At 36.9% G+C, this 72,089-nt stretch overlaps 1 protein-coding gene across 1 annotated transcript; it reads right to left on the reverse strand.

The window, feature by feature from the left end:
* Nucleotides 1-23,972: 23,972 nt before the first annotated feature.
* Nucleotides 23,973-25,458, reverse strand: LOC107828346 (protein BIG GRAIN 1-like B). Its single transcript, XM_016655635.2, has one exon. The coding sequence runs from the start codon at nucleotides 25,336-25,338 to the stop codon at nucleotides 24,076-24,078; it is 1,263 nt and encodes a 420-aa protein (XP_016511121.1). The 5' UTR covers nucleotides 25,339-25,458; the 3' UTR covers nucleotides 23,973-24,075.
* Nucleotides 25,459-72,089: the final 46,631 nt, after the last annotated feature.

Below are 72,089 nucleotides of genomic sequence, written 5' to 3' on the forward strand. Positions count from 1 at the left end.
TGTCTGTGCGTGTTTATTCGCTAAATTAATAAAAAATACAAAAATATGTCGCATTTTGCATGTAGGATTTAATTCTACAATTGTTAGTAATTAAAATTGTTTTACAAAAATTAAAAATTACAAAAATAGGCATCGTTTGCATTTTTAGCATTTAATGTCCAAATATACAATTTTATGCTTAATTAATACTTAATTGTGCGTTAATTGTTATTGGGAGTTAATTTGCGCCTTTATAACTTAATTTAGTTCTTAATAATAGTTTAAGTATTTTTATAATTTAGTTTTAGAAAAATAAAAGAAGAAAAGAGAGCGAAAATATAAAGAAAGTCGGAATTGGGCCTCTTCTTCAATTTCAAGCTATAGGCCCAAAAAATGGCCCAATCTTCCCTACGACCCAGTCCATTTCGAACTGGGTCGACCCAGTCCATTAACCCAACACCCCTTCTTCATTTTTGTCCACCACAAAACAAAACCAAAAAAAAAAAAAGTGAATTATCACTATTAATAGTTTTATTTTTTGTTTTTTTATATATATAAAAAAATCCGAAAATATTTTATTTTATTTATTATTTTTATTTTAAAAAAAAAAAAATATATATATATATATATATATAGTAATTTCGGAAATGATTTTAAAAAAATAAAAAATAAAAAAATAAAAAAATGTAAAAGAATGTAGAAAATTTAAAAAAAAAAAGTAAAAAGTTTTAAAAAATTTAAAAGTAAAAGAAGATTGGAATTAAAAAATAAATATAAAGATATATGAAAATTTAAAAAATTTAAAGTTGAAAGTAGCATTTTTAAAAGAAAAAGAAAAGATAGTGGTTTATTTTTTAAAGAAAAGTTAAATAAAGTGAGATTCTCTTTTAAAAAAATAAAAAGTGGGATTTTAAATAAGATAAAGTAATTAAAGTTGGAATTTTAAAAATAAAAGTAAATAAAGGTGGGATTTATTTTTCTAAAAAAATAAAAGCAATTTGTAAGTGGGATTTCTTTTAATTAAAAAAATAATAAAATAATAAAAAACAAATCTGAAAATTTCGAAAATTTTGCTATAAATAGAAGAGAAAATTTAGGAAGAAGGGTGGAAAAAAAGAGAGGAAAAACTAGATAGAGAGAAGAAAAAAAGAGGGGGCGGAGTGAGAAGTATACACCCGATATACATTCTGTATACCCTGAATATACAGGGGCAGAATTCATTTTGGAGAGTTTTGAAGTTGAAAAAAAATAGTTACTGCTTCATTGCCTCGCTTAAGATCTGAAATAGTCAGAACCTTCCTGCCTTTTACTTCTTCACTATACTTGGAGTCGTTTATAGTCTCCTGGGTTTTTTGCTATTCCTACAGTACTGGTTTGCGATGTTGCCGAATCTGCTGTTGCTGTGTTATTACTGCTGCTGACTTCTCCTTCTTTTGTTCTTGTACTGCTGTTTCCAGGTACACATTTGTACAATCTCGGCTTGAAGCAAAAAATGAAATATTAATCAGGCTTTGTTCCTGTTGAATTCCTCCTGTTTAGATTTGTGGTTGAATATAATTTTTCTTTCTTTGTATAAAGATGTAGTTGAATGATTAATGAATAATGAGGTTGCATATGTATACTTTCTTCATCTAATAATGTTAGTTTAAATTACGGAGAATAATTAATTTGTTTTGATATTATGGTCAATCTCATGTTCTAGTATTATTGAATAACAGAATATAAAATGAAAGCAGTTTTTCTTTGTACAAACTCGATCGCAATTTTCCATTCGCATTAGCCGTAAACTAATAACTAATAAGTTACGTTTTTCAGCATGTAAATAATTAAGAGATTTTCTTTTAGTTTAGAGACGAACTTAATAGAAAATATAGTCATTGTAGGTTTATCCTGTAAAAATAAAAATGAGACGAGCCTCGCCAAATAAAACGTATAGATTGCGGGGCCCTCACAAAATGTATGGTTTAATTAGAATTCGGAAGGACCGTTTAGCGAATTTCACGGTCTTCCCCAAAATAATAACGCGATAGTCTCTTTAGGCGCGTGTTTAATATTTTACTTTCTTAAGCCTGGGTGTGCATTTCATGTGACCCGAATCCAAATCCCAAAACATCAAATAAAACGTGTTCCGGATTGTGGGTGCATTTCATGTAACGCAGTCCAAAGACGTGTTTTAAGCGATGTTCATATTTCTTTTAAAAACAATAATAATAAAGCGGTTAAAAGATAAAATTTGCACATAAGTTCATATTTGTATAAAATCAGACAATCAAGCCGAATATAACAGTTGAGCGACCGTGCTAGAACCACGGAACTCGGGAATGCCTAACACCTTCTCCCGGGTTAACAGAATTCCTTATCCGGATTTCTGGTACGCAGACTGTAATATGGAGTCATTCTTTTCCTCGATTCGGGATTAAAATTGGTGACTTGGGACACCCTAAATCTCCCAAGTGGCGACTCTGAAATAAATAAACCAATCCCGTCTCGATTGTCCTTTAATTGGAAAAACTCCCTTGCACCCTCGCGGGTGCGGAAAAAGGAGGTGTGACAGCTCTGGCGACTCTGCTGGGGACTTGGCCCAGAACCACTGGTTCAGGGTTAGAAATTCGATCTTAAAATAACTGTTATAGTTGGCTTTATTTATTATCTGATTTTTACATGTTTATGCTTAATATGCTAAATGATGCTTTTACCGCTTTAATATTATCTGAATTGTGTATAAAACTGCTACGAAACTCTTCTTCTTTCTGAGTCTTCTAAATTTATGGTGTACACGTGCGCGTGACCCACCTTTCTGTTAGAAGTCATACCAAATAAGACGAAGTTGGGACAAGTAACTAGGCCGGGCAGACTTTCGTGCTCCCGGTACGTTGCCCCCATTTCGGCTCAAACTGTCCACTTGGGTAAGCCAGGGCTAGAACTATATGCCTCAGGGTTTTTTTTCACTTAGAATAACTCAGCTTCATGCCGGATCCCTAGTAGGAACGTTTGTTTGCATCACGTGCATTTGACTTTGGAGGCTCAACACAGGGGTTGGGTCTGTCTAGGACAGCTGTACCAAAAAATGAAAATGACCATCCTGATGCATCTTACTTGCTGCTATTTGCGCATTTATTTGATTCGGACTTTTGTGTTGACTGACTTTTGAATATCAGGAATAATATTTTGAAATTGAAAAAAATAGCGGTTAGGGAATTGATTGTTTATTTTTGGAAAAAAAAAACAATGCCCAAATAACTGTCAAAACTCTGCCGAAATTTTGAGAAAATGAAAAAAAAAATATTTTATTAGTTTGTTTTATTAAAAGCAAAGGAAAAATAGAAAGAAAAAAAAAGAGTCTTGTTCTGTCTTGTTTTTAAAAAACAAATTAGAAAAAAAAATAGTTTGTCTTGCCATAAAAAAAAATGAAAATGAAAAAAAGTCTTGTTTTAAAATGAGTTTTTATTTATTTATTTGTTTAGATACCAAAATAAAAATAACTAATAAAATAAAAAGAGTCGCGTCGAAAGTGGTTTTATTATTTGTTGCAAATATGTATATATATAAAAATCCAAAAAAGTTGTTCTTTATTTCCAAAAAATGTATATATATCTTTATTTGTTGCAAAAATATTTGTCGTGCCAAAAGTCTAGAAAAGTTTTTTTTAGACTCTCAATTTTCAAAACAAAAAAAAAATCCAAATTTTTTTTTCCGTTATTGACTTCTTTAGAAAGTCTTTTTAATTATTAAAATATATATATATATATATATATATATAATAAAATAAAATAAATTCGAAAATATTTTCCTTCTTCTTTAAAAATTGAAAAGAAAATTCAAAATTCAAAAAATATTTTTTTTAGAAAGCGTTTCTTTTATTAAAGGTAAAATTCCAAAAAAAAAATATTTTCTTTCTTCTTAGAATAAGAAAAAAAATATCTTCCTTTTACTTTTGAAATTCTCAAAGTTCAAATCAAAAGAAAAGGAATTCTTAGAAATCTTTCTTTCAAAAAGAAAATCAATCAAAAATCCAAAAAAAATATAAAAATACTTCCTTTCTTCTTTTAAAGCAGTTCTTTTACAAAAAAAAATCATAATTTAAAATCAGTTTATTTACTTTATTCATGACCGGCCCGAACTACGCGGGTTTGATTCTCACCGGATGTGAGATACGTAGGCAACCCTCATCGGGTCCAACCCCCATTTTTGCTAAAATAGCCAAAAACCAATAAATAAATAAAAAACATGTTAAAATTTTAATTTTTTTTTATAAATAAGTCGGGCAGTGTCCAGCCTCCACTTTTTGCTAAAACAAAATAGCCAAAAAAAATATGTCAAATTTTAAGAGTCATAAAGAAGTCGGGTGACGTTGTTTTATCAAGACATAGCCGAATGTTTCCGAATGGGACGCCAGAAGGCCGACTTTGCATAAACAACCACCTTTTGGGTCATGTTTAGGATTTTGGTCTAGTTGACCCACACAGCCTTAAAAATCTTCGTCCCCGAGGCGCTGAAAGGCCGTGTTTGCAACACCAGGTTTTTATTGTAATTTAAAAAAAAAAAAATAGTCGGCGGTCAGGTGAATACCGTTTGAATTTTGTCATAATAAGCCGAGCCAGCTTCGGCCGCGTCTTAAACCGTTCTTGCCGAAATAGCCTCAGAGTATCTTTCAGTTGTCGAAAGGCTATTTTCGTAAAAGAACGGACAAGTGTGTAAAGTGTCATAAAATAATCCTCTCCGGCCTCAAAATTTGGACGGGGCCACATTTGCAAAAATAACCGTTTGGTTGCATTTGTCAAACGGAGAAAGGAAGCTGACCGTTTGTTTTGGAGTTTGTAAAACTTTTGATTATAATATGTGGGTCGTTTGATTTTCTAGTTTGTAGGTCATTTTTAAACCTTTGAAACCCAATATGAAAATTGAAAAAAAAATGATTAGTATTGCTTATCTTTTATTGGTCCGAACTACGCAAGGTCTGATTCATGCGGGGTCATGATACGTAGGCAATCTCCATAAGATTCGACCACCACAATAAAATATATATAATAAAATAAAATAAAATAAAATATAAGTGAATAAAATTTTCAAGAAAACTGGGACGACACAAGCAGTCGAGCAAATGCATAATAGAAAGGGGATATTTGTCTAGGAGCATTGCATCTCAACGTGTAATTATATATGTGTTAAATTCTCAAAACTAACAAGTTTGTTCATTTCCAGAATTCAAGCAGTTAGTTTCTCTAAAGAGTATACTGGCATATTATCATTATCACACGAGATCAAAAGGACGAATACCCGAAAGTATGTCTATCCCAGATGTTGACACAGGTATTGAGCTAGAGGAGATGGATGTCGGGAAAATGAAAGAAGAGATGTTTAAACTCAAACAACAAATGGCTGAAATGTACCAGGCTTGGTCTACAGGGCAGTTACCCCTATCTTACCCAACTAACCCTGCTCCATCAATGACCCAAACTCAGGATAATATTACCACTGAATTATCCCCAAATTTCCCCATTTACCAACACTACCGAGGAACCACCTCTCAAACACCGCAGTCTCCACCTCCAAAACCAGTTTCATACTTTCCTCCACCTGTGACTCCTGTTTTCGTAGCACCTCCCCCGGCTACATTCCACAAATCTCCTAGTGAGCCTACATTCCAGGCCCAGGACAACCAATATTACCCCCCGGAGCCCACCCTCAAAGCCTCCGAAATCCATTCAACTGCTCCTCGTTTTGATATCCCAACCGAAATTGACAAGCCAGCCAAAAATGCTGAACAAGAAGAAATGTTCAGAAAGGTCAAAAGTCTAGAACAATCATTCCGAGACATGCGGGGATTAGGCGGGCAAGTCAGTGTAGCTTACAAGGATTTGTGCTTGTTCCCAAATGTACAATTACCAGTTGGTTTCAAGATGCCTAAATTTGACCTATACAATGGGCACGGCGACCCAGTAACCCACTTAAGGGGTTTCTGCAGCAAGATGCGAGGAGCTGGGGGAAAGGACGAATTATTGATGGCTTACTTCAGTCAAAGTTTAAGCGGATCAGCTTTGGAGTGGTATACACGCCAGGACCATGGGAGATGGTACACCTGGGATGACCTAGCACAGGCATTCGCACACCATTTCCAATACAATCTGGAAATCATCCCAGATCGACTATCTTTGACAAAATTTGAGAAGAAACACAATGAAAGTTTCAGAGAGTATGGCTTCCGGTGGAGAGAACAGGCAGCAAGAGTGGATCCTCCTATGAAGGAGAGTGAAATGGTAGACTACTTCCTCCAAGTCTTGGAACCAACTTACTATGCCCATTTGGTTTCAGCGATAGGGAAATCATTCAACGAGGTAGTGAAAATGGGAGGTATGGTGGAAGAAGGCCTCAAGACAAATAAAATTATGAGCTATTCAGCAATTAAGGCAGCTACTCAAGCTATTCAAGGCGGGGTAGGAGAAATCGGAAGAAAGAAGAGAGAGGAAGCAGCGGTAGTTGATTCAGGAATTTGGTCGGGACCCAGAGGTTCACCGCCTTACTATAATCAACAACGACCTCGCCAATCAACTTACCACCACAATTCATCCCAACACTACTATCACCCTTCAGAGCCCCATTCTTCTATTAACCAAGCCCAAACATATACTCAGCCTCCGGTTCGCTCGCAATGGCGCGCACCGGCTCCCCAGAACACACATACACCACTGCAAAACACCTATTCACCACCAAGAGCCTACAAGAACCCTCCAGGGGCAGGTTTCCGGGGAAATCAGGCTTTCAGAAATGAAAAAATACAAAGAACATTCACTGAGTTGGGGGAAACCTATACTGCCGTGTTCCACAAATTAAGGCAGTTAGGCTTGTTGAGTCCTGTTGAGCCCAGATTGCCAAATCCCTTTCCCAAAAATATGGACCACTCGGTAAGCTGTGAGTATTGTTTGGGGGCTCTCGGACATGATACCGAGAAATGTTGGAAGTTGAAACATGCAGTACAGAATCTTATTGACACCAACAAGATTGAGGTTCAGACACCAGAGGCACCCAACATCAATCAGAACCCGTTGCTGGCACACCTTGAAACCCACATGATTGAGCTAATGCACGAAGGAGGGAAGCTAAAGAAACCCTCACAAACAGTGATGATGATCCGTGTCGGTTCAAAATAAATGTTAACCAGTGGGAAAATGGTGGTATAGTTGGAAAAGGTGGATGACAAGCCAGTTATGGTGTTGGGAAAAGGGTCCAATGAGGCAGATGTACAGTTTGTGGGGTTGAAAGCAAAAATCAACAATTGAATGGCTACTCCTCTTCCTATACGAAGGGAGTCTTGGTAGTGGGCTCTGATTTTCTTTTTTGTTGTCTGGATTATTCCAGGGTTGTAATCCAGATCTTTCTTGTGCTCGCCAAAGTGTGAAACCTTGCTATCCCGTATTTTAATAAAGTGAAAGTTTTTTTCTTCATTCCTTATTTTGTTTTAATTTTTCTTCTTATTTTTCTCTTCTGAACAGTTCTCTTTCTACTGGTTCTAATGACATGGCATGCACGACGGATCTTTAACCTAGTCTAAAAAAGAAATCAATCAATCTGATTTCGAACTTATAGTACAAGATTGTGATGATAAGTCGGAATACGATAAGGATGAAGCCTTCAGAAAAATTAACAGAGAGTTGAGCCAATTTGAAAAAAAAGAAAAGAGCCCAACTCAAATGACACGGAAGCCGTCAATCTAGGGGATGCGGATGACATCAGGGAAGCTAAGATAAGCATCCACATGGAACCAAACATCAGGGAAGAACTAATCAAAGCACTTACTGAATTCAAAACATTTTGCATGGTCATACGACGACATGCCAGGCTTAAGCACCAATCTAGTGCTTCAAAAATTGCCCACTGACCCGGCATTACCCCCCGTCCAGCAAAATTCAGAAAGATCAAAACCAACGTGAGTGGGAAGATTAAGGAAGAAGTGACCAAACAGCTGAATACTAAGGTTATTCGGGCCGCTCGATATCCTGATTGGTGGGCTAATGTGGTGCCAAAAAAAAAAAAAAAAAAAAAGGAAATCCGAGGTATGTGTTGATCAGCGCAATCTAAACAGAGCAAGCCCGACGCTTTATGATCCACAGATATCGAAGGGAAATGCGTCGACATGGCTATCAATTCTGACGCAGTTAAGAGATATTATGATTTCTGGTAATTGTAATTGTTGTTTGTTTGTACTTAGCATTTATCAGAGAATGAAATGACGGAGGCAATTCTTTCTTCTATCCAAACACTTTGACCTTTGCTTCCCCTTTTGAGCCTTATTTACTCTTTCATACCCCTCTTTTGGAATCTGTAATGAAAACGAAAAAAGTAATGATAATAAGAACAAAAGAAAAGTCAAGAAAAAAAAACAAAGGAATGGGAACTACGTTTGACCTGATTCCTCAAAGAAGGATACGTAGGCGCCTCACGGCTCGGTCATAGTGTAACATAGTGTGCATAAGGTAACATATTGTGACAAAATAAAATCCCCAAGCAAGAAAAACTGGGGCAGAAGTTGGCGCTTGTAATTTTGGTAAGAAAGTTTGATTCCAAGAGTTGTACTATTTTACCCCTAAAAATTATTTTTGAACTTTTGATACCTCCTTCTCCTTTCAGCCATACACAAAAATCCCTATTGATGTCCAAAAAAGACCTCCCGATCAGTATCTGAGAAGTGCTAAGTCAATGCAAATGGAAGTCGGGAATAACACTCTGATCCCCAGCAAAGAAGAAGATCATAAGCTGGAACTGAATTGATAGCCGAAAGAATCCCCAACAGAGAGAGTCATATCGGCAACACTCCAATTCCCAGCTGAAAAATAAAATAAAATGAGAGAGTCTTATCGGTGAAAACCTTCACAGGCACCATAAGGCGACAGGAGTTGAGAGCAATGAGAGAGTCTTATTAGTGAAAACCCCTCGAAGGGCACTATGAGGCGACAAAACAAGATTGGCGGGAAGGATCCGCAAAGAGTTGAGTGCCTGTTTATCCCCAGCAACATGAGGCCGTCTGGAAGGTTGATTGATACAAATAGACTGGGTTGATTAATCCGGAATGCGCGACATGAACGTTGGAATCGGTTATATCATTCAGATAAGTTCTTTTCTTTCCTTTTCCCTAGCATTTGTTCAGAAAGACTTCTTCTTTTTTCTATTTTTTGAAATCATCACTTTTTCATTTCTTGGTTTAAAAGACTTACCTTCCCAGCAGTTTGTTTTTGAAAAGGATTTTCAGAGCTTACTACCAGTTGCCAAAATGATGCAAAGCAAAATGCGAATAGGACACGCCAAAGATAAGGCGATAAAGAGAAAAGAAGTTGGTCGCAAGACCAAATGATGAAAGGGGCCTAGATCCCAATAGGACCAAATTTCCAGGGGAAGTTGGAGAAAAACAGAAAAACAACAGTTGAGAAAATTGTGGACCTAATTCCAAGAGGGCCCCCGACAGATCATCGAGATGTAGGAGCATCCCCAACAGATTTTCGACCAAGTTCCAAGAGGGTCGGACAACATAGAGTGGGAAAGGGAGAAAGGGAAAAAACCATCCCAGTAGGAGTATCATAACCAACCACCGGGTTTTTAAACTAACAAATTTTGTTTGGTTTGAAAGAGGTAAATGGAATGGCAGTGAAGACCATAAGGGAAAATGCAAACTGGGGCAGAAAATTTTCTTTTCAGTTAGAAAATTTTCTGGAAATCAGGTACCCATTTGGGGAAGAATAAAGATAGCACCAAGGAAGTGGTCTTTGAACCAGGGTTTCCCCCAACATAATAAGCTTCCAATGGAGGAAGTTGATCCCCAGCAGACAAAACAAAGAGATGACATTTGTGCTCAGAAAAGCAAAGAGCCATTATCCTCCCCAGCAGCTTCCAGAAGAATGAAGTATCGATTTGAAGGGATAAAATTCCCCAGCAGCGTTATCCTCAACAACGTTATCCCAAGAAGATAACACTTTTATCCCCAGCAGTGTTAAGAAAGAAAAAAAAATTGAATTTGAAGGAAGGAAAGAAAGGAGACTCCCCCAGTGGTATTATCCCCAGCAATCAGGCATCCACCTGGAGAACAAGGATGAGTAGTTGAAGTATTAGTAATCAGGCATCCACCTGGAGAACAAGGAAGAGCAATGAAATATCAGAAATCAGGCGTCCACCTGGAGAACAAGGAAAAGCAATGAAAGAAACAGCAATCAGGCATCCACCTGGAGAACAAGGATGAGTAGTTGAAGTATTAGTAATCAGGCATCCACCTGGAGAACAAGGAAGAGCAATGAAATATCAGAAATCAGGCGTCCACCTGGAGAACAAGGAAAAGCAATGAAAGAAACAGCAATCAGGCATCCACCTGGAGAACAAGGATGAGTAGTTGAAGTATTAGTAATCAGGCATCCACCTGGAGAACAAGGAAGAGCAATGAAATATCAGAAATCAGGCGTCCACCTGGAGAACAAGGAAGAGCAATGAAAGAAACAACAATCAGGCGTCCACCTGGAGAACAAGGATGAAGAAAAGAAATAGCAATCATCTGGAGAACAAGGATGAAGAATTGAATTAACAGTCAGGCGTCCACGTGGAGAACAAGGAAGAACAGTTGAAATATCAGAAGTCAGGCGTCCACCTGGAGAACAAGGAAAAGCATCAAAACTGGGGCAGAAGATTTTCTGCCATGGTCGAAAATTTTCTTAGAAGAACAAGGAAATCAATTCAAGTTTTAAGAGATAGCAAGACAACAAGATTTGGAGAAAAACAGTCGGAGGTAAGACAATTCCAAGATGTTGAAAATGGGATCATCCGCCCTCGAATAGGATATTTGGGTTCATCCACCCTCGAATAGGATATTTTGGGATCATCCGCCCTCGAATAGGATATTTTGGGTTCATCCACCCTCGAATAGGATATTCTGGGTTCATCCGCCCTCGAATAGGATATTCTGGGTTCATCCGCCCTCGAATAGGATATTTTGGGTTCATCCGCCCTCGAATAGGATATTTTGGGTTCATCCGCCCTCGAATAGGATATTTGGGTTCATCCGCCCTCGAATAGGATATTTTGGGTTCATCCGCCCTCGAATAGGATATTTTGGGTTCATCCGCCCTCGAATAGGATATTTTGGGTTCATCCGCCCTCGAATAGGATATTTTGGGTTCATCCGCCCTCGAATAGGATATTCTGGGTTCATCCGCCCTCGAATAGGATATTTTGGGTTCATCCGCCCTCGAATAGGATATTTTGGGTTCATCCGCCCTCGAATAGGATATTTGGGTTCATCCGCCCTCGAATAGGATATTTGGGTTCATCCGCCCTCGAATAGGATATTTTGGGTTCATCCGCCCTCGAATAGGATATTTTGGGTTCATCCGCCCTCGAATAGGATATTTTGGGTTCATCCGCCATCGAATAGGATATTTGGGTTCATCCGCCCTCGAATAGGATATTTGGGTTCATCCGCCCTCGAATAGGATATTTGGGTTCATCCGCCCTCGAATAGGATATTTTGGGTTCATCCGCCCTCGAATAGGATATTTTGGGTTCATCCGCCCTCGAATAGGATATTTTGGGTTCATCCGCCCTCGAATAGGATATTTGGGTTCATCCGCCCTCGAATAGGATATTTGGGTTCATCCGCCCTCGAATAGGATATTTGGGTTCATCCGCCCTCGAATAGGATATTTGGGTTCATCCGCCCTCGAATAGGATATTTGGGTTCATCCGCCCTCGAACAGGATATTTTGGGTTCATCCGCCCTCGAACAGGATATTTTGGGTTCATCCGCCCTCGAACAGGATATTTGGGTTCATCCTCCCTCGAATAGGATATTTCGGGTTCATCCGCCCTCGAATAGGATTTTATTTTTTAAAGTTGTTGAAATCAGGAGCCCCCTCTGAAGAACAGAATGACGATGTATTGGTTGAAGAGAGGAATGACATTCATTTTTAAAGTTGTTGTTGAAGTTGGGAGCCCGCCCATAGAACAGAGGCATACATTTCAGTCTTTAATTTTCAAGCATTGAACTTGGGAGCCCGCCCAGATAACAGAGGCATACATTTCAAGTCTTTAATTTTCAAGTATTAAAATTGGGAGCCCGCCCAGATAACAGAGGCATACATTTCAAAATCAAGTCAGAGGACAATAAAACAGAGGGTTACAATAGGAATCCCCAGCAGGAAACAATAAAATTCCCCGGCACCGGGAAACAGAAGGTTGCAACAAGAGGTCACAGTACAAACTCAAGTACATGTGTCAAAAGAAGTAAAGCACCGAAAGAAATGCAAGCAGACAAGGAAGCAAGGCAACAAAAACAAATTGTACTCTAGCCTAGCTTCTTGTTTTTTTTAAGCACGGTGTAACAAGGAGATCGGTAAGCAGTAGTAATAACATGCAACAACAGTAACATTGCAGTCCAACGGTAGTCCCAGCTACCAAAATTTCTCGAACTACATTGACCTGATTCCTGTTTAGCCCAGGATATGTAGGAAACCTTTGAAGCAAAGGTTCGGTCAAATCTTTTTCAAAAAATGCTTCAACGGAGTACTCGGATGGGCAAAAATCGCTCGCTTTATCTTTGCACGAAAACCCTTCGTGTCTCCGGGCAAAGAGGGGCAGCTGTAAGCACGTGATTTTTGCCCTATATGAGAATTACTCCCAAAAAATTCAAAAATAAAATGATTTTTCTTTGGTGTACAATTTTGTGATATTTTGAAGAATTATTTGTATTTGTCTGTGCGTGTTTATTCGCTAAATTAATAAAAAATACAAAAATATGTCGCATTTTGCATGTAGGATTTAATTCTACAATTGTTAGTAATTAAAATTGTTTTACAAAAATTAAAAATTACAAAAATAGGCATCGTTTGCATTTTTAGCATTTAATGTCCAAATATACAATTTTATGCTTAATTAATACTTAATTGTGCGTTAATTGTTATTGGGAGTTAATTTGCGCCTTTATAACTTAATTTAGTTCTTAATAATAGTTTAAGTATTTTTATAATTTAGTTTTAGAAAAATAAAAGAAGAAAAGAGAGCGAAAATATAAAGAAAGTCGGAATTGGGCCTCTTCTTCAATTTCAAGCTATAGGCCCAAAAAATGGCCCAATCTTCCCTACGACCCAGTCCATTTCGAACTGGGTCGACCCAGTCCATTAACCCAACACCCCTTCTTCATTTTTGTCCACCACAAAACAAAACCAAAAAAAAAAAAAAAAAAAGTGAATTATCACTATTAATAGTTTTATTTTTTGTTTTTTTATATATATAAAAAAATCCGAAAATATTTTATTTTATTTATTATTTTTATTTTTTTTAAAAAAAAAATATATATATATATATATAGTATATATATATATATATATATATATATATAGTAATTTCGGAAATGATTTTAAAAAAATAAAAAATAAAAAAATAAAAAAATGTAAAAGAATGTAGAAAATTTAAAAAAAAAGTAAAAAGTTTTAAAAAATTTAAAAGTAAAAGAAGGTTGGAATTAAAAAATAAATATAAAGATATCTGAAAATTTAAAAAATTTAAAGTAATTGAAAGTAGCATTTTTAAAAGAAAAAGAAAAGATAGTGGTTTATTTTTTAAAGAAAAGTTAAATAAAGTGAGATTCTCTTTTAAAAAAATAAAAAGTGGGATTTTAAATAAGATAAAGTAATTAAAGTTGGAATTTTAAAAATAAAAGTAAATAAAGGTGGGATTTCTTTTTCTAAAAAAATAAAAGCAATTTGTAAGTGGGATTTCTTTTAATTAAAAAAATAATAAAATAATAAAAAACAAATCTGAAAATTTCGAAAATTTTGCTATAAATAGAAGAGAAAATTTAGGAAGAAGGGTGGAAAAAAAGAGAGGAAAAACTAGATAGAGAGAAGAAAAAAAGAGGGGGCGGAGTGAGAAGTATACATACGATATACATTCTGTATACACTGAATATACAGGGGCAGAATTCATTTTGGAGAGTTTTGAAGTTGAAAAAAATAGTTACTGCTTCATTGCCTCGCTTAAGATCTGAAATAGTCAGAACCTTCCTGCCTTTTACTTCTTCACTATACTTGGAGTCGTTTATAGTCTCCTGGGTTTTTTGCTATTCCTACAGTACTGGTTTGCGATGTTGCCGAATCTGCTGTTGCTGTGTTATTACTGCTGCTGACTTCTCCTTCTTTTGTTCTTGTACTGCTGTTTCCAGGTACACATTTGTACAATCTCGGCTTGAAGCAAAAAATGAAATATTAATCAGGCTTTGTTCCTGTTGAATTCCTCCTGTTTAGATTTGTGGTTGAATATAATTTTTCTTTCTTCGTATAAAGATGTAGTTGAATGATTAATGAATAATGAGGTTGCATATGTATACTTTCTTCATCTAATAATGTTAGTTTAAATTACGGAGAATAATTAATTTGTTTTGATATTATGGTCAATCTCATGTTCTAGTATTATTGAATAACAGAATATAAAATGAAAGTAGTTTTTCTTTGTACAAACTCGATCGCAATTTTCCATTCGCATTAGCCGTAAACTAATAACTAATAAGTTACGTTTTTCAGCATGTAAATAATTAAGAGATTTTCTTTTAGTTTAGAGACGAACTTAATAAAAAATATAGTCATTGTAGGTTTATCCTGTAAAAATAAAAATGAGACGAGCCTCGCCAAATAAAACGTATAGATTGCGGGGCCCTCACAAAATGTATGGTTTAATTAGAATTCGGAAGGACCGTTTAGCGAATTTCACGGTCTTCCCCAAAATAATAACGCGATAGTCTCTTTAGGCGCGTGTTTAATATTTTACTTTCTTAAGCCTGGGTGTGCATTTCATGTGACCCGAATCCAAATCCCAAAACATCAAATAAAACGTGTTCCGGATTGTGGGTGCATTTCATGTAACGCAGTCCAAAGACGTGTTTTAAGCGATGTTCATATTTCTTTTAAAAACAATAATAATAAAGCGGTTAAAAGATAAAATTTGCACATAAGTTCATATTTGTATAAAATCAGACAATCAAGCCGAATATAACAGTTGAGCGACCGTGCTAGAACCACGGAACTCGGGAATGCCTAACACCTTCTCCCGGGTTAACAGAATTCCTTATCCGGATTTCTGGTACGCAGACTGTAATATGGAGTCATTCTTTTCCTCGATTCGGGATTAAAATTGGTGACTTGGGACACCCTAAATCTCCCAAGTGGCGACTCTGAAATAAATAAACCAATCCCGTCTCGATTGTCCTTTAATTGGAAAAACTCCCTTGCACCCTCGCGGGTGCGGAAAAAGGAGGTGTGACACATACGTTGCAATTTTGAACGAAGTCTTTCGCATATTTTTTCATCTCTTTCCAGTAATAACCAGCTCTGATCTATTTTCGGACCAAGGACTCTGGTCCCGAATGATTCACACAAATACCCTCGTATACTTCCCTCATTATGTAATCGATCTCCCCCGGAACCAAGCACCTTGCTAATGGTCTGAAAAACGATCTTCGGTACAATTTTCCACTAACCAAGCTAAACCTGGCAGCCTTAGTTCGTAGGGTTCTTGATTCTTTGGGATCCGATGGCAATTTCCCTTCCTGGAGGTAGTTTATGTATTTGTTTCTCCAATCCCAAGTTAAGCTTGTTGAGTTTACCTCAACGTGACCTTTCTCTATCACTGAGTTCATCAATTGCACTACTGCTCCAAAATTGAATTCATCAGAGTCGACTAACGACCCTAGATTAGCCAACGCATCAGCCTCGGTATTTTGATCTTGGGTTACATGTTGTAATGTCCATTCCTTGAACTGTTGTAATATTACTTACAACTTATCCAAGTATCTCTGTATCCAGTCCTCTTTTACTATAAATGTCCAATTGACTTGTTTAGCAACAAGGAGGGAGTCGCACTTTGATTCGATCACCTCTACTCTTAGGCTCTTAGCCAGCTCAAAACCTGCAATCATAGCCTCTTATTTGGCTTCATTGTTAATTAATTTCAAATTTCTAACAGATTTTCTTATTACGTTACTCGTAGGTGGTTTAAATATGATTCCTAATCCAGGCCCTTTCGTGTTAGAAACATCGTCCGTGAATAGGGTCCAAACCCTTGAGCTAGTCTTCGAGGCGATCAGTAATTCTTTCTCGGCCTTGGGGGATCAAATCAGCCACGAAGTCTGTCAAAATCAAAAAATTTATAGCATTTCGGGGTTTATATTCAATATCGTACCCGTTGATTTCTACGACCCATTTGGCTAGTCGACCCGAGAGCTCGGGTTTATGATAACATTTCTTAGCGGGTATAAGGTCACGACAAATATGGGGTGACATTGAAAATACAGTTTTAGTTTCCTAGATGCGCTTAATAAGGCGAGCGCTAATTTCTCTAAGTGTAGATACCTCGTTTTGGCATCGCCTAGGGTTCTACTAACATAATAGATAGAAAACTACTTATCTTCTTCTTTTTGGATTAGGACACCACTTACCGCTACCTCAGACACTGCCAAGTAGAGGTATAGCTGCTTGTTTGCCTTCGGGGTGTGTAGAAAATGAGGGATTGATAGGTATCGTTTGAGTAATTCTAAAGCCTCCTGACATTCCGGGGTCCACGAGAAGTTGTTCTTCTTCTTCAACAATGAGAAAATCGATCGCTTTTGTCAGATGACCTCGAAATAAACTGCCCAATGCGACTATCTGCCCGGTCAATCTCTATACCACCATGACGTTGTCAACTACATTGATATCTTCTATGGCTTTATCTTGTCCGGGTTGATCTCTATTCCACGGTTGGATACCATGAAACTGAGGAGCTTTTCGAGCCGACCCCGAAGGCACACTTCTCCGGATTAAGCTTCATGTTGTACTTTCTCAGTTCGTAGAAGGATTCCTGCAAATGCTTCAAATGGTCCTCTACTCGTAGGGGCTTAACTAGCATATCGTCAATATAAACCTCCATTGATTTTCCTATTTGTTCTTCGAACATCCAGTTAACTAGGTGTTGATACGTGGCACCGGCATTTTTTAACCCAAACGGCATTACGTTGTAACAATAGGTGCTGAATTTAGTTATAAAAGAAGTATTTTCTTAATCGCCTGGTCCATCTGTATTTGGTTGTACCCGGTATTGGCATCGAGAAAACTCAACGTCTTATTCTCGGCCATCGCGTCGATCATTCGGTTGATGTTAGGTAAAGAAAATGAATCCTCCGGACATGCCTTGTTTAGGTCCTTATAATCTACACACATTCTTAGTTTGTTTCCTTTTTAGGTACGACCATTATGTTAGCTAGCAAATATGGGTATTTAACTTCCCGAACAGAACATGTTTTCAGAAGTTTTGATAACTCTTCTTTGATGAATGCGTGTTTGATATTGGACTGCGGCCTCCTCTTTTGTTTGACTGGGTGGAACTTTGGATCCAAGCTTAACTTGTGAGTTTTCAGCTCCGGTAGGATCCGTGGCATGTCGAAGTGGGACTAGGCAAAATAATCAGCATTAGCTTTAAGGAAATCAATAAGTTTTTTTCTAAGCTCGGGAGTTAATCTCATGCCCAAGTATACTTTTCTATGCGATAGGTACTCGATCAGTATGACCTATTCCAATTCCTCGATTTGGTGGCATCGTTTTCGTTGGGTACTATAAAGAATCTCGGGACACCGAAATCATCCTCCTTGTTTGTTATGTGTTCCCCCTGTTCCCTCGTCCCAGTCAGGGTCGGGCCTACTGATTGCTATTTGGTTTCTCTCTCTTTGACCAGTCCTTACTTTTTGATGTCATGATCTCGGGCACCTGGATCACTTCCTAGATAGTGAACATATCCTTTGCGGTCGGTTATTCCCCATAGACCGTTTTGATTCTACTTGGGGTGGGAAACTTCAACGCTTGATGTAGGGTCGAAGGCACTGCTCTCATGCTGTGGACCCATGGCTTCCCGAACAAGTCATTGTATCTCATATCTCCCTCAATCACATAAAATTTCATTTCCTGGATGGTCCAACAGTGTTTACTGGTAGAATTATTTCACCCTTTGTCATCTCGCATGCCATGTTGAACCCGTTCAATACTCCTACTTCCAGTACGATTTGGTCCAATAATCCCAATTATTCTACAACCCTCCATTGGATGATGTTGGTCGAGCTACCTAGATCAATTAATACATGCTTAACTCGAGATTTATTAATAAGTACGGATATTACCAGTATGTCATTGTGAGGATGGATGATGCCCTCGGCACCCTCGTCGTTGAACGAGATGGACCCCTCTAGGATGTAGTCCCGAGTGCATTTTTCCCTTGTGATAGAAACTTTGGTACGCTTTATCATTGGCCCTTGTGGGACATCCACTCCCCCAATGATCATGTTGATCATGTGTTAAGGCTCCTTCTGCTCAATTTGTTTGTTGGCGTCCCTATATTTGAAATAATATTTGTCCCGCTCACATAGGAATTCCTAAAGATGCCCATAGTTGAATAGACAAGCTACTTCTTACCTTAGTTGTCGAAAATCTTCGGTCCTGTGACTGTAAGTACCGTGGTGATTTACATACCAAGTTCCCGTTGTGCGGGATCAGACTGAAGTGGCCTAGGCTATTTGGTTTCCTTGATGCGACCAATGGCCGACACTACACTCGTAGCATCCACGTTGAAGTTATATTCTGAGAGTCTCGGGGCTTCTCTGCCCCAAGTAATCTACTAAATTCTTACTCATCAGACCTCGGTTTCCAAGTCCTTGGTCGTTTGTCCTGTTGTTCCTGGCTAGGTGGCGACTCGGGTCTATTTCCCCTTCTATCTGAGTTGTATAGATGCTACCAATCTCGGACCGGCCTAGGCTTCTGCTCTATAACTATTTTAGATCTGTTGTTCGCTCTATTAGGGTAAATAGTCCCCGAGGGGGCTCCTAACTGGTCGTCCTCGACTCTGATTTTTGACTGGTACTTATTATGAATATCGGCCCAAGTAACCACCGGGTACTCCATCAAGTTTTGCTTCAATTTTTGAGAAGCAATGGAACTTCGGGGGTTGAGCCCTTGAGTGAACGCCTAAATGGCCCAATCATCTGCGACGGGGGGCAGGCTCATTCGTTCCATCTGGAACCTCGACACGAACTCCCTAAGCATCTCTCGTTGTCTTTTTACTTGACTTTGAAGAGGTCTAATTTCCTTGTATCAATCTTGATAGCGCCAGGATGGGCTTTAACGAAGGAATCTGCAAGCATAGCAAATGAATCAATAGAATTTGGAGGTAAGTTATGGTATCATATATTGCCCCTTTGGACAAGGTTTTCCCAAATTTCTGCAACAATACTAACTCGATCCCATGATCTTCTAGGTCATTGCCTTTTATTCCACACGTACAGGAGGTTACATACTTGTTTGGATTTGTGGTCCCATTATATTTGGGAATATCAGAATCTATTCGGAATTGGATTCGGTGCCGCACTCGAAGGAAAGGGTTTGTGAATGAATTTTTTAGAATCCGGTCCTTTCAATATTGGTTCCACCTTCTTGTCATTTTCTCTATCTTATTTTCATCGGACTCCACCCGCTTTGTTAACGCTTCGAGCATTTTCATCACCTCGGAAGTTTTTGCGGGTCCGAACTTTTCCGATTATGTAACAATCCGTTCATCTCTCTGAGCGTCTTCTCTAACTCGCTCGGGTTCGGTCGTGTTCTATGCGTGATTTTGAGTATGTAGTTATGCTATTGCCACTTGCTGAGCTTGTAGCATTTCAAAAAATCAATCGTAAGCTAACTCCATCACCTTCTCCTTTGGGTGTTTCTCGAGCCGATGGTCGGGGTGCCCCGCGAATGTTATTTTTGGGATCAATTGGCAGGTTGATGTTGATGGCAACTTGTGAGTTGGCGTCAACCTGATCAACGATTTGGAAGTGGAAGTGTAAAGAGAGAATAGGCTTGATGCAAATTATAATCAGTAAGATGTATTTTATTGCCGTAGAAGAGTACCCCACAACATGAACGAAGTATATATAAAGTCGAAGAAGAAACTAAAGCTTGTTTGGGGGATTGAGCTAACTCCTAATTTTACTAATATGCACTCTAATGCTATAGAAGAGTACACCACATCGTGAAGTGTGAGCAGAGAGGTGTAACTTGGGATGTCAACTGGGCCAGGCCGGGCTTGGCGTGTAGGCCGGCCTGGACCTGGCCCTAACAAGGTCTGAGGCAACGATATCAACTGCTGACCCAGGAAGGTAGGAAAGAGACGATAACAACAAATTTGTCATCAGATCTACAAAGGTTCTTTCTTAGAAAATGCACAAAGCGTGTAGCTATTTCGAAAAATTATGCATTAGGGATATGCAACTTAATATATAGCTTAATGACAGATATAACATGAACTGCAATATTCTAACTGTTAATTTGAAGAATATGTTTTCTCTACACTCCAACTCATGACAATGTTACATTGTAACCACGACTATTTGAGCGAGTCTGGAATTTCTGCTTCATAAAAATATTAATAGAACGGTAATAATCTAACAAGAGCTCCACCAAAAGATTGGAGATGCTGGTTTGTTACTATTTTATACATATACTCACAGCAAAAGGGCAGTACCGTGTATAAAACATCCAGCGTTCAAGTAGGATCCAGGAAAAGATAGCACCTCAAGAAGTGTGATGTAGATAGTCTATCCTAATGCAAGCATTAATGACTGCTAGGGGTGTTCATAAAAATCCGAAAACCCGAACCAAACAGAAAATCAAACCAAACAGACCAAAAAAATCGATACTTTTTGGTTTGGTTTAGTTTTGGTTTTGAAATTTAAAAACCGATAAATTTTGGTTTGGTTTTGGTCTTAATAAAAAAATAACCAAACCAAACCGAATATAGGAGTAGCTATTTTAAATTTATTATTACACCTATATATATGTATACTTTTATATAAAGTTTCAAAAAATTTATAGTAAATGTTAATCGTTTGCATTTTTAGTACATGTCTTTACCTTTACATTCTAGTTTGATTGGTAATTTTCTTTTGTTAAGTGTAAGAATCTTTTTCATGTTAAAAATAATCTATTTTTAATTGAGTCCTTAAATTATTCATCACTATTTGATTTAATTATCATCAATATATCTTGGTAAATAATAGATTTCTCAAAGGGCAATTGATTTGACAGTGTTACGTTAAAAATGTGGTGGCCGAAATATGTGTTTAGTAGTGTATGTCTTATATTTAAGAAAAAAACGACAAATAACAGAAAAAACCGAAAAACCGACATAAACCGAATCAAGAAAAAACCGACTTAATTGGTTTGGTTTGGTTCTAATATTTGAAAAACCGACTTACTTGGTTTGGTTTCTTTTTAGGGAAAAACCAATCCAAACCAAACCATAAACACATTGACTACTTTCACGGCTCGAACCCGTGAACCCGTGATCTATAAGTTACACGAAGACAATTTTACCATTACTCCAAGGCTCCCTTTCACATGCTCGATAGCAAGTTTGCTTGATTAGTAGTTGATTTTCATAGTTAGATGTTTAATTGTTCTTATGTGGTTAGAAAGGGTAGACCTATACTAATTTTTAATATCTAAAAAGTAAAGAAAGTTTGATTTGATCGGAAGGAATATAATCATGAGGATAAGGAATTTTCTTAATAGAGCCATTAGTATTTTTGCTTATATAGGAGAAAAATAAGTTGGTCATTGCTAGATACATGTAGTTTTGGTTTTCTTTATTAAACTCATTTACATCTCTCTAGTCCTTAAACATTATTCTTCTCATCATTGCTCGCAACTTCCCCACTCACCAACCCTAAGGAACCTAAAGAGGAATCATCCAAATTAACGAGCCACTAACTAATTCTAACTTATATAACTTAGAATAATTATATAATTCCTTAGAATAATTCATATAGTTCATTATATTCTTGATCCATTTAATTTAATAAATTGAACTTAGGTACAAATCCACCACTTTGCTTAAACAACGCACATTCTTTGTTTCTTTGCTGCGCGCTAATCATTTTATCATGTTGGATTTTGACTAGAAAGATTCCAATTAAGCGTGGCGTGCTTAAGTTATTAATTTATGGTGATAGACTAATTTGCATGCTCGTCACGTAGCCCCTGTTAATTAGTAGTATTATTTTTTGGTTATTTCAAATGTACCTAAGACACTGTTGAATATTAATGAAATAATTGATTACTAGGCGTATGTTTCTTCTGGATTATTAAAGTGTGAATTGTTTGTAGCTAGCCTTACAATAAAAGACGTAAAATAATGATCAACTGGCAGTGAATATTAGAAAATAAATGATAAATTCGAATATTTGATTCACCGATTATTTTTGACAAAGGGAGATGATATGATGATAGTGATGACTGATGAACGGTGCTAGTAATGAAGAGTTGAGAAGACCAGGTGAAGATTCTTCCATAAAAGAAAATTAAAGTTCGATTTTACTCACTTCAAAAGTACTAGCTAGAGTATCATTTTTCATTGGCTTTATCATGATCAAAATATATATTTCTAGGAGGAGGCAATTAGAAAAATCTTAGTTCTAAACATAGGTTAAATTCACCTTTTAAGTACATGAGATCTTTTACAAATTAAAGAAAGAAAGAAAAAAAAAAGAAGAGAAAATCTTTTGTTTTATTTCAAAATATGTTTTTTAGAAAATGTATTTTTGATGTCATGATTTAAAAAAAAGAGGGGGGGTCTTTTTTTCATCTCATATTTATAAATGTCTTGAATGTATACCACATGCTACCTTCGAAATGATTTTGTTGACTGAGACATTAAATTAAAGAGCCTTGACATGGTCCCTAAATTGGATAATATTGGATGAGAAGCCAAGTCTCTTTTCTTTTATAGAAAATTTTCTCAAAGGACCACAGAATTTTACAAAGAGAACAAAATTTATCAAAAATCCCAGAAACGAACAAAAGTCATGAATTCTAAACTTTTCTCCTTATTTCTCATTTAAAAAGAATTTTTAGCTTTAGTTCTATCTTTATGTATTTAATTTTGAGGACTGTAAAAGAAAAAGAAACTAAAGAAATTAAAAAAAGTGGCTAGAAGTGTAAACAGAGGAACCAAACAAGTGCAACTTTTCTTGGACATAGGGATTTGTATTTGAAGCAAATGTACCAAACAAATAAAAAATCCAATTTTCCAGAGAGGAAAAACCAAAAAGAAAGCAAAACCCTTTTACTTTCCCCTATTCCTATGGGACGAAGATCTGCCTTTCCCTTTGCCATCACACTAAGGATCTATTTCTTCTAATTTCGATCTCGAATTTTCATTTTTTTTTTCCTTTTCTTTTCCTTTTTCCAATATCTTTCTTTATTTTTTCCTCTGTTTTATCAAAATCTGTCACTATCTTGCCTTGCTTAGGGATCTTCCCAATCACCCCCTTCTCTTCTTTTTCAACATTGATCCTTGATCATACTTCCCTTTAACTTTTCTCAACAACAAAAAAAATAATAATAATAAACTTAAATCATATACACTATCCGTATAAAAGATTTTTACACTATTTATTCAATTTAATAGAATCTAACAGGTTATACTTTATATTTTAAGTTACCACGTCATGCTTGTTAGTATGTGCTTATAGGACAACCTTTTTAGTGGCTTCTCATTCGGTGTTCAGAGCTCGCATTGAAGCCCGGCTAAATTCAGATTCGCGCCACAAAGTCCCATATTTGGAGGTGAAGCTTTCCCTAACAACAAATGCGAAGCCAGGATTTAAAGTTGATGAGTTCAGAATTTTAATAATTTTGATTACTGGAATATAAATCATAATTTATAAATATTTAATTGATTTATTAAGATAAATATAGGGTTTGAACCAAAGTTACTGGATTCGGCCGAACCCGTAACTTATACATTGGCTCCACCCCTGCCTTACAAAGGCGACTCCATACCCAGAGTTCGAACTCGAAATCTCTAATTAAGGATGAAGAGTACTTACCACTCAACATGAAAAAAAAGAAAAAAGCCTCATATTTCAATTTTAGATAAAAATTTTAAGATTTACTGCTAAAAAGACAGAACAAATAATAAAATTCATTTATTGGAAGAAAATTGATCTATACCAAAAAGAAAAGGGAAACTTTCTTACTAAATAACATTGTCTCATAATTCTAAGCCTAATTAACGAACGAAACGATTAGCAATTCCTCTATTGGTATCAAGATGAGTAGTTTCATACACAGGAAGTTCTTCACAAAACCTATTATTACCAAAAAATGCTAAATGATCAATTTCAAACAAATCTGAACTTGAATCACTTGCTGCATCTTCATCTTCAAAATCTTCTTCTTCTTCTTCTTCTTTATAATCAACAATGTAATCATTCTTCTTCTTAAGTTGTTTATAGCTTTTCAAAGAATCAACTTTAGTCACTTCATATTTCCTGTTCTTCTCAATTATTGCTGCATTTCCTTGGGATTTGAGCTTTTGAAAATTATCAGATTCCTGGTCATATATGCATTTATGACCACAAGGACGACAATCTTCATCAACAATTACACTAACAGGGTTAAATCTCACTGTCCTTTTTACACCATTTTGGAATTTTGGCGTTAAATTTGGTGGGGTTTTAGTACTCAAACAAGATCTTGAAAATGATGAAGCTGATGAACAAGTTGATGAAGCAGCTTGACCAGATTTTGCATTCCTCTCAATATTAACAAGATCCTTGGATTTTTTCCCATTTCCATTATTGAAAATAGAACTGAGAAAATTAGTAAGACGACCACCAGGTGAAATGGGTTGTTTAACTTTCTTCAAATTGTTATAGATTTTCAAAGCTCTTGATTTTGACTTAATCAAACTCTCCTCATTTTCCTCTGTTTTTTGGTTGTGATAATCATCAAATAAATAAAACTCACTCCTATGTTCCAAACGTGGTGAAACACTGGCTCTTCTCACTGATTTTTTACTCTTTGCCGCAGCAAAACAAGTAGTAGCAGTAGCTGTAGTAGTATTTCTTGAGGATTTTTCAGAGTAAAAACAGTCAGCTTCAGAGGAAGTTGTAGAGAGAGTACCAGAATTGGATTCAGAAGAACTTGTTGAACTGAAAAATAGTGGATCATTGTCTAATAAATCAGGAAGTGAAGATGGTCCTTTTCTTGTCATCAAAACTTTATCTTTCACTTTTTTCTCCATCCATTTTTCAATCAAACATGCCCTTCTAAAACTTGCTATTTCTTCATCTTCTATGCTCTTGTTGTTGTTGTTGGCTTTTGCTTTAGCTACACCATTGCTTTTGTTGCTGTATTTTTTGGTTTCCTTTGGTAATTTTGAAACTTCCTTTCTTTGGTCATAACCATCAATTGAACGGTAGATTTCATCAAGAAGTGTGGAAGAAAATGAAGGATTTTTGTAATGTTTTCTAGATTTCTCTTTCTCCATTGAAATGAGACTAGGGAGAGATGAAGAAGAAGGGATTGTGAGTTAAGTGAGAAAAGAGAAAAGTGAAGCAATGAGAATAGGAAGGCACGCCAAAGGGAAGCTTAAATGTGAATGTGAAGAGAAAGAGGGGAGAAAATGAAGCTTATAAAGGGAAGTCATGCGCGTGCATGGTTTGACATGTACAATATTGAGCCAATTGGCAAAACTAAATTAATTGTTGTTTCCAATTTTAGCCCTTGAACACAATCCCATTGACTGCGCCTTTTTCTTTTTCTTTCTTTTTATGTGGAGTACTACTACTACTACTACTTTTCCAATTTGAATTTGAAGACAGCACTTACTGTTAGTTTCGAGATTTTTGGAGTAACTGTTCTGGGATAGTGTAACGTATTACAACTACTTCGAACCAATAAGTTAAGTAACTATATTTATAATTGAATAATTTATGGAAATAATATTTAGTAGTCGAATGCATAAAATGTACTAAACTACTATTCTCTCACTTTACTTTTACTTGTGCATTATATTAAAAATATTTTTTTACTTTTATTACTTGTCTTTCTTAGCAAATCAAAAGAAAAATAATATTTTTTTTCCTGCTTTACCCTTATCATAATTACACATTTCCCAAAACTTTTTGAAATGCTATATTATTATTGGGCAAAATTATAAAATATATGTTTTATTTATTTTTCTTAAAGGGAGTGTCAGTCAAAAGTGGACAACTAAAAATGAATAGAGCTTACCTGACCAAGCTTCTGGAAAGCCATAAGCGCTTACTTATTTATTTATTTATTTATTTATTTATTTATTTTTAACAACCAACTTTATAGATATAAAATCTTAAAGGTTACCAATAAGTAGTCTTGAGATTTTAACCAAGTGTCTTAAAATTTTAATACACTACTTATGATAGAAACATTTATGTGAGTAGGTATTTTTATAATTAAAGATTTTATTCAATTGAAAAACCTGCCTATATATTTTTATTTCATTGAACAAAAAGTACATCTTGTATAAAGTTTAAAATTTGAAGATTACCTATTAAAATTTGTTGAAGTTTGGCAAAATGCCAAAGTCCCACATTGGTTGGGAGTTAAGTTTGGAGGGGATTTTTCCCCTATAAAAGAAGGCCTAATGTTTAGGATTGAGACACACCTCTCATTTGCCTTCTCATCTGTTTAAGGCATTTGTATCTTCTCTCTTTAGTATTATTTCACTTGTATTTTTGGAGTGGAATAAAATATTGGTTGTGTCCGAGGAGTAGGCAAAATTAGCCGAACCTCGTAAATTCTGGTGTTTCCTTTATTGTTGTTTTATTGTCTTATTTATTATTTGGTGGCTGTCATAATTTTTGGTATAGTAGTTGTGACTTATTCACACTATATACATTTGGCTTCCGCAACAATTGGTATCAGAGCCAAGGTACTGTCTAAGTATGCTCTGTGGTTGCAGCATAGTCTGATCTTCCACATCAGAAAAGATTTATCTTGGTAACTGAGTCAAGGTTCTGTCTGAGTATGCTCTGTAGTTGCAGCTTAGTCTGATCTTCTACATCAGAAAGGAAATAATCTTGATTTGTGTCGTCAACTATTAAATAATATTTGTGTCAAATATGGGAGACAATAAACAAGAAGAATCTACATCAAGTGTCAACAATACGTCATCATTGGCATCTTCGCTTATGACAAGAATTGTGTCAAATGCGAAATTTGCGGTAGAAATTTTTGACGGGTCCGGATATTTTGGGATGTGGCAAGGCGAGGTTCTAGATGTCCTTTTTCAACAAGGGCTAGATCTGGCCATTGAAGAAAAGAAACCAGATGTTATTGGAGAAGAAGATTGGAGAATTATCAACCGTGTTGCTTGCGGTACCATTCGATCCTACCTTGCTAGAGAGCAGAAATATCCATACACAAAGGAAACTTCTGCAAGTAAATTATGGAAAGCACTGGAGGATAAATTTTTGAAGAAAAACAGTCAAAATAAATTGTACATGAAGAAGAGACTGTTTCACTTCACCTATGTTCCTGGTACCACGATGAATGAACATATCACCAGTTTCAATAAGTTGGTCACAGATTTGCAAAATATGGATACAACTTATGATGATGGTGACTTGGCCTTAATGTTGTTGGCGTCACTTCCTGATGAGTACGAGCACCTTGAAACTACTCTACTCCATGGAAATGACGAAATTTCTCTCAGAGAAGTTTGTTCAGCTTTGTACAGCTATGAACAAAGAAAGCGAGAAAAACAGAAGGGCGGAGAAGGAGAAGCACTGTTTGTGAGGGGTCGTCCTCAAAATCAAACGAGGACAAAGAAGGGAAGATCCAAGTCAAGATCCAGACCCAGCAAAGATGAATGTGCCTTTTGTCGAGAAAAAGGGCACTGGAAGAAAGACTGTCCGAAGTTGAAGAATAAGGCCAAACATAACAATGGAAAGGCTATTATGGATTCAAATGTAGTTGATTGTGATGATTCAGACTTCTCATTAGTTACAACAGAGTCATCAACATCATCAGACATATGGTTGATGGACTCGGCTTGTAGCTATCATATGTGTCCCAACAGGGACTGGTTCGTGGAATTTCAAGAAGGAGAATATGGAGTCATCCACACAGCGGATAACAGCCCTCTTACCTCATATGGCATTGGTTCAATACGATTAAGGAACCATGATGGAATGATCAGAACATTGATAGATGTTCGATATGTACCGGATTTGAAGAAGAATCTCATCTCTGTGGGAGCCCTAGAATCAAAAGGGTTCAAAATCATTGCAGAAAATGGAGTGATGAGAGTATGCTCCGGTGCACTAGTGGTAATGAAGGCTAATCGGAAGAATAATAATATGTACCGCTATCGTGGCAGTACAGTTATTGGGACAGCGACAGTAACATCCAGTGACGACAAAGAGGCAGAAGCAACCAAGCTATGGCACATGCGCTTGGAACATGCTGGAGGAAAATCCTTGAAAACTCTATCAGATCAAGGATTGTTAAAAGGAGTAAAGGCTTGCAACTTGGAGTTTTGTGAGCATCGTGTTAAAGGGAAACAGACAAGGGTTAAATTTGGTACAGCGATCCATAATACTAAAGGCATTTTGGATTATGTACACTCTGATGTTTGGGGTCCTTCCAAAACACCTTCATTGGGTGGGAAGCACTATTTTGTAACCTTTGTTGATGATTTTTCCCGAAGAGTATGGGTGTATACAATGAAGAGCAAAGATGAAGTGTTGAGAATTTTTCTCAAATGGAAGATGATGGTGGAGAATCAGACAGGCAGGAGAATCAAGTGTATTCGCACAGACAATGGAGGTGAATACAAAAATGATCATTTCAATAAGGTCTGTGAAAATGATGGCATCATCCGACACTTCACTGTTAGACATACACCACAACAGAATGGAGTGGCAGAACGTATGAACCGGACCTTGCTGGAGAAGGTACGGTGTATGTTGTCCAATGCTGGCTTGGGCAAAGAATTTTGGGCTGAGGCAATTACATATGCATGCCACCTCATTAATCGTCTACCATCTGCTGCTATTGATGGCAAAACACCATTTGAAAAATGGTACGGAAAACCTGCTGTAGATTATAACTCTTTGCACGTGTTTGGCTCAACTGCATATTATCATGTGACGGAGTCAAAATTGGATCCAAGGGCAAAGAAGGCTATTTTTATGGGAATTACTTCTGGAGTCAAAGGATATCGATCCTATGACAAAGAAAGTAATGTTCAGCAGAGATGTTACCTTTGATGAATTTGCTATGGTAAATAAGGTAACAGAAGATACCAAACAAAATGAAGGTGCTTCTAAGCAGGTGGAGTTTGAGGGAAAATTTATTTTTCCTACACAAGAAGCAGAGGAGGAAACAAATGAAGATTACCTTCTGGAAGGAGAGCCAGTAGAGGAGATTCCAACTCAGGAATCTCAACAACAACTTGAATCAATAGCAACCAGCAGGCCAAAAAGAACAATAACGAAACCTGTTCGTCTCATAGAGACGGTTGCTTGTGCAACCTCAATTGTAGCTGATGATGTTCCTACTACTTACAAAGACGCTGTCCAAAGTTCAGAAGAAGATAAGTGGAGGATTGCCATGAATGATGAAATACAGTCCCTTCATCAGAATCATACATGGAGATTGGCCAATCTCCCGAAGGGAAAGAAAGCAATTGGGTGCAAATGGGTATTTGCAAAGAAAGAAGGATTTCCTAACCAATTAGATGTTCGCTACAAAGCAAGATTGGTGGCCAAAGGATATGCTCAAAAGGAGGGAATTGATTACAATGAAGTGTTTTCTCCAGTTGTAAAACATTCCTCCATTAGAATTATGTTGGCTTTGGTAGCACAATTGGATTTGGAACTAGTTCAGATGGATGTAAAAACTGCGTTTTTACATGGAAACTTGGAGGAGGAAATCTACATGACTCAGCCAGAAGGATTCAAAGTTGCTGGAAAAGAAAATATGGTGTGCAAACTTGAAAAATCGTTGTACGGATTGAAACAATCTTCTAGACAATGGTACAAGCGATTTGACGAGTTTATGTTGCGGCAAGGGTACAAGAGAAGCAAATACGATCATTGTGTGTATTTGCACAAGCTTAAAGATGGTTCCTTTGTATATCTTCTCCTATATGTTGATGATATGTTGATAGCTTCCAAGAATTTGGAAGAAATTGATAAGTTGAAGATTCAACTGAAGAAGGAGTTCAAGATGAAGGATTTGGGTGAGGCAAAGAAAATTCTTGGCATGGAGATAATTAGAGATAGACGTTCAAAGAAACTCTGTTTATCTCAAAAGGAATATTTGAAGAGAGTACTTCAACGTTTTGGCATAGATGACAAGACTAAGCCAGTTAGTACTCCACTTGCTTCCCATTTTAAGCTAAGTACTACTATGTCGCCAATGGATGAAGCTGAACGAGAGTATATGTCAAAGGTACCATACGCAAATGTTGTTGGTAGCTTGATGTATGCAATGGTTTGCACAAGGCCTGACATTTCACAAGCTGTTGGAGTTATTAGCAGATATATGCACAATCCAGGGAAGGAGCATTGGCAAGCTGTGAAGTGGATTCTACGGTATATTCATAATACTGTAGATGTCGGGTTAGTTTTTGAGCAGGAAGACAATCAGTCTGTAGTTGGATATTGTGACTCAGATTTTGCGGGTGATATGGACAAACGAAGATCAACTACTGGTTATGTGTTTACTTTTGCAAAGGCACCAGTTAGTTGGAAGTCTACTTTGCAGTCAACAATTGCTTTGTCTACAACAGAGGCAGAGTACATGGCTATTACAGATGCTGTGAAAGAGGCAATTTGGCTTCAAGGATTGCTAAAGGAGCTTGGTGTTGAACAAAAAGGTATCACAATTTTTTGTGATAGTCAAAGTGCTATTCAATTAGCGAAGAACCAAGTTTATCATGCAAGGACGAAGCACATTGATGTTCGGTATCATTTCGTACGAGAAATCATAGAAGAAGGTGGAGTCACGGTGAAGAAAATTCATACTACAGAGAATCCTGCTGATATGCTGACAAAGGTGGTGACTGCGGTCAAGTTTCAACATTGTTTGGATTTGATCAACATTGTTAAACACTGAAGATTGAAGATGAAGACACAACCAAAATTTGTTATTGAGAGAGAATTGAAAATGTGGAATTTTGCCAAGGTGGAGATTTGTTGAAGTTTGGCAAAATGTCAAAGTCCCACATTGGTTGGGAGTTAAGTTTGGAGGGGATTTTTCCCCTATAAAAGAAGGCCTAATGTTTAGGATTGAGACACACCTCTCATTTGCCTTCTCATCTGTTTAAGGCATTTGTATCTTCTCTCTTTAGTATTATTTCACTTGTATTTTTGGAGTGGAATAAAATATTGGTTGTGTCCGAGGAGTAGGCAAAATTAGCCGAACATCGTAAATTCTGGTGTTTCCTTTATTGTTGTTTTATTGTCTTATTTATTATTTGGTGGCTGTCATAATTTTTGGTATAGTAGTTGTGACTTATTCACACTATATACATTTGGCTTCCGCAACAAAATTTATGTTTTCTATTGGGCAATATATTTTCTACAGCGTGCTAAAGTAGGTATGTGAGGCATGTTGATCCCTTGATTAGCATTATTCATGTCATATGGGGTCGATCCCTTGATTAGTATTATTCATGTCATATTGGGTCTAAACATCAATATATTCCTTTAGAAATAATCATAACGTTATGCCAATACAAAAAGAATAATCCTACCATATGAACTACTAAATGAGAATTTTGCACTTGGAAATCATCAAACTGTCACCGACATGCTTAAGCAAAAAGAATAACTACATTTAGGCCGCTAAGCAAGCAGAAAATGTACAAAGGCATGCTAAAATTATGCAAGATATTTGAAGAACGCGAGCATCAAGAGGTATGTATAATATTAAGCAATGGATAATTTGTCTATAACATTTAAATAATATTTAAACGTTAAATGTTGTTATCAGTATATAACAGTCAATTATAATAAAAATAAAAAAACTGTCGGAACAATTAAAGTAGTCATAGAGAGATTTGATTGTATTAATTATATTAAAGTTAGGTGGTCTTAGAAAACTAGGTTATGAGTGTAGAAGCAATATGATATTTCGTGAAATTAACAGTTAGGCGAGAAAAATGGTTCAACATAATTATTTAGAGTTTTAATAGAAGAAATTAATTAATCCTGCAAAACCGTCAGCCTCCATTGCACCACCACTTTTTGTCATCTTAATTATGGTAGCCACCACGCAAAACCACCATTAGCAACCATCTCCACTATTATATTATTTATTGTTCAAATTTGGAGACAATATTTTAGTAGTCAGGTATATATTCAAATTTAGATATTATAAGTTAAGAAAACAAACGACGCCTTATTCTAAATACATAGTACTAGATAATATTAATCCTTCAACTCAATCTGCTTTCTCGCCCATTTTCCCTAATGAAATTACTTAAAATCTGAGTAAAGGATTGTTAAGCTCACCCTTACGAGTTAAGTCATTTAAAACGGATCAAACAAGTAAGCTTTGTAATAAGCTTTCTACTTAATTAGATCCTCCCTTAATTAATTTGGCTATCAAACAGTCTCCATGCATGCATCTACCCACAATTTATTTCCTCTATTCTTTGCAAGCATATATACCGCTATAAATATAAATGTGAAATTCTTGTAAATGAAAATAACCAAACGTAAAATAACACTCAATTACGTATAAAATATATAAGAGCTTTATATTAGAGATAATATACTGTAGTTTTATAGGTGATACACAAGGACGTTATTGAAACAAGTGTTGGTCAATTGACGGGGCCAAGTGTCGAGATTGGAAACAAAGATTCTAATTCTCTTTTGAAAGTGCTACTTAGTGGGCTAGCAGATACAAGATCAATAATTTGATGTACGTAATTTCTCTTCTATAATTAATTACCATAATTATGTTGCAAACATTTTTTTAAAATGAGAGGTCGATCGGGTGTTCTGAATTGTAAAGTGTGGAAACGTGAACAGATTAAATGAATTTAATTAGTTGAAAATTTTAGTTGTTGGTTGGAAGTTGATTGAACTAGAATAACTGTGATACTTGCGGCAAAAGTGCAAGGAATCAATATGCATATATTATTCTGAAAATTTTCTTCTTCTTTTTGCTATTTAATATCCCTGAGAAAAGGGGAGAAAAAAGAACTTTGAACTGATTTTGGTTTTTTTGTACGGATAATGAAATTCCCTATTTCAGGTAAAATACTATTGACAAAAGTAGTTTATTGATACGGAATTTCAACTATTTTCGAAATAGAGGGAAAATATTTTAATATATTTAAAATTGTACGACTTATATATACTATGTGATGTTTTGTGTGCTATTTCTACTTGGAGACTTGGACCTTGTAATTTGTTAATAAGAGAATAATCAATTTTCGAGTTAAATGATTTTTAATTAACCAACTTTGAATAAATGAAGGATATGGTATAATATAAATACTATATAACATTTGTGGTCCAATTATTTAAATCAGTAATTAATATAACTTAACAATTTATGAAGGATGATGTTTATGTTAAATATACATATGTGTTATGAAACAATAAAAGATGAAGAGGAGTATTGGAGAGAAAAGTAGAGAGAGAATTCTTATTGATTTTAGGATGAATTACAATGGAATAGAACCCTTTATTTATAGGGAGATGGTGACTTAGTCATTAAGTAATAAACCCTAGAATCTCTCTAAATATAGACATTCACCATAAATAAAATTCTATTTATAACACTCTCCCTTGAATGTCTATTCAACAGATAATGTGCCTCGTTAAAACCTTAACTAAATAAAACCCAATGGGAAAAATATTCTAGAGAAGGAAAAAGAGTACACATATCTAATAATACGCCTTTTGGTTGCCTCGTTAAAAACCTTGCGAAGAAAACCCAATGGGACAAAATCTTGTAAGGAAAAAAGAGTACAACGAGCATTAACTCCCCCTGGTGAGAGTATCAATTCACATCATTAAGCCTTCACATTCCAATCTTGTGCACTAGCTTCTTGAAGATTGACGTCATCAGAGATTTGGTGAATAAAATAGCCATATTAAGTCCAATGAATATGTTGCACCTTGAAAATCATCGCTGTCACATTATCATGCTTATAGCATATGTGCGCAAATAGTACTTAGGATATGGTACTTCAGGACCAAAAATTGTATATGCTTTAAGCGATTTAAATCCTTCAAGAATTGTCACATAAGTCATACAATAGACTTTAATTAGATGCATATCAAGTTTTCATGTCATGCTAGACAAATAAGATATCAAAAACTGATTGCGCATATCATTGACTTTATACTTTCAAGTGTTTGAACTACAGGTCCAAAACTATATGTCTTTCATATGGAATCAATTCTACTTGAATGTGTCTCTGCCATTTGGCCAATACTTTTGTGTCTATATTCGATAGACTTAAGATCCTCATCTATACATAGCGCTATGATAGATGTCGTCGACAAACATTTATATCGGTTCCAATATTTTTTCATAAAAATATAACATAGAGATCTCTTCATTCGTATATTCAGGTACCTGAATCTCTCATGAGATTTTATGAAGTGTTATGTCATGCGATCTTCTAGATCACTTGCCTCCTTTATTATGATCATTTGCTCATCTTCTTTATCAAGAAGTTTATTTGAAACCGATTTGTCTATATGGTTTAAGCGTACCATAGACTTTGTCCTTCTAGGACTTAATAGGAGCATTTGCAATGAGAATATAGTTACTTTTTTTGGGTCAGCAAATGCGTCTAGCATACTTTGCAATATATTGCAGATGAATTATCTTTTTATGAACTTCAAGTTCATATTATCGTATTTGATGATCTAGATATACAAATGATAATTCATTCCACGTAACTTTTTCTCAACTATTTATCATGTCTCCCCCTCGTGTTAGAAAAACTAACTTGCTTCCTCAAATTTGAAAGCACATCTTTGTGTGTCATGGTGTTAACCAAAATATACACCGCACATCAATAATAATAAGATGGAATTATTTGGTTCCTGACCCTGAACCACTTGTGAGGGGAGAATGTAATATACTTTTGTATATAACCTATATCAAACTGATATAGATAACTTTGTTCTCATAAGCAATAGTTTAGCTATTAAGTGGAGGCACTCAATAAATCATTTTGTTAAACCAACTGTGATGTAAACCAACTTATCAAGTTGAACTATCTTGAATAAAAAAAATCTGGAATATGCTCTAAATTAAATTATTGAGCAGTTACCTCGCAAACACCAGGTTGCAGGTTAATAACAATCGCACATGTAACCATCTCATAGATGCATCTTGTGTGGTATACATGGTAGGTGAATGGGCCCATATTCACCTTTTTGATATTTCCAGCATTCATGGGATTCAATCCCAATTTTAGTTGGTATATTAATTAATGAGAACAATCAACATAAGAGAATTCATAAAGAACTTTCTAGTTCTTTAATATTTACCCATGTGAATTCTCTATTATTTTTGTACATCATACTTAAATTGATATGGTTAAACCAATTATGCCAACTGAATAAATTATCAATATTAATAAACTTCAAGTTTACACCATGATGTGTGCAATTATCAATAAACTCTAAGTTGATTATGATATGAGTTTTCATATCAATAAACATCCACTTTATTGTGGTATTCTTTTATTTGTATAGTACAAACTGGAAAATAAAGCGGGTAGCTTTTCACATACATATTACCCCGCTACAAAGTTGTAGTAATAGAAGATATTAAATATTTTCTTTATTTATAGTCTCAATATAACCAACTGCTTTTGCGTATAATTTGGAAACTGAATAAGCTTCTTTGAGACTTACTACAACATAATACCTTATTGGTATTCAATTGTGTTTCTCCAAAATAGTGTAATTGGCTCATGCAGAGTTCCCAATTAATTTTGTAGTACCACATATTCATCAACATCCATATGGTGAATATCTCTTTTAAGAAGGAAGTTATACCATTATGGTTATGGTCAAAATTATATGCAAGATCTGTTTCTTGCATTACCATTGTCTTTAAATAATTACATTGCCAAAATATTTTGACGTTCAATAAGTACATGACCAATGACCATTTATGCTATAATAATGACATTGTTTTCTTATTTCCTCTCAAACCTCCTTCTAGAGGTGAGTGTGGTATATACCACTAGCACACTCATATTCTTCCAAGAATGAATGTGTATTTATAAATCACATGTTGTCACATTCACATCATGAATGGACCATAATCATCTATATGTGCTTTACAAAATCTCATGTCAAATCGATGATAAATATTACTTTCACATAGTGAAGGATTATTTTGAGAATTCTTATTGTTCTCATTGTCACAATAATGACGATTATAATTTCGTCTATTGCCACGTCCACATTCATTGATACATTCATAGTAATAATTTTGTCTTCTTTCAGACTTATTACATACTGCTATCACATTCTCTTAAGGGAATGAGAATGGAGCAAATTTAATGGGACGAGTTTTTAATTCTTTCCCTACAATCATACATGAATTTGAACATGGCAAAACATAGAAATTTTACCACTTTGGGTGATTATAATTTCTTTCAAACTCCATTAGAGTTACAATCACAATTTATCATCTTTGCTTGTATTTAAAATCAAATTGTAGAATGTCAAGAATTTGAAAAAGATAAGTAAAATACTTACCTTAAATCTAGAATTTAATCATGAAGGAAGTTCATGGAACAATTGACAATCATTATGCTCAATCCCAAAGCTTTTACTCAATTGATTAGAGTCTCGTGCTAATAACGTATTATGAAACAATAAAAGAAGAACAAGAGTATTGGAGAGAAAAGTAGAGAGAGAAAATTCTTATTGATTTTGGGATGAATTACAATGGAAAAAAAACCCTCTGGGAGGAGGTGACTTAGCCACTAAGTAATGAACCCTAGAATCTCTCTAAATATAGACATTCACCATAAATAAAATTCTATTTATAACAATATGAATTTTTTTATTCTTCCGTGAATTGCACCTTAGCCATAGTTCAAGATAATATAGGTCTAATTTCTAAATGCTTGATTTTGTGAGAGATTTTGTCCAAATGTGCATCGAACGAAGACATAAATATCTGCGGCATTTATTTGTAATGCATAATAATATGTGAAATCATTCAAAAGCATTTTTAGGTAGTTTTGAAATTAAAAAAGATGTTAATATGTTTTCTGCACTATTAGAAATTCGGTCAAAACCATCTGCAGTAGACAGATCGGTTTTGGTCGGTAAAAAAATCAACTTTGGTTGAATTTTGAAAATATTTTTTTTTAATTTTTTTTACGAAATTGACCGAATTCAATCGTTTTTTACGCCAAAATGCAAAAAATTATTTTTGCGTCCCCGGAAGTATATTTTTCAAGAACCTACCAACTTCGGCCGATTTTTTATTTATAATTAATATTCAAACAACCGACCAAAATCAATTAGTTATTTTGGTCGGTCATTTTAAACAATCGACCAATTTCAGTTGGTAATTTATTTTTTAACAAAATCGACCGATTATTTTTGCACAAAAATACGATTAAATAGTAAATAAAATAAAGTCTTAAAATAAAAGGTACCATCAGCCTAGTGATAGAATAGTATCCTACCACAGTATATACCCTGATTCAATTCCCAGAAATGACCCAAAGTAACCGACTGAATTAGATCGGGTTTTCGGTCATCCTTTATCTTATGGGTCATGTATAGAATTTAATTGACTGACCGAAATTGGTCTGTTGTGACCCACCGAAGTCGGTCGGTTGGCTCTACTGATCTAACAATTTTCGACCACTACGAAGCAGTTGCTTTTTGGTCGATTTTCGCCAATTACCGACTGGCATCGATCTGTTTTGTCGGTCGATTTTGATTGAATTTCTAGTATTGTTGTTGTGACTTTATTCCCTTTTGAATTTAATTGCTATACACTGCTGGTGTAAAGTTTTTGATATTATCATCATCATGTCACTTGAGTTAATTAAAATTAATTAGTCATAATAAAAGAATTAGTAACACGAAAATTAAGACAAATGATCTGCTATAACAGATTTAATTGTCAATGTGCATAAGTTATATCCTTTTTTTTTTTTTTGTATAAACATGTAAGCAGGTTTTTTCTGTCAAAATATAAAAGATTTTGTTTTGTCTAATTGTGTATAACTAGTACTAGGACTCCCGACTAAAGGAAGATTTATGTTTAAGTCAATTACTGAAAGTGATTCTTTTATGAATTGCACCTTGACTATAGATCAGAAAAATAGAGGCCTAAAAGTTGATTTCGCGAGATCGCGTCTCTTTTTCCCCCAAAGTACATTGCATGCGGCTTGAAAAATAATATGTAGCAATTATTCGAATTATTTTTTTAATCTGATTAATTCTTGTGACTAAAACCTATAGTAAAGCTGATTGTTCAATACTAGAAGATAGAATATTCAGTTTGTTAGCCACCAAACTAGGATTTTAGCTGGCAAAAGCATATCCTGCTGGGAGGTACAATTATACTACAATTATGAAATACTTAGTTTGAGCTATATATGCCAAACATCAAAGACATAGATAGGATTATTTTATATAACTAAAAAAACTATCATTAGCTACGAACTTCATTGCTAATCTATCGCTAGACCGCTCGTATCTAACAGATTTTTTGTTAATATGTTGCTATTCGCTAATTGCTAAGTAGGATTAGCGACGAATTTGTTGTTTGACTACAGAATTTGTCCATCGTTAATTTCTGCTTTTTTAGTAGTTATAAGTACTCAATATTTGTCCATCGCTAATTTTTGCTTTTTTTTTTTAGTAGTTATAAGTACTTTTTTATTATGGCCAGTTGCAAATTTATTATTTTTGTTATTCTGTAATTTGTAACTACTTCTGATATAGTTATATATAGGGGTGGATTAGAGTATGAATAGAACATTCTTGTTAGTTGATTTGATAGATAGTCATAATACATACGGAAAAGGGTTAAAATACCCCTAAATTATTAGAAAACTAGTTAACTGATCGCGCTTCGCGCAATTGTAAAAATATCTGAGAAGTGAAAACTTTAGCTGAATTATCAAATTAAAATTGAAACTTCCTACACATTCATAATATCAAAAATGTATGTGGTTAAGCAAATTGTAAAAAATATTTTATTATCACATAGTCACGTATGAGTCACTTGATTAAAATATGAAACAATCATCTTTTCCTATCACTTAAGTATATAAATAAAAAAAATTGAGACCTTTAGTTGCAAATATACGTTCAACACTTTATTTTATTTTGAGAAAAAATTACTAAAATATTATTTCCTTTGATTTAACAATTTTACATAGTTTTCTATTTGAAAAATTGTCTATGTTTCATAAAAATATTGTATTTTTATTTCTCATATAATTAATTCTTTGCATTATTTCTGTGTATACTGTAAGTGTGAAAACTTATTTATATACATAATATTCTTTAATTTAAGTAGGTACATATTTTTAACTTACAAAATTAATACTAATGGTACTAATGCAATTCTCAAGATTTGAAACATCATGAAACCAAAGAAATACAAATAACCCAAAAAAAAAAAAACCTGTTTTCTTCCATAAAGATTGGTAAACATTACATACAATGTAACTACACGTCAGTCTAACAGAAGTAAAGGTTTTTGCATCATGTTCAATTGTTTAGATTATCAAGAAAAAAAAGTTAATTATATCTAATATATTTTTAAACCATTACTAAATGAGGCTTTAAATTATAGAGAGTGGAATGATTCACTTACAAAGTCGACACTAATGATGCTAACGTAACTCTCAAAATTCGAAATCATCCTGAAATCAGAGAAACACAAATAATAACATACATATTTTCTTTCATAAAGATTGTTAGACATTACAATATAACAACAGACCAATTTTAAAGCAAATGAAATATATAAACGAAAAAAGTACTACGATGAACAACCAACACCCATTATAATAGTTACAAGAAAATAGAAGCTTAATTAAACGGAAACATTACTCCACCTTGTCATAGTTGAACTTCACCTACGAACAAAAATAGTCAGAAAGAAAGTTGAATTTATAGATTGGAATAGGAGCAATTATAGGTGAAAATGTTTGTAACTGAAATGGAATTATGATGTTTAATTAAGATCATGTCTTTTCCGTTTTTTAATTTTTTAATATACCACATAAAGGTTTGTAACTGATGTGAAATGATAAGTCTGTAACTGATACGAAAGGATAATATTTAATGAGGAGTCATGTCTTTTGGGTTTTTTAATATAACACATAAATAGAAGAAACCCCCAAAAAATTAAGAAATTAAATAAATACCTTTCCTAGTCTATAAGAGGTGCCAAGTCAGCATTCTTTGTCCCTCTTATATATATATTACTATAATTGTTAATGAACTTTACAAATTTATCCTATATTTGTATTCATTCACCTATTGAGCTAAAAATATCCATCAATCCATTTTTTTGGTTCACTTATGTCCTTTGATCGTTAGGTCAATACTGAATTAAAAATAATTATTATTCTTTTGAAAACTTAAAAAAAATATTTTGCAAAATATTTTCATTTTTTTAAACTAATACACTAGTAGTCCACTAATTTAGTAAAGTCTTCTTTTATTTTTTTCCAGTTTTTACAAAAACAATCATTTTTTTGTAGTAAAAACCGATTTTTTTTTGTAAAAACAGAAAAAATTGTTTTTAACAAAATATTTTCATTTTTTAAAAACTGAAAAAAATATTTTCAACAAAATATTTTCGTTTTTGAAAAATATTTTTTTTCAGTTTTTTTAAAAGCATCTTTTTTTTTGTAAAAACTGGAAAAACAAATTTGTATAAACTGAAAAAAAATTTGTAAAAATTGAAAAAAGTATTTCCGTTTTTTAACAAAATATTTTCGTTTTTTTAAAAACTGAAATTTTTAGAAAAAACTAAAAAAATGAAAATAGGGGTCATGTTGTGTTTTTTTTTTAAAACGGATCGAGTAAAAAAAAAGGGTCATTTTAATATGGTGCTGCCACATGACACTCCATCCAAAATAGGAGTATTTTTGTTCCAAAGTATGACAGTAGGGGTATAGATAACCTAGAGTTAGATGGAAGTGGCACGTCTTTTTATTTAGTTGAACTTTTTATTCGGGTCGGGTTAATGTTTGGCGGGTTAGTTCGAAAAATGGTTAGATATGGGTTAGTCTTTCTAACAAGTTAGATGTTTTAATTTTGACCAATAAGAAGTTGCAACGTAAAATTTAAATAATAATTATTTTTAATTCAGCATTGACCTAACAGTCAAAGGGCATAAGTGAATTAAAAAGGTGGACGAAGAAAAATTTTAAACCTTTCAATAGTTTAGAGGCATTTTAACCATTTTCCGTAATACCTAATAAGGATGCTCAACGTAAAGATGATTTTATTATTATCTTTCATCGAGATAGAATGTACAAATCCAAGAAATTTACTTTCAACCATGCATATGACAAGTTATAAATATTACTTTGACCACTTTTACTTGATTAAAGAATGGAGCGTAAAGAAGTCAGCTTTTAATCATTAAATCACCCAATTGAAGAGCCTCTTTGTACTTAATTAACGGTAACTAAAACTTATTGCATTCTGTAAATGAAGTTTAAATTCGACAAGACAGAGCTATTACCATAAGTGCATGAAATTTGGTGATCAATCATGACACATAATTCGGGGTAAAATTCATAGTAAATTTGGAAGGAGCCTTAAACGAGCTCTTATTAATTGACATCTAATAATGGTAAGACAGTAAGACTCATTCAAATTAAACTTATACTCACATTATCTTTGATACATTAACAATATAAAGGCTTTTTTTTCTTCACATTATCAACTTATTAATTTAAATGTAACTTTTACACTAAAATAATTAATAACCTCAAAAATAAGGTAAGCATTAACCTTCTAAATTAAGTAAAAATTGAACAATGGCTCTTTGAGATGCAGTGGAACCATGACAATTAGGATCTCAAGACACAACAATACCTATAAATAAGGAATAAGAGACTTACATCCCGATATTTGTACTTCGTTATACTGATTTTTTATTATATTTTCGTATTATGAATTTTGTGATAGTATAAAATTTTCAGTATGTTATTAGTGTAAAATAGGTTTATCATTCTAAACCATTTCATATCGGCTAAAGGATAGGAAAAATAATGAAAGAAAAAGTCAAGTATACAAGGGGAATTGAGTACTCGAAGAGAACATTTAACTTTCAATACAATCATCTTACTTTCAACTTTCAAGACATTTATTTCACTTCCGATTTTGACTGACAAGTACATCGATCATCAATTATTGATACTTTAATCAAACGCTTAACATTTTAACCATAGGTAATAAAAAGTGTAGACAATTACTAGGGGATAACATATACTACCATACTAGCAGCAACAACAATAATAACATATTCAGTATAATTTTACAAATAGAGTGTGGGGATGATAATGTTTATACAGACTTTACTCCTATTTTGTGCAAATAAAGAGACTATTTTCAAAAAAACCTCGACTCAAGGAGAATAAAAATATAACAGTTTAAAGGAAATATGATAGCGAAGAAGACATGAGCAAAGAAGCTTGCTAATAATAAAATTGAAGCAGATGAAATATCAAATACAGTTAAACATCTCTATAACAGCCTCATTTGTTTAGAATATTTTTGGATGTTATAGCGAATTATTGTTATAGAAAATATATATTATAACATAATATGAAAATTGGTTCCGGAAAAAACTTAGCTATTATAGTGAAGTGTTGTTATATAGGGATGTTATTATAAAGAGCTCTGACGGTAATAATAAAAATCTAAAAATAAGAAAATACGAGAATAATACTGAAATAACGGATAAATACATTATATTTGGAAGAGATTTGGCCGACAAAATATTTAAAGATTTCGAGCAACATATTATTTGCCCCTTTAACCCCCCCCTTCCCCAGGCCCCCACTCAAAATGACAGGAGCCAGTATTCTTGTATGGGTTCAAAGCCCACGTGATAAAGGGATGAAACAAGAGTCATCACATGAAGTATCATAAAATTGTTAATGAACAAGTGTTTCTCCAGCAACATCATAATTAAGAGATCGAAAGTGATATCTTGGACTAGTGTTCATAAATACATATTTATAAACAACCCCCCCCCCCCCACCCTCAAAAAACCTAACCCCACATATTTAGAAAGACCACATGAGTACATTTAGGAAGCATGGTTCATTGGTTTGCCAGGTACTTTGCCTTCAATTATCCAAGCCAACATCACATGCTTTCCTCCTTTGGTTTCTTAATGTTCATCCTTCTATAGACATAGGTTTTCATTTATGAAAGATCTATCCCTTTGTAGATCTGCACCTTCAGTTGTTGTGATTCTTTGTTAAGAAAAAGAAGGTTTTATCCCAATTGGCAGCAGAAAGTTTTGGCAGTTTGGTCTCTCTAATGGGTTCTCTGCAAAATTAGCATCCTCGTAACCACTAGACAACTTCTCATCTTTAGACTAATCTTCTTATTTGTACTTTAATTAGTTTGGTGTCAAATAAATACTATAAGTGTTCCAAAAGTGTGATCTTAGTATATCCTAATTAAAGGACATTACATAAAGTGTTAAACGAACACTAATAGCTCTTTTCACCATGGTAGTTAATTTACAACAAATCATGTAGCAATTGATTATGGAATATGACTGCAGAATTTTGTCACTGGCTACGAATTTATGGATAAAGCTGAAAGGACACTTAAGTTATTTTGTGCCAATAAGCTAGCAATCTTGTATTCCAATAACAACAATAGTTCGGTAAAAGTCAAAGCACATTGACATAAAGTTGTTGGTTGTTAAAGAAAGAGTTCAGAGTGGCTAGGTTCTATAGAGCATATTGGTACAAACTCCATGGTCGTGGATCCACTTACTAAGGAACTACCACCCAAGGTTTTCATGAGCATATTGCTCAATGCTCATATAGGTGTCATGTCATTTAAGGATATTCAATTTCAGTGGAAGTTTGTAATCCCTTAGATATTTTTTATGGACATAATTTGGTTTCAGTTTAAGGTTTCAGGTAATAATTTCAGTTTAAGAATATTTGAGGTTATTTCTGCAAAAATAAAGTATTAGTTTATTTTTCACTTTGACTTATTTTTCAGTTGGACCCGTTAGAAATAGGCATAATTGGACTACTTAGGCTAAATACAAATTAGTCTATAATAAATTTCGGATATTAGATGGTTAATTATATTACACGGAAAAAGTACTTTATATATATATATATATATATATATATCCTCTATGTTTGGGGCCTACTATCTTAAGCAGATTTGCGATTCAATTCTAAAATGTCATACAGTCACTTGACGGAAAGCAAATAGTAGTAAATAGTTCTACTTCATAAGGATCAAGAATACGAGTTGTATAAATCAGTGGTACATATTTCTTATATTTTTTGTAACAAAATCAAAACCAAATCGTTAGTAACCGAATTTAAAACTATTTGAAAATTGCTTTTCTCTTCAATTTAATTCGTCAAATATCTTATTGAATTAGGCAATGACTACTAATTAAGAATACGTACGTGGGTTCAGAGAAACTGGCTCAAGAACAGCTTAATTCGTACTACTAGTATGAATTAAAAAAAGAGTCCAATCTATCATTTAAAGAAGGGAGTTAATCCCATTAATATCTCTTTATCTTACAAATTTTGAGGAAAGAAAGAGAAAACATGTTTAAAGTGTAGAGTCGAGCTAGGGTTTTCATTAAGAAAATAAAATATAATAAAAACGTAAATACATAAAGAGCTCTTGGTTATGTCAAAAGGTTCGATATTTGTTATATGTACATAAAACATAATTTTGATCTTGTATATATAGTATAATTGTTCATAAAGGGATTCGAATAAGCCCCTTGTGCCCCTGGCTCCGTCCCTGGTGCCGACTATTGAAAGGGATGAGTCAAATATATATTTGAATTAATATTTGAAATAGTCGAAGACTTGAAGTTTAGGTGGTAGGGGACATTATTGGCACAATTGATCATATTGATGGGGTTACCCCCAAACTATCAAAAGCTCTATAACATCATTGAACCCCCCCACCCCCACCCCCACCCCACCCCCACCCAACTAGTCAAGCCCCTATGAAGTTATTCTCAACCTAATTTATTCTACTAGCTAGGGCATCTTTCACTTTCTTGTTTGGGTTTTTTCCCTTTCCTTTTCCTTCCTTTCTTGTATTTTTCTTTGTCTTCTAATTCCAAATCAATTTCCAAACATGAACTTCATTACAAACCTTTCTTGTCTTGTTCATCTTCATATTGATTTTTCACTGTTTGACGAAAGCAACATCAATCTCCACTTCGCTCTCTAGTTGAACTCTTTATCTTATATTCTTAAAGAAAAGGAATTTTCCATCCTTTTTAACCTTTTGCAAGTTAAAGAAAAAGAAACTCGAAGCCCTAATTTCCTTGTACCTATTCAAACAACTTCTATTTTTTTTTTTGGCAGAATAAAAAACTAGCTGGTCGAATGGAACAGAGGGGGAGTCAGGATTTTAATCTTGTGGGTTCTGAATTTTAAAACGGCGATTTCAAATGTTAGTGACAGGGTTCTAAATTTAATATTTATACATATTTAATGAATTCTAAACACCAAAAATATTATTTGAGCAAAAGTTATTGGGTTCGGCCTGTTAGGTGTTTTCCTGATTTTCTTATCATATTTGGTTCTCCTATTTCTTGAAGGAATGACAACATATTTACCATAATTGAGTTTTCCTTTTTGTAGAAGAAAATTATAATTCTTCTATATTTGGCTAGTCCTTTTTCTTGTAGGAAATTTTTGGACTTCTATAAATTGAGAATCCTTCCTTCTCATTCAGTAGCATCCACAATGTAGCCATATGGGGTTTGAGAGTCGAGAGTCGTGTTTAGGGGGAAAATTTTAAGGGACAAGTGTTAGTGTATTACTTGTGTTTGCCTCTCGTGAGGTTGTTCTCTCGATATTTTCTACTCTCTTTTATTATAGTGGATTGCTCACTTCCGTCGTGGACGTAAGTCAGTTGACCGGATCATGTTAAATGTTTGTATCTCTTTTATTGTCTGATTTATCGTCGTTCAAGGTTTGCTTTACTATCGTCCGCATGACACTTGATTTTTTCGATCCTAAAACAGTCGAACCCGTATTTCGTCTTGTGCCTCCGCCCCCTGTCAATGATACTAATTATATTCGCTAGCCAAAATGTATATAAAATATGTATATACTATACATCAATAGAATAAATATATATTTTGTCGGCTATTATTTATGGGAACGCTCCATATATATTTTTTAATTTTTTTTTCCATTTCCTTTATAATTTTTTTGTTAATTGGTGCTCGACATTCACTTTACAGTAAACAAGAAAGAGAAGCGAAACGGATTTGATTATCAGAAAATGGCTTACTTATTTAGAAAAATCTATTTTACCAAACACATTAAAGCTCAATTAATTTATTACAAACTCATGTTAATTATGCAAAAGCTTATTTTATATTTAAAACATGAATTCTGCCTGCCCGTTCTTTGGCGTTTATTCTCTCACGTGTGCATAAGATTCAAGATTTATTCATTACATTTGGCAACGATAATGAGGAATGTACTTCCAACTGTGGGGAACCTCTAGTCTAGCTGGAAGTTAGCCTGCCACGTGAACAGATTACGAAGACACGTGGAGAGTGGGTCCCAGGGGAATTGAAAGTTCCCCCAAGTTTCCAACATAATACGATCAATCTACTGACACGTGTCCTGTTGCTGCAATCTTGTCGGTCCGAATATTGTACGGAGGAACATTTTGCATACGCATGATCACTTTCTTTTTAAACTCTCTCTTTTAAAAGATTGATTTTCTTTTTAAAAATATATTTCAATATATGTGCCATTGTTTAGTTGAGGTGGAATTACAACCCAAAAAAGAAAAATATCAGTGATCTTAAATATGTAATAAGATTTTTATAATTATAAAAATTTAACTTAAATTGTTCTAAACATAAAATAATTCATTTTTCTAAGAAAGAATTAAGAAGAAAATAATGCAACATAAAATAAAGAGGAGGAATGTTATTTTGTACTCATTCATGCTTCGTTTTGGTATTAAAATAAACAATATAACATTAAGACTACAATTTAAATAAAGGGAGAAGATAGGTCTGTAGGCATGTAAATTTTATTAGAATTAAATTTATTATAAATATTATAGGCTAATATAATTGAATTAATTATATAAGTCCAATACATATGGGTTAAATAAATAAGTCTTAATCCATTGGGCTAGCCCATTTAATTGGGCTAGAGTGATGAGCCCACTTCATCAAGCCCAGGATGTCATCTTTCTAGAGGCTCAGTTTGGTGCCACGTGTCAAATGACGTGGCACACCAAGTCAAACGAAAGAGCCAATAGGATCGTGCCATGTGTCAAAATGACAAGGCATGCCCAGTCACACTAAAAGACCAATGAAATCGCGCCACGTGTGCAAGTGACATGTTCTGGCCAATCAAATGCGGTCATGTCACACTTCAATTTGATTGGTCGGAAAGAGTTTGTTCTTATCATGACTCCTCCCTTCCACAACTATAAATAGGGGTCTTCATAACTCAGAAAAGACACCAGAAGTTATAGCAAGAAGCAAGAAAGAGCTCGTGGATCAAACGCTGCAAATTCCTCCACAAGTTTCAAGCTTCAAGTTCAAGCTCAAGAACGAAGAAGAAATCAAGTTCAAGCTCAAGAACGAAGAAGAAATCAAGCTCAAGTTCAAAAACGAAGAAGAAATCAAGCTCAAGCTCAAGAACAAGATCATTGTTCGAGGCAACAAGCACATATTCAAGATCAAGCTCAAAGGCCCTTGAATTTATTTGCTACTGAAAAGAAGAATCAGAGGATTCATAGAGATTGTAACACTCAAATATTCGAAATAAAATACTACGATTGTTGCGATATTTTTCGGTCTTGATTTTATTTTCTCGAACCAAATTTATTGTCTACGAGGTCACTCAATTAATCGATACCTCTCATCTCAACTTTTCATTCACCAAATACCAAGAACATCAAAATGGCTTCAAAGAAAATCAACTCCGGTTCAACTTCCACCAAGGCTGCTAACTCAAGGTTCTATGTTGATGTGGAAAGCATCCTTGATGCTACCTTTGGAAGCTTCGGACCAGTTACGAGGAGCAAAGCAACCTTTTTAGGACAACAATCACCCCAAGTGTCGTCCGCGTCAACCCCTGTTTTCGGATCTTCATCCTCAAAAGGAGAAAGATCTTCCACAAAAGCATCTGAAGGAGGAAGCGATGTTGCTAAAAATATCGTGAAAACTCTTGCTCTACTTGACCTCTCCGGATCCAAGCACTCTTCTATGAAGGAAGATGATGATGCTTCAAGTAATGGATCCTCCCCACTTACACCATATAGCGTAAGCCGATCAAGGATTAATCTGTATGAAAATCCATGCTTCTCTCCGTCGTCCACGACAATCATGCAAGCTATGGTGACAAATACTTCATCCGTAGAGGAGCAGTTGGCAAACGTGACGGAAGCAATTGCTGGCTTGACCAAATGCATGCAAAATCAAGAGGCTAGAATTGATAAGCTAACAGACAGGGTGGGAATCTTGATGGAAGAAGAATCCACCAATGCACCCGGCAATCTCCCAGAAGTTCTAGAGAGTGACTCTCCTCCAAGACAAGCAACATCCACTAAGGCTATCCCTGTCTCATCTGAAGGGATGATTCCAATCGATCAACTGGAGGAGTTCATCGAAGGAACCATTAAGAACAAATATGAAGTTGCTGCCAAATCCTCCTTTACATATGCAAAGTCGTACACTACAAGGGTCGATATGTTGAAGATGCTTGCTGGCTATCAACCCCCGAAGTTTCAACAGTTTGATGGTAAAGGTAACCAAAGTAACATATTGCGCACTTAGTGGAGACGTGCACCAATGCTGGGACTTATGGAGATTTCCTCATCAAGCAGTTTGTCTACTCGCTAAAAGGAAATGCTTTTGACTGGTACACGGACCTCGAGGCTGGATCTATCGACAACTGGGATCAACTAGAGTAAGAGTTCCTCAATCGCTTTTATAGCACAAGACGCACGGTGAGTATGATAGAGCTTACGAATACTCGTCAACGAAAGGGGGAACCAGTTATCGACTTTATCAATCGTTGGAGGAATGCAAGCCTCAATTTCAAAGACAGGATTAGTGAAGCTTCAGGTATAGAGATGTGCATCCAAGGCATGCATTGGGGATTGCGCTACATCTTGCAAGGTATCAAGCCTAGCATATTTGAAGAACTTGCAACTCGTGCCCATGACATGGAATTGAGCATGGCCTCCGCTTGAAATGAAAGGCTACCCATCTATGAACCTCGCAAAGTGAATGACAAGCAAGAAGTCAGGAAGTGGGGCAAGTTCATACCCAAGTCTTAAAGTGTGACGACCCGGCCAGTCGTCTCATGAGTTACCGCTCCATTTCCCCTATTTCAGCTTCTTTACACTTCGTTATCCGTGTTTTATGTGATCGAGTTTATTAGTTCGAGTTCGGAGAGTATTTGGTAAGAAATGAGACACTTAGTCTCTTTTAAGAAGGCTTAAGTTGGAAAAAGTCAATCAGATGTTGACTTATGTGTTATAGGACTCGGATGTGAGTTCCAATGGTTCGGTTAGCTTCAGGAGGTTATTTGTGACTTAGGAGCGCGATCGGAATGAGTTTTGAGTTGTAGAGAAGATTTAGGCTTGAATTGGCAAAATTGATATTTGGCAATTTCCGGCTGATAGGAGAGATTTTGATATAGGGGTCAGAATGGAATCCCAAGAGTTGCAGTAGCTTCGTTGTGTCATTTGGGATGTGTGTGCAAAATTTCAGGTCATTCAGACGAAATTTGATAGACTTTTGATCGAAAGCATAATTCAAGAGTTCTTGGAGTTCTTAGGCTTGAATTTGATGTAATTTGATGGTTTTGATGTTGTCTGAGGTGTTTTGAGGATTGTAACGAGTTTGGAGGATGTTTTAGGATGCGTTGGTGCTTTTGATTGAGGTCCCGGAGGGCCTCGGGGTGCTCTTGGTTGGCTAACGAAGGTTTGGAGTTGAAAAATATAACAAAAAAATGCAGCAGCTGTAGCAGGTCCAAGAGGACTGCAGGGGCGCGGCCGCGGTAGGCGTCGTGCGGACCGCGCGGTGATGCGAACCACACAAAGTTGGAATGCGGCCGCATGAAGACTGGCGCGGACCGCACAAAGTTGTTGTGCGGCCGCATGAATGGGTTGGCAGCTTCTTTGAACTTCACTGACGCGGACCGCATGACCATAGAGTGCGGCCGCATGGAGAGGGACGCGGGCCGCATGAAGTGGGACGCGGCCGCATGAGTTTGACCTGAAGGGTACTCTATATAAATACGAGGTTTTGGATTTTATTTGATATTTTGACCTAGAGAGCTCGGAATTTGGCAATTTTTCGAAGGTTTTTCAAGAAATTCATCGGGGTAAGTGATTTTAACTCAGATTTGGCTAGAACACATGAATCTATCACTGAATTCATCATTTAATTCGTGATTTGGGATGGAATTTGGGAAGAAAATTGTGAAACCTTTCAAAAATGTAAAATGACGATTTGAAGGATCAAATGGTATCGGAATTGGATAATTTTGGTATGGTTAGACTCGTGAGGGTATGAGGATTCTAAAAATATAAATTTTACCCGATTCCAAGAAGTGGGCCCGGGGCTCGAATTTTGCTAATTTCGAGATTTTTGATATTTTTTCAAATGTTTTCGCTTGGGCTATGTTCCCTTAGCATATTGTGACCTATTCGTTCTGATTTTTGGATAGATTCGACGCGTGTGGAGGCCAATTTGAGAGGCAAGGGCATAACGAGCTAGGGTTTTGGCCAGTTTGAGGTGAGTAACGATTTTAAATGATGTCCTGAGGGTTTGAAACCCCGGATTTGCACAACGTAGTGCTATACTAAGTTGAGATACACGCTGTGTGATGAGCGTGAGGTTCAATTCTATGGGGATTGTGACTTGGTCCATCCCGAATAATATTTTACTACATTTTTGATTGAGACATACTTTATTATTGTGAATTGGGCTTGTTGCCATGCTTAGGGCCTTGTGCCGACCTGTAGAACCCTTAGGGGATTTTTGACTGGTTTTCCTCACTTACTTTGTTAAAGAATTTATATCCTCAGTCATATTTCCAATTGTTCAAGAATGATATGAACCGGATTTTCGAAATGTTAGTCATAAATAGAGAGAGATATGAGGGCTGAGATCCCGACCGTACATTATGCCCGAGAGGCTGTGATTTTTAAATGACTGATAGGGGTAGAGGACCCAATAGTGAGGATATTTTATATGATATGGATCGGGCTACGCGCCGCAGTAGATATATATATATATATACATTATACAGATATATATATATATTATACATATTATGGATCGGGCTGCACGCCGCAACAACTACTTATATGGATCGGGCTGCACGCCGTAGCAATTATATAGCGCTTGGGCTGAAGGATCCCCTCTAGAGTCTGCACACCCCCAGTGAGCGCAGTCGACTATTATTATTATAGATCGGGCTGTACGCCACAGCGATATACGGATCGGGCTGTACGCCGCAACGATATTTATATATTTTGATTCGGTTATCGTGAGAAGTATATGAAATTGAGAACTGAGGATAAGAACGAATAAATGAACTGAAAGTCTTGAGGAGCTGATTCATACTGATTATATCTGTTTTACCTGGTTTAAAGAATTTCACATGATTTCCTCATTCACTGTTGCTTAAATAATTTTACTGTTTTGATATAGAACTGCTTAGTGCCTTTACGTGATTTCACACTGTCAGCCATTATTTATTGTTATTACTCACTGGGTCGGAGTACTCACATTACTCCCTGCACCATGTGTGCAGGTACAGGTATTCCTGATGCATATAGCGAGCTTTCCTGCCACTCTGTCTTCATCAGAGTTATCGAGGTATCCGCATGGTGTTCGCAGACCCGATTCCTCCTTCTATCTCCACTTATCATTCCGCATTTTAGACATAATTTTGTATTAGATTGTTGAAATCTTGTATTAGAGGCTCAGACTTGTGACACCGGATCAGTGGGCTATTTTACAGAGATTGTTTTTTCATGATTATGGTTTCCGTACATTTCATCTGTTAAATTCATACTTCTATTTATATTAAATTGGTATTAAATCCCAAAAATTAGTATTGAATTATAAAGAAAGAGATTGTGAGATGTTAGTTGGTCGGGCTTGCCTAGCATTGTGTTGGGCGCCATCACGGCCGGGGTTGGGGTCGTGACAAGTTGGTATCAGAGCCTAGGTTACTTGGTCTCGCGAGTCATGAGCCGGTTTAGTAGAGTCTCGCGGATCGGTACGGAGACGTATGTATTTATCCTCGAGAGGCTACAGAACCTTTAGGAAAAACTTCTTGTTCTTGAAACTCTTGTCATGCGAACTTGTTGATCCGAGTACTAAACTTCCGTTGTTCTATTCTCTCGCAGATGGCGAGGACTCGCGCTACCGGACGAGGCGGACGACCACCAGTGCCACCCACTGAGGTCACTAGAGGTCGTGGGCGCGGTCGTGGCCGTGGTAGAGGCAGGTTAGCGAGGGCAGCACCTATTGACCCACCAGCTTCCCCAACTCCGGATCAGGCTCCAGCAGTAGCACCGATTCAGGAACCAGCAGTGCCCATTGTGATCCCGGGTCTACAGGAGGCCTTGGCACAAATCTTGACAGTTTGCACAGGTCTGGCTTAGGCAGTTTCAGCCACCACAGCAGCAGCTACTTCACAGGTCAGGGGAGGCAATCAGACCCCCGTTGCTTGCACACCTGAGCAGGTAGTGCAGGGACTACAGACACCGGGGGCACCTCCAGCTCAGCCGGTTGCACCGGCTCAGGAGTTTGTTGTGCTAGTCATGTCGGACGATGAGCAACGTCGTCTTGAGAGGTTTGTAGACTCCAGCCTCCGTCATTCAGTGGTGCCGAGGGCGAGGATGCCCAGGGTTTTCTTGATAAGTGTCAGCGGATTCTCCGTACAGCAGGGATTCGTGAGACTAGTGGTGTGGCATTTACCACCTATCAGTTTATCGGGGCTGCCTTCACTTGGTGGGAGGCATATGAAAGGCGTAGGCTGGTTGGTGCAGCGCCCCTGACTTGGCAGGAGTTCTCCACTTTCTTCTTGGAGAAGTATGTACCGCAATCTCGCAGGGAGGAGCTGCGTAGGCAGTTTGAGTGGCTAAAACAGGGAGATATGACTGTGTCACAGTATGAGGCGAGGTATTATGTGTTGGCTCGTCATGCTATTTGGATGGTGTAGACATGTGATTTTTGACCTTCCCCAAAATTTTTATATTTTAGCACATAAATATTTAATTTAGGCCTAATATAGCTATTTCAACTCATTTTAACTCTTTTATTTTATTTTATTTTCTTACAAGAAAAATAAAAATTACAAACAAGTATTTTAGTTTATGTACTTTTCATAAAAAATAATTTTAAAAAAATAATACCTTATTTTTATCTTTAAATAATTTCGAAAACACAAAAATAGTTTATATTTAGTTTAATTAATTAGGATTAGCTTTGGTATTGTACAATATTTCTATCTTATTTTAAAATGCATTATGTAGTATTTCAGATTTGAAATAATACAATATATATATATATATATATATATATATATATATATATATATATATGTAGTATTTCAGATTATGAAAAAATACAAATATATATATATTGCATCTGCATTTTGGATTTTATTTTACATTTTTAGATTAATTAAGTAAGTTGTTGTTGAAAAAATAGAAAAAGATCATAAAAAATAGTCATGTTACATTTTACTCTTTAATTTTCAAATTTTGGCAATTTTCTTTTAATTTGGTTTTTAATTAGTTGTAATAATTATTAGGGTTAATTAATTTAATTGTCTAAGATAATTTGGGGATAGAAATTAATTTAGGTTTTATTTAAAAAAAAAATAAAAAAAGAGTCTTACCTAACTAATTAGGAAACTACTATATTGGTAGGGTAAATCTAACACTAATAAAAATTAAATAATAATACTAACTAGTGGATAATTAAAGAAGTTAAAAGTATAATTTGTAATGAAAGATGCACTAATTTGATGCCTATTTAGAGATTAGAGAGCTAGAGAAAGAGGAGGGGGAAGTTCAAAAGATAGAGAGGAAAAAAAGATGGCTTCTTCTTAACGGAGACAGGGGGTATACACTCGATATACAGTCAGTATACATTCTATATACACTAGAGATACTCAAGATATACACTGGATGTACACGGACAGCCAACGAAAAGAGGGTCTTGTTCCTCCTAAAAATTATACATCTAGAGCTTAACATCCACCATGAAAGAGCCATGAGAGCTCATCTTCTCCACCTGAAAAACACCCCATAAAACGCCCCAAATAGTCCACTTCCAAAACTGTTCCGGCGAGTTTCGAGGTCGTCAAAGAACGTAGTTCTGAGGTTTCCGGTTCGAGGTCTTGATTTTGCTTGATGTTCCTGTTTGACTTTGCCGCTGTTGTTTTGTTTGAATTTGGAAGATAAGGTCAACTCCTATTTTCTAGCACTTTGATAATACTATTGTATCAGTGTTGATCTTCTCAGCTAGTTTGGTTATTGTCGATTTTGCATCCCTGTATTTGTTTGACGTAAAATATTTTATTATCTTTAGTTAGTTGGAAACGTGAGTATAAGTTGAAGGCCTTTTGATTTATTTGAAGGTTGCTGAAGAAGTACATGATTTCCCTTTGAATTTAAAACTCATTATTTAGAAAGTAAACAACAAAAGCTATGGAAATTGTTAGCTTTGTTGAAAAGTATTGCTATTTATATCATTGTGTCCTTTAGATGTGTTTTAACGATGTGTTGTATGTAGTTGTCAAATTAGTGCATTTATTTATTATATTAGTGGTTAACTTTAAAGATGCCTGAATGATGTGCTGTATCGTATATCTACTTGTGAAATGGCCATGTTTCATATTATTAAATCATATGAATATTCTCACGATATTTTGTCAATAAAGAATTTAATATCTTTTGATCTCTTCTATTTTGGTTTCACCTGAACCTATGTCAAACAATTTTGATATGCTTGTTTTCTGCACATATTGGAGCAAATGTTTACTTTAGCAGTAATGTACCGCAGATGTATCCACAATAGTTCTCCTATTGAAGATGGTTTTTCACAATATATTTTGTTCATAATCCATAGCCTGCATATAACTAATTTTAATCCTTTAGAAATCGAGGCGTGCCATTAGTTGAATTTTCCATGGCCCTCGTAAATTTGAAAGTGCGTAGTTGCTTTAGGCGCATTATTTTAATAATTTATCTTCTTAAACTCGGGTGCGCATTTATGTGACCCAAATCTAAATCTCAACAATGTTAGATAAAATACGTCACGGACCGCGGGTGCATTTATGTGATGGGGGTTCAAGACGTGTTTTAGGTGACGTTGAATTTTTCTTAAAAAATTAAATAAAGAAAAGCAGTTTAAGATAAAATTTGCACATAGGTTTAAACATGTACTAAAATCAGATAATAGGCCAATTATAACAATTGAGCGACCGTGCTAGAATCACGGAACTCGGGAATGCCTAACACCTTCTCCCGGGTTAACATAATTCCTTACCCGAATTTCTGTGTTCGCAGACAGTAATACAGAGTCAATCTTTTCCTCGATTCGGGATTTGAACCGGTGATTTGGGATACCATTAATTATCCCAAGTGGCGACTCTGAATTTTAATTAAAATAATCCCGTTTCGATTGTCACTTAAATTGGAAAAAACTCACTTTATTATACCCTCCCCGGGGTGTAGGTGAAAAAGGAGGTGTGACAGCTCTGGCGACTCTGCTGGGGATGTTAACCCAGAACCACTGGTTCAGGGTTAGAAATTTGAGCTTGGAATAATTGTTATATTGGCTTTATTTATTATCTGATTTTATTACCATTTTTTCATCTAATGTGCTAAATGTTGCTTTTACCGCTTTGTTATTCTGTGAATTGTATATAAATTGTTACGAAACCCATCTTCTCTCTGAGTCTTCTAAATCATGAAGAAGGGTGCACTTCATGTGACTTCTTTTCTGTTTAGAGTCAATCCCATTTTTTTTAGAACGAGGTTCGGATAAGTTGCTAAGTCGGTGAAACTTCTGTATTCCCGGTACGCTGCCTCCTCCTCGGCTCGAGTTGTCCACTCGAGTAAGCCAGGTTTAGAATAATACACTCAGGTTTTAAACCTAGTATGACAAAACCACATGCCAGATCCCTAATAGGAACGTTTGTTTCCATCATGTGCATTTGACTTTGGAGACTCAACACAGGGGTTGGGTCTGTCTAGGACAGGTGTACCTGAAATAAAAAAAAGACCATCATGATGCATCTTACTTGCTACATGTGCATTTATATGCTTCGGACTCGCATGCTGACCGGCTTTTAAATATTGGGAAAAATGAAAAAAAGAAGAGAAATAGCAGTGTAGAGGGTTAAGAGAGTTAATCACTAGTTTTGAAAATACCAATGCCCGAATAGTGTCGAAATTCTGCCAAATTTTTTTAGAAAATGAAAAAAAAAAGTTTTTATTTTAAATAGTTTGTTTTATTCAAAAAGCAAAAAAAAGTCTTTATTTTTAGTTTGTCTTGTTTTCAAAATAGTTTATTTAGGAAAAAAAATAGTCTATTTTATTTGCCCGAACTACGTCGGTTTGATTCTCACCGGATGTGAGATACGTAGGCAACCCTCATCGGGTCCAACTTCCCCTTTTTGCAAAAATACCCAGAAAATGTCAAAAATTTTATTATAAGTCGGGTGGTGCCGTTGTTGTCAAAAATAGCCAAATGTTCCTGAAAGGGACGCCGGAGGGCTGACTTTGCATAAACGACCACTTTTGGTCATTTTTTTGAATTTTGACCAATTAGCTCACACAGCCTTAGAATCCTCGTCCCCGAGGCTCTGTAAGGTCGTGTTCTCAATGTCGGGTTACTATTTTGAAAAAACAAGAAAAGAGTCTTAAATAAATCAAGTGATGTTGTTTTTGTCAAAAATAGCCAAATGTTCCCGAAAGGGACGCCGGAAGACTGACTTTGCACAAAACGGCCACTTTTGATCATCCTTTAGAGTTTTGATCGGTTGACCCTCACAGCCTTAAAATCTTCATCCTCGAAGTGCTGAAAGGCCGTGTTCGGAAAATCGGATCTTTCTTTCTGAAAATATAGTCAAATCATTTTTTGAGTCAAATAATTTTTTGTTTTTGTTTAAATCACCTTAATAAATGTGCAGGATGAGCACAAGTGAAAACAAACCCTTCACCGTCTTTAGCGAGGTCCCTCTCAAGCTCCATATGTGGTGGGACGATTTGGGAAAAAGCAACAAAGAAATAATGGTCAGAGTCTTGGGGGTCTCATCAGTCTACTAAATGTCAAGGCAAGGACGGATGTCATCGAGGCTTTGATATCATTTTGGGACCCGACCCAAAATGTATTTCGCTTTGCGGATTTTGAGCTTACACCTACACTGGAGGAAGTAGCAGGTTATGCGGGTATGAATGGGAATCTGAGAAGTCAGTATCTGTTGTCACCAAGGCCGGTATCACCACACCGATTTCTGGGCTTGTTAAATATCAACCGGACTGTGCAAAATAATGATTTTTCAAAAGGATACTACGCTCTTCAGTTCTTATATCAGCGTTATGGTAATCCGCGGGGTTTTGACGAGCCAAATTTGGGACTGACTCACGCCGAAAACAGAGGTAAATGGGAAGCAAGACGATCCTTGGCATTCATAACGGCATTCTTGGGAATCATAGTTTGCCCACGAGACGACAAGAAAATAGAGATAGGAATCGTGGGGATGGTTGATGTCGCAATGAAAAGGGCTGACAACACTATAGTTCCCCTGATCTTATCAGAAATATACCGAGCATTGACCGTGTGTAAGGAGGGAGGAAGTTTTTTCTAAGGTTGCAATCTATTACTTCAGTTGTGGATACAGGAACATCTCTGCCATCGAGTGGGGTATATGAACTTCGGGCTTACTGGTTTAAACTGCATTGAAAAGTTTGAGAAGCGGGTAACGGGTGTTGCGTTCCCCGAGGGTACTGGAGATTGGTTTATACGACTGAGATCACTAACGGCGGACCAAATTGAATGGTCGTTTGGGTGGTTGCCCACTACTGAAGCAATATACATGTCGGCCAAAGAATGTTATGTTCTTTTTATGGGTGTCCGTAGTATCCAACCATACGCTCCCCATCGGGTATTGCATCAATTGGGAAGGTTCCAGATTATCCCTCATGATGAAGATTTGAGCAAGCATACCATCGAGCTAAGACCGAATGCCACAGTCCCAGAAGATACAATTCGCAAATTGTGGCATGAATGCAGATTCCTTGAGCCCAAAACTATGGTGCGAGATTTAGCCAAAGGCGAGGTAGACCCAAAGTATGATGCATGGTTTGGGAAAAGGTTCCTAATTCGTCAAAGGCCTGCTAAAAGAGCCCATGTCCAGCAATTCACGAATGACTCGCAAGAACAATGAGGCTGGCTGGCAAGAGAAAAAGGCTATCGGGTTGAAATTGGCAAGCTGAAACAACAAATTGAGGATCTGAAATATGAAAATAGCGTGCAAGTCGATGCTGACACAGGAAAAAAGAACAGATTGACTCAAGCAAATAAGGCCTTGAAAGCCCAAATCCAACGAGTCAGAATGGATGCCGACAACCAACAAAGGAGCCGGTCCGACGAAGGTCTGATAACTGGGGTGAGAAACCAAGTCATTGAAAGCCGAGAGGGTTTGGTAAGATCAGAGGCCTACATAGCAAGAATTCGGGCCAGATGGGCAAAAGGTACAACGGCGCGAGCAAAGCACTTACAGCAAGTGAAAAGGGATTATGAAGCGAGCATTGAAATATTAAGAGAAACAAATTCCACTCTCAAAGATTGGGTCTTTAAACAAGCCCGAGATGCCAGAACGGACAGGAAGCGCTGCTATGATTTAATGGCCCGAATGGAAGAACAAATGGAGAGGTTCCAAGATCAACTCGCTGACAACGCTCAAGTACTGGGAGCAAAGAATCAACGAATAGAGCAACTGTTCATGGAAAGGGATAGAATCAGGGGTAGAATTGAGGAGATTGGGCATTACATCACCATGAGGTGCCTAGCATGTGAGGAAATACCCCGTGATACCCTTTTTGCTTCAGTCATGGGTTACGTCCACCGAATCATGGAAGAATTGAAAAGCTTGCAAAGGGGCCTTGCACCAAAGCCCGCGGAAAGGCCGAACGATGCCCCGTGGGCACCAAAATTCAAAGCGTTAATGTACTCCTAGTTCAAATCTGTATTTTCTATTTTCAAAAGTCTGTTATCTGTCTGTGTGTTTCCTTTTGGCATCAAATTATGTTAGTACTTCGGAGTCTGTATTTTGTTTTCCTTTTCCAAATAGGTAGTTTGTAATAGAAGTTTTAGTAATGAAATAAATTTTCCAAAAATTGGTGTCTTTATTTGTGATAGAACTACGCACGGTCAGATTCATGCGGGGACATGATACGTAGGCAATCCACATAAGATTCGACCACCGCTAAAAGAAAAAGTGAATAAAATAAAGGAAAAGAAAGAAAGAAAAAGAGAGAAAGAGAAAGCAAATAAAGGAAAGTTTCAGAAACACCTAAAGGGCACAAGTAAAATAAGCCGGGATGATGAATACGGAGCAAAGACATGTTAGAAATGGTTAAACTGCCTAGGAACATTGCATTCCCCAACATGCAATTGCAATATGCGTTAAACTCTAACGCTAACAAGTTTGTTGTTTTCCAGAGATTTCAAACCAGTTAGTTTGTTAGAACGTTCTGGCAGATTACCATTACCAAACAAGATCCAAAGGGCCCATACCGAAAAGCATGACTAACTCAGAAAACAGTGTTGAAGAGGAAAGGATGGAAAGTCAGATGCTGAAAGAGGCAATGGAAAAAATGGAAAAAATGAGACTGGAGATGAACGAAATGCAGCTAGCCCTAGCTAGGGTACAAAAGGGGCCCGAACCACCCGTTACTCCTACTCTCCCACCAGGACACACGCCGGAATACCCTTCACCCGGCCCTTCGACAAGCTTCCCAAGTCACCACTACTATCAGGAAAGAAATCCCTATGATCCCCAAGCTACACCACCCAATCAGAATCTTCCCCCACCAAATGTTCCTGTTTTCGTGGCACCCCCACCAGCCACGTTACAAAGATCATCCAGTGGGCCATTGTTTCAGGCTCACGATTACCAATATTACCCCCTGAACCTACCCTCAAAGCACTCGAGCCATATACTTATAATCCTCACTTTGAAATCCCGGTGGAGACTGAAAAGCCGGCTAAGGGCCCGGAGTAGGACGAAGTGCTTCGAAAATTTAAAAGCCTGGGGCAGTCCTTCAGGAATATACATGGGTTAGGCAATCAGGTCAGTGTAGCTTACAAAGATCTATGTCCTTTCCCTGATGTTCAATTACCGGTAGGGTTCAAGATGCCAAAGTTTGATCTATACGAGGGGCACAGTGATCCAATGGCACATCTGCGAGGGTTTTGCAGCAAGATGAGAGGAGCAGGTGGTAAGGATTAGTTGCTAATAGCTTACTTTGGTCAAAGTCTAAGTGGGTCTGCACTGGAATGGTACAAAAGACAGGATCCGAGCAGGTGGTACACCTGGGACGATCTAGCACAAGCATTTGCAGGTCACTTCCAGTACAACCTTGAGATCGTCCCTGACCGTCTCACATTGCTGAAACTTGAGAAGAAGCCAGGAGAGAGCCTTAGAGAATTTGGGTTCCGGTGGAGAGAACAGGTAGCAAGAGTGATCCTCCGATGAGAGAGGGGGAAATGGTGGACTACTTTCTGCAGACTCTAGAGCCAACTTACTTTGGTCACTTGGAAAATCTTTCAACGAGGTGGTGAAAATGGGCGGTATGACTGAAGAGGGACTTAAGTCCAACAAAATCCTGAGCTATTCGGCAATCAAAGCAACAACTCAGGCCATTCAGAGCGGCACGGGAGGTGTGCTCGGGAAGAAGAAAAGAGAAGAGGTCGCAACAATAGAGGCAGGTAATTGGTCCAGATCGAGAGGTCCTTTACCCCGCTACCAAGCTAAACCCCATCACCCAAATTACCCACACACTCCAAATTACCCCCACAGCCCTACTACCTACCACAAGAACCACATTTCTCCGTCCATCAAGCCCAGACATATACCCAGACTCCAGCTCACCCACAATGGCGTGTGTCGGCTCCCCAAAATACCTATCCACCTCCACAGAATACATATCTACCTCCACAAAACATATATCCACCACCAAGGGCCTATAGGAATCCCGCAAGGCCAGGTTTCCGGGGGAATCAAGCTTTCAGAAATGAAAGGGTGCAGAGACAAAGAACATTCACTAAGTTGGGAGAAACCTATACTGCTTTGTTCCACAAATAAAGGTCATTAGGTTTGTTGAGTCCTGTTGAGCCCAGATTGCCGAATCCCCTTCCCCAAAATATGGACCACTCGGTAAGCTGTGAGTATTGTTCGGGGGCTCCCGGACATGATACCGAGAAGTGCTAGAAGTTGAAACGTGCAGTGCAAGATCTTATTGACACCAAAAAGATCGAGGTTCAGACACCGGAGGTACCCAACATCAATCAGAACCCGTTGCCATCATACCACGAAACCCACATGAACGAGCTTGTGCATAAAGGAAGGGAGCTAAAGAAACCCTCACAGACGGTGATGATGATCCGTGCCAGTCCAAAAGAGAAGTCGACAGGTGGAGAAGAGGTGGTATAGTTGGAAAAGGTAGACATCAAGCCAGTAGTGGTGATGGGGAAGAGTTCACCTGTTGTTGCAAAGAATCCAGAGCCGGTCAAAGTAACGGTGCGAGGGGTACCAAGCAAGCCAGCATGCATAGGGCCAGTTGTCATCAGGCCAGTAATGCAGATGTCGATAACCAGCGAGAAAGCCGTGCCATGGAGCTACAGTAAAGCGATGGTAATGTACAAAGGGAAGGAGGTTGTGGAAGAAGTATGTGAGGCCTAGGGCTTAACTCGTTTGGGAAGGTGTTTTGCTCCCGTAGAGTTAAGAAGGTCCAACCCAGCGGTGGTAAAGAAGCTAGTGACGGAGGAAGAGGCTAAGGAGTTTTTGAAGAAAATGAAGGCACAAGACTACTCCATTGTGGAGCAGGTAAGAAAGACCCCAGCACAGATTTCGTTACTATCACTGTTGATCCATTCCATCGATCATTGCCAGGCACTGATGAAAATCCTAAATGAGGCCCATGTTCCGGATAAAATCTCTGTAAATCACTTGGAGAGGATAGTGCACAAAATCTTCGAGGTAAACCGAGTGACGTTTTCTGATGATGAATTGCCAGCAGAGGGTACATAACACAACAAAGCCCTATACTTGACCGTGAAATGCGAAGACTCGGTGGTCACCCGAGTATTGATTGATAATGGATCAAGTGCCAATATCTGTACTTTGACTACTCAGAACAAGCTGAAAGTTGATCATGACCGGATTCACAGGAACAATGTCTGCATCCGAGGTTTCGATGGATGTGGTACCGACACGGTGGGTGATATCATACTGGGATTGACCATTGGTCCAGTAGAATTCACCATGGAATTCCAAGTGGTAGACGTGGCAGTATCATACAATCTTCTATTGGGGCGACCCTGGATCCATGCCGCCAAAGCAGTGCCTTCTACATTGCACCAGATGGTGAAATTTGAATGGCACAGGAAGGAGATAGTGGTGCACGAGGATGATGGTACAGGCATTGTGAGTGATGCCATTGTGCCATTCATAGAAACTGATGACGACAAAGGTCCATGGGTGTACCAGGTTTTTGACATGGTTTCAGTGGATAAAATTTCTGAAGGCGAGGACCTTCCACTTCCCAGGATCGCAGCTGCGACCTTCATGGTAGCCTCGGAAATGCTAAACAGTGGGTTTGTACCAGGAAAAGGTTTGGGGGTTGATCTGCAAGGTATGGTCCAGCCAGTTTCTTTGCCCAACAACCTGGACACTTTTGGGCTAGGATTCAAGCCTACGGCAGCAGATGTAAGGCGGGCCCGAAAGTTGAAGAAGAAAGTTTGGGTTCTTCCCAAGCCAGTTCCACGTCTTTCCAGATCCTTTGTCAGAGCAGGTATCAGAAGGTTGTCAGTCCCCAAAATTCTCGGACCTCTGATTGGGTCAGATGGAGATTTGAATCAGGGTTTTAAAAGGCTGTTCGCCGACGTCAACGTGATAAAAGCTGGAGAAGGTTCCAGTAGGGCAGATATACAGTTTGTGGGGCCTAGGGCCAATATTAACAATTGGACAGCTACTCCTCTTCCTACCCGGAGGGAGTCTTGGTAGTAGGATCTGGATTTTCTTTCTTGTTTTCTGGATTATTCCAGAGTTGTAATCCAGTTTTGTTTTATTTTTGTATTCAACAAAAGCGTGAAACTCTGTTATCCCGCATTTTAATAAAGTGAAAGTTTTCTCTCTTTATTTTGTTTTAATTCTGTTTTCTTCTTTTCTCTTTCTGAACAATTCTCTTTATACTGGTTCTAATGACATGGCATGCACAACGGATCTTCAACCTAGTCTAAAAAATCAATCTGATTCCGAACTAATTGTACAAGAGGTCGATTATGATGATGAATCGGAATACGATGAGGATGAAGCCTTTGAAGAGATAAACAGAGAATTAAGCCAGTTCGAAGAGAAACCCAAGCCCAATTTGAACGACACTGAAGCTGTCAATTTAGGGGATGCAGACGATGTCAGGGAAACCAAAATAAGCATCCACATTGAGCCGAACATCAGGAAGGAACTAATCAAAGCACTCATTGAATTCAAAGATGTTTTTGCATGGTTGTACGATGAAATGCCGGACTTAAGCACCGATCTAGTGGTTCACAAATTGCCCACTGACCCGACGTGCCCTCCTGTCAAGTAGAAATTGAGGAAGTTCAAGACAGATATAAGTGTGAAGATTAAATAAGAAGTAACCAAACAACTGTAGGCAAAGGTTATTCGGGTCACTCGATATCCTGATTGCTTGGCTAATGTGGTGCCAGTGCCGATGAAAGATGGGAAGATCAGAGTGTGTGTCGATTACCGCAATTTGAACAGGGCAAGCCCCAAGAACAACTTTCCATTACCCAACATCCATATCTTGATCGATAATTGTGTCGGACGTGAGATCGGGTCTTTTGTAGATTGCTATGCTGGGTATCATTAGATTCTGATGGATGAAGAAGATGCGGAAAAGACGACATTCATTACGTCGTGAGGGACTTATTGCTATCGGGTAATGCCTCTTGGCTTGAAGAACGCTGGGGCAACGTACATGAGAGAAATGACTACGGTGTTTCATGACATGATACACAAAGAGATTGAGGTGTACGTAGATGATGTGATCATAAAATCTAAGCGTCAGGAAGACCACGTGTCAGACCTAAGGAAATTTTTCCAAAGATTTCGAAGGTACGACATTAAGCTCAACCCGGCCAAATGTGCATTTGGTGTTCCATCTGGAAAGCTGTTGGGATTCATCGTCAGTTGGTGAGGCATTGAGTTGGACCCGTCAAAAATCAAATCCATCCAGGAATTGCCATCGCTGAAGAACAAAACAGAAGTAATGAGTCTATTGGGAAGGTTGAATTATATCAGCAGGTTCATCGCTCAACTCACGGCGACTTGTGAACCCATTTTTCGGCTACTGAAGAAAGATGCTGCGGTAGAATGGATGGCAGAATGTCAGGAAGCCTTCGACCAAATCAAGGGGTATCTATCAAACCCACTTGTGTTCGTCCCACCTGAACCAGGAAGACCATTGATTCTTTATTTAACGGTACTGGAGAATTCATTTGGTTGCGTACTGGGGCAACATGATATCATAGGAAGGAAGGAGCAAGCCATCTATTATCTCAGTAAGAAGTTTACGGTCTATGAGGTTAAGTACACTCAACTTGAGAAGACGTGTTGTGCCCTAACTTGGGTGGCACAGAAGTTTAAACATTATCTGTCATCATATACTACTTATCTCATTTCACGCTTGGATCCACTGAAGTATATTTTCCAGAAGCCTATGCCCACAGGGAGGTTAGCGAAATGGCAAATATTACTCACGGAGTTCGACATCGTCTATGTGACGAGGACGGCCATGAAAGCCCAAGCATTGGCCGATCACTTGGCTGAGAATCCTATTGATGAAGAATACGAGCCATTGAGGACGTATTTTCCTGATGAAGAAGTGATGCATATGGATGAGTTGGAATTATCTGAGGAACCAGGTTGGAAGCTCTTCTTTGATGGAACCGCAAATGCGAAAGGAGTTGGAATAGGAGCGGTACTTATTTCTGAAACAGGACATCATTCCTGTTACGGCACAACTACGTTTCTATTGTACCAATAACATGGTTGAATATGATGCATGCATTTTGGGCTTACGGTTAGCTACAGACATGGATGTCCAGGACGTCTTGGTCTTGGGAGACGGACCTCCTAGTGCATCAAATCCAGGGTGAATGGGAAACACGGGATTTGAAGCTTATACCATATCGACAATGTTTGCACGATCTGAGCAAGTGATTTCGATCAGTGGAGTTCAGACACATCCCAAGAGTTCACAATAAGGTTGCCGATGCTTTGGCCACTTTAGCATCGATGTTGCACCACCCAAACAAAATTCATGTTGACCCGTTGCATATCCAGGTTCGTGACCAGCATGCTTATTGCAACATGATAGAGGAAGAAATGGATGGCGAGCCATGGTTTTATGATGTCAAGGAATACCTCAGGATGGGGATATACCCAGAGCAGGCCACCGGAGATCAAAAGAGAGCCATTCGGCGATTGGCAAATGGATTTTTCCTCAGTGGAGGAGTGTTATACAAAAGAACACCAGATTTGGGATTGCTGAGATGTATAGATGCTGGTCAAGCCACGACAGTGATGATAGAGGTACATGTGGGAGTTTGTGGGCCACATATAAGCGGATATGTATTGGCGAAGAAGATTCTTCGAGCAGGGTATTATTGGCTTACTATGGAGCGTGATTGTATCAATTTCGTGCGAAAATGCCATCAGTATCAGATACACGGAGATTTGATTCATTCTCCGCCAACAAAATTGCATACAATGTCAGTACCATGGCTATTTGTTGCATGGGGCATGGATGTCATTGGACCGATTGAGCCGGAAGCTTCCAACGGTCATAGGTTCATTCTGGTCACCATCGATTATTTCACCAAGTGGGTTGAGGCTAAAACTTTCAAGTCGGTAACCAAGAAGGCAGTGGTGAATTTCGTTCATTCCCATATCATCTGTAGATTTGGGATCCCTAAAGTGATCATCACGGACAATGGCGCTAATCTTAACAGCAGTTTGGTGAAATAAGTATGTCAACAGTTCAAGATTACACACCGTAATTCCACCCCGTATCGTCCCAAGGTGAATGGCGCGGTTGAGGCAGCCAACAAGAACATAAAGAAGATATTGAGGAAGATGGTAGAAGGGTCCAGGCAATGGCACAAAATGTTTCCATTTGCATTGTTGGGATATCGCACTACTGTCCGCACTTCAGTAGGTGCAACTCCTTATTTGTTGGTATACGGAACTGAAGCAGTGATAACGGCAGAAGTAGAAATTTCATCCCTTCGAATTATCGCTGAGGCTGGGATTGATGATGATGAATGGGTCAAAGCCCGATTGGAGCAGTTGAGCTTGATTGATGAAAAGAGATTGGCAATAGTATGTCATGGCCAGTTGTATCAAAAGAGGATGGCAAGAGCATATAATAAGAAGGTGCGTCCCAGGAAATTTGAAGTAGGACAGCAGGTGCTGAAACGAATCTTGCCACATCAGGCCGAAGAAAAAGGCAACTTCGCCCCGAATTGGCAAGGGCCGTTTATTGTGACTAAAGTGTTATCCAATGGCGCCTTATGTCTGACAGATGTCTAGGGAAGATGCATCGACATGGCTATCAATTCTGACGCAGTCAAGAGATATTATGTGTAATTCCTTTGATTGCAATTGATGTTTGTCTGTTTGTACTTGGCATTTATCGGAGAATGAAATGACGGAGGCAATTCTTTCTTCTATCCAAACACTTTAACCTTTGCCTCCAACTTTGAGCCTTATTTATTCTTTCATACCCCTCTCTTGGAATCACTAATGAAAATGAAAAAAAAAAAGAAAGAAAGAAAAGGAAGAAAAAATAATAACAAAACAAAAAGAAAAGCCACAAGAAAAAGAAATACAAAGGAATCAAATGAACTACATTCGACCTGATTCCTCAAAGAGGATACGTAGGTGCCTCACGGCTCGGTCATAGTATAAAAAAAATCAAAAAATCCCCCAAACAAGAAAACTGGGGCAGAAGTTACTTTTTAAATTGTGGAAAAAGGTTTGATTCCGAGAGTTGTAATGTTTTACCCATTAAAGTTATTTTGAATATTTTGATATCCTTTTCCTTTTAGCCCCACACAAAAATCCATATTTGATGTCCAAAAAGACCTCCCGATCAGTATCCGAGAGATGCCGAGCAAGCAAATGAAAGCCGAGAATAACACACTGATCCCCGACTGAAAGAGGACTATGAGCCGACGGAATTGATAGCCTAAGGAATCCCCAGTAGAGAGAATCTTATCGGCGACACTCCAATCCCCAGCTGAGAAAGAGAAAATAAAATGAGAGAGTCTTATGGTGAAAACCTTCACAGACACCGTAAGGCGACGAAATCTGAGAGAAACAAAATGAGAGAGTCTTATGGTGAAAGCCTTCATAGGCACCAGAAGGCGACGGGAGTTGAGATAAATGAGAGAGTCTTATTAGTGAAAACCCCTCGAAGGGTACTATGAGGCGACAAGATAAGATTGGCGGAAAGGATCCGTCGAGGCATCAAGCAATGCAAAAGTGTTGATTTTGCAAAAAGAGTTCGGCGCCTGCATATCCCCCAGCGAAATGAGGCCACCAGAAAGATTGATTGATACAAATAGACTGAGTTGATTAATCCGGAATGCACGACATGATCGTTGGGATCGGTTATATCATTCAGATTAGTCCTTTTCCTTTTCTTCTCCCCAGCATTCGTTCGGAAAGACTTCTTCTTTTTCCATCTTTTGAAATCATCACTTTTCATTTCTTTTGTTTTAAGAATTTTTCCTCGAGCAGTTTGTTTTGAGAAAGATTTTTCAGAGCTTACTACCAGTTGCCAAAATGGTACAAAGCAAAATGCGAATAGGACAGGCCAAAGATAAGGCGACAAAGCGAAAAGAAGTTTGTCGCAAGACCAAATGATGAATAGGTCTAGATTCCAAGAGGACCAAATTTCCAGGGCAAGTTGGAAAAAAACAGAAAAAACAACAGTTGAAAAGTTATGGATCAAATTCCAAGAGGATCCCCAGCAGATTTGCGAGATGCAGGAACAACTCCGATAGATTATCCACCAAGTTCTGCGATGGTCGAACAACACAGAGCGGGGAAGGAAGAGAAAAGAAAAACCATCCCCAGCAAATAATATCATCCCCAACAAGTTTTGTAATAAAACGCAAACCAGGGAAAGGAAAAAGGGAAAAACCATCCCCAGCAGGAGTGGCACGACCACTCACCACGTTTTAAACTAACAAATTTTTCTTTGATTTGAAGCAGAGAAAGGAAATGTTATTGACAGCGGGAAGACATGGCCACAAAGAAGATTATCAAACTGGGGCAGAAAATTTTCTCTCATTGCGAAAATTTTCTTGAAATCAGATACCCACTTGGGGAAGATAGAAGATAACACAAGTTTTGAAGGAAATGGAATCCCCAGCAGTTTACGGGAGAAGGCAATACAAGTTTTAAAGAAAGCAATCTTGGAAGAAGCAAGATAACCCAAGTTTTAAGGGTAGTGGTCTTTGAATCAATATCATCCCCACCATTGTTAAAAGGAGGAAAGTAACTAGCCTTAAAGAAGGAAGATAATTCCCCAGCAGTGTTATCCCCGGCAGGTTTCAAAGAAGTGAAAACACCAGTTTGAGGGAAGTAATTGCTGATGAAGTCAGGAGCCCGCCTGTAGAATGGAGGTTGTTAAATTTTTAGTTGGAGTCAGGAGCCCTCCTGGAGAATGGAGGTTGTTAAATTTTAAGTTGGAGTCAGGAGCCTGCATGTAGAATGAAGGTTGTTTATGTTTTAAGCTGAAGAAGTCAGGAGCCCGCCTGTAGAACGGAGGTTGTTATATTTTAAGTTGGAGAAGTCAGGAGCCCGCCTGTAGAATGAAGGTTGTTAAATTTTAAGTTGATGAAGTCAGGAGCCCGCCTGTAGAACGGAGGTTATTATAATTCAAGTGTTTAAGTCAGGAGCCCGCCTGGAGAACAGAGGCATACATTTCAAGTTTCAGAAGTTAGGAGCCCACTTGAAGAACGGAGGTATTACAATTCAAGTTTTAATTTTCAAATTCTTATCAATATCTAGTAGTATGATGCTCAGCCACCAAACGGGGGCAAGAGATTTTCTTTGTTGTATCTATTTTGCTGAAGTTAGGAGCCTGCCTAGAGAACAGAGGAATACATTTCAAGTTTTGAAGTCAGGAGCCCGCCTGGAGAACAGAGGAGTACAATTCAAGTGTTGAAGTCAGGAGCCCGCCTGGAGAACAGAGGCATACATTTCAAGTTTCAGAAGTCAGGATCCCACCTGAAGAACAGAGGTATTAAAATTCAAGTTCTAATTTTCAAATTCTTATCAATATCTGGTAGTATGATGCTCAGTCACCAAACGGGGGCAAGAGATTTTCTTTGTTGTATCTATTTTGCTGAAGTCAGGAGCCTGCCTGGAGTACAGAGGAATACATTTCAAGTTTTGAAGTCAGGAGCCCGCCTGGAGAACAGAGGAGTACAATTCAAGTGTTGAAGTCAGGAGCCCGCCTGGAGAATAGAGAAGTTAGGAGCCCGCCTGGAGAACAGAGGAATACATTTCAAATGTCGAAGTCAGGAGCCTGCCTGGATAACAGAGGGATACATTTCACGTTTTGAAGTGAGGAGCCCGCCTGAAAAATAAAGGTATCATGATTCAAATTGTAGTTTTCAACTTCTTATTAATATCCGATAATGTGATGCCCAACCACTATGAGGGCAAGAAATTTTCTTCGTGGTGTTTGTTTTCTTAGAAGTCAGAAGCCCGCCTGGAGAACAGAGGAATACCTTTTTAAGTCAAGTAGTCAGTAACCTGCCGGGAGAGCGGAGGAATACAACAAAAATCAAGAGGAATACAACAAAAATCAAGAGGAATACAACAAAAATCAAGAGAAATACATTCAAGATCAAGAAGTCAAGAGCTCGCTTAGAGAGCAGAGGAAGACGACAATGATCAAGATGGAGACATTTAAAGGATCAGTAATCAGGTACTAGCATAGCGAGAGGGAGATCATTTCAAGAAGTCGGTGCAAAGCGGCAACAATGGATTTCACCGGGAGAATACAAGTCAACATGGCAACAAGAGTTGCAAGATCGAGTTTGAAGATGTAGATAGAAATCTTGTAACTCATAATTGATAGACTTAGTTAGTTTTATTTTCATTTTGATGTAATAACAGGACCGCGGATCAGAACCTCGACGGAACGGCACCTCAACTGGTTTTCCACCTCGGCATACTCAATCATCTCACTCACTTTTGAACTACACGTGACCTGATTCCTTTATAGCCAAGGATATGTAGGCAGCCCAAATACCAGGGCTCGGTCACATTTCTTTTTTCTCTTAAGTTTTGGTCACTTTAAATAAGGGTCGGGTCAAAAAACATGTCTAGTCGTTCCTTGTCTGAAAACTCTTCACGTTTCCAGTCAAAGAGGGTCAGCTGTAGACATGTAATTTTTGACCTTCCCCAAAATTTTTATATTTTAGCACGTAAATATTTAATTTAGGCCTAATATAGCTCTTTCAACTCATTTTAACTCTTTTATTTTATTTTCTTACAAGAAAAATAAAAATTACAAACAAGTATTTTAGTTTATGTACTTTTCATAAAAAACAATTTAAAAAAATAGTACCTTATTTTTATCTTTATATAATTTCAAAAACACAAAAATAGTTTATATTTAGTTTAATTAATTAGGATTAGCTTTGGTATTGTGCAATATTTCTATCTTATTTTAAAATGCATTATGTAGTATTTCAGATTATGAAAAATACAAAAAAATATATATATTGCATCTGCATTTTGGATTTTATTTTACATTTTTAGATTAATTAAGTAAGGTGTTGTTGAAACAATAGAAAAAGATCATAAAAAATAGTCACGTTACATTTTACTCTTTAATTTTCAAATTTTGGCAATTTTCTTTTAATTTGGTTTTTAATTAGTTGTAATAATTATTAGGGTTAATTAATTTAATTGTCTAAGATAATTTGGGGATAGAAATTAATTTAGGTTTTATTTAAAAAAAAATGAAAAAAAGAGTCTTACCTAACTAATTAGGAAGCTTCTATATTGGTAGGTAAAACTAACACTAATGAAAATTAAATAATAACACTAACTAGTGTATAATTAAAGAAGTTAAAAGTATAATCTGTAATGGAAGATGCACTAATTTGATGCCTATTTAGAGATTAGAGAGCTGGAGGAAGAGGAGGAGGAAGTTCAAAAGATAGAGAGGAAAAAAAGATGGCTTCTTCTTAACGGAGACAGGAGGTATGCACTCGATATACAGTCAGTATACATTCTATATACACTAGAGATACTCTCGATATACACTGGATATACACGGACAACCAACGAAAAGAGAGTCTTCTTCCTCCTAAAAATTCTACATCTAGAGCTTAACATCCACCATGAAAGAGCCATGAGAGCTCATCTTCTCCACCTGAAAAACACCCTATAAAACGCCCCAAATAGTCCACTTCCAAAACTGTTCCGGCGAGTTTCGAGGTCGTCGAAGAACGTAGTTCTGAGGTTTCCGGTTCGAGGTCTCGATTTTGCTTGCGGTTCCTGTTTGACTTTGCCGCTGTTGTTTTGTTTGAATTTGGAAGATAAGGTCAGCTCCTATTTTCTAGCACTTTGATAATACTACTGTATCAGTGTTGATCTTCTCA

This window comes from Nicotiana tabacum, chromosome 1, assembly GCF_000715075.1.
Source record: "Nicotiana tabacum cultivar K326 chromosome 1, ASM71507v2, whole genome shotgun sequence".
Classification (NCBI taxonomy): domain Eukaryota; kingdom Viridiplantae; phylum Streptophyta; class Magnoliopsida; order Solanales; family Solanaceae; genus Nicotiana; species Nicotiana tabacum.

Bases quoted from the DNA above. Each gene is read 5' to 3' on its own strand.
- LOC107828346 (XM_016655635.2), bottom strand. From the start codon at position 25,338: ATGGAGAAAGAGAAATCTAGAAAACATTACAAAAATCCTTCATTTTCT.